This window comes from Labrus bergylta, chromosome 5, assembly GCF_963930695.1.
Source record: "Labrus bergylta chromosome 5, fLabBer1.1, whole genome shotgun sequence".
Taxonomy (NCBI): Eukaryota; Metazoa; Chordata; class Actinopteri; order Labriformes; family Labridae; genus Labrus; species Labrus bergylta.
This window is the reverse complement of record NC_089199.1, coordinates 25,072,201-25,133,148: the sequence shown is the minus strand read 5'-3', so window position 1 is coordinate 25,133,148 and position 60,948 is coordinate 25,072,201. Positions and strand designations below refer to the sequence as shown.

Genomic DNA, 60,948 nt, shown 5'->3' with positions numbered 1-60,948 from the left:
GACAAATAAACAGGAAGAAAGCGAAAGATGGAGATAGAGGAGGATAGAGAGAGAGAGAGGAGGGAACATAAAGAATGGAAGGAGAAGAGATGAGGAAAAAAAGGAGAAGTGACTGAAACAGAATCTCCTCCATGCTCAGTGATCTGAATGACAATGAGGACACACACACAAACACACACGTGTTACTAATGCACAGCAGCTCTCTCTCTCACACTGGGGGAGGATCCTTCATTTAAAGGGACAGTTCACAGATTTTGAAGCGATGTGAGAAAGTGTGCTCAGTTAATGAACTCAGACTTTCTAAAGTACTAGGACTCCAGCATAGGAAGAGGAGGAGGAGAGAGAGGAGGAAGAGGAGAGGAGGAGGAGGAAGAGGAGGAGAGAGTGGAGGAAGAGGAAAGGAGGAGGAAGAGGAGAGGAGGAGGAAGAGAGAAGGAGGAGGAAGAGGAGAGGAGGAGGAAGAGGAGAGAGGAGGAAGAGGAGCTTCTGGGGGTGATGAGCCCAGGAGGAGGGGCCCAGTTTGAATGTTTACAAACATTTCTGCTGACTCCTCCTTTAGAGTAAAAATTGTTCTGCCTCTGTGATCGTCTAATCTGACCTACTGACCATCGTTACCGACTAAAACATCGTAGTCTGACCTCAGCGTTCAGGAGCAATGTGCTGCAAACAGACAATATAAACACAGAGAGACGAACAGAAACTCAACGCTGATTATAAAGTTTGACGTTTTTATTGGAGAATTTCAGCATCAAATATTTTAACAAGCCAGTTTTTTTTTTATTCTGGTCAATCCAAAGAAAAGAAGGATTCCATCTTCAAAGTAAAAATGAGATAAATATGAACATGTGTTCTCCTCATTCATATCTATGCACAAGTTCAATCCAGAGATGTTCATCTGCCTCCTGAGAGAACGCTGCTTCTTCTTCTTGAGTTTTTATCTAAGTAGAATGTTTAGTAAACGAAGCTGTCAGAAGGAGGAGGGAGGGAGAGAGAGACAGAAGTAGAGAAGGGAACTACATGAACATGTCGTCATATCCGGGCGGGGGCATGTGGTCTCTGTCTGGTCTGAAAAACACAATAATCTGTCATCAGCTTCATCTTGCCGTTTGATTGGACAGGAAGCAGAAGTGTAAAACTAAGAGCAGCACTGAACAAGGATTCTCAGAGTGTGTGTGTGTGTCAGTGTGTGTGTGTGTGTGTGTGTGTGTGTGTGTGTGTGTGTCTCACCCCGGTCTGTGTCGTCCCACTGGTCCAAATGGGTCGAAGCGAGCTCCGGAGGGGACGGCTCCAGGGGGCAGGATGTCTGGGATACCGCTGGAAGGGTCAAAACCAGAGCGAGGATACCCCGACCTCAAAGGGTCCATGATCATCCCGCCACCGCCACGAGAGCTTTGTGAGGGGGGGGGGGTTACATGTTACATGAGGAGGATGTGTGAATGTATATATAAATATAATGAAATGTTGTGATGCAGGAAACGTCCTGAAGCTCTGATGTTTGAGTTCAGAGCTTCAGAGTCTGAACAAGGGACGCTAATCCTCAGCCTGCCTGTGAGTGTGAGTGTGAGTGTGTGTGTGTGTGTGTGTGTGTGTGTGTGTGTGTGTGTGTGTGTGTGTTTACACTGACGTTTATCCCCAAAATCCAGGATTAGAACAAAGCTCTCTTTACTCAAATTTATAACTGAAAATGATTTCTATTTGAAAACAGAGAGAGAGAGAGAGAGAGAGAGAGAGAGAGAGAGAGAGAGAGAGAGAGAGAGAGGCGGACTCACCCGAAGGGATCCAGATCTGCTCCTCCTGCTGCAAAAGGGTGCATGGGATCTGGCCTGAAACACACACACACACACACACACATCAGTATCTTATATTGGACCAAAAGCTGCTCCTCTTCCTCCTCTCTCTAACTCACTTTCCCTCGTCCATCACTCATCGCTCTGTGTGAAGTTAACTTCTTCCTCCGTCTTTATGATTTCTTACTTTTCCTTTATCTGTCTTTGTTTATGTCCCCTCCTCCTTATGTCTCCTCCCTATGTGGGGACGAGGAGGCGATAGCAGTGAGGTCGATAAAGTGCTGACATCACCTCGCATCTCATCTGATCGGGTCACAGCGTGCAGGACGAGGGAGGCAGAAGAGGACACGCACACGGCGAGCTCTGCCCTCGTTCACTCTCTTCTACTAAACACTGTCTAGACAGGCTGAGTGTTATAAGAGTGAAATCTTCCATGTGAAATAGAGTGACCATTATTGGATGAGAAATCATTCTTCCATAAAGAAAGAAGATATTTGACGGTCGTTTTTCTCAAAAAGCTCGGGAGCGAAGTCAAGGCGCGCGCATCAATTAAGACAGGTTTAGTTGTTTTATGCCAGAGCGCCTTCAGACGTCCACCAGAGGACGTAACAGAAACACAGAGCAGCAACCTCCAGTGTGGAAAAGTAAAGCCAATGCTGAAGTGCAAAATATTACAGTTCCTGGAGTGTCCACTAGAGGCTGTCTGCAGAAGCACAGGAAGTGACATACACACCCATTCTAAAAGAATGTGTTGGACCCGACCAGAGCAACAGGTGAGGTCCGTCTCCCTTACCTTAGCAGACGCCTCGAAGCCCCCAGACCAGCTATAACCCCAGGGTTGTGTGTTTGAAGTTACACTTACTGTTTTTAAAGTGTAAAGTCATTGAACTTAGTATGAAAGATGCAGATCACTGACCAGTTGGGCTGTGTTCCCTGTCGAGGGTGTCTGTTGGGGATGCGGAGGGGGTCGCTGTCTTCTCCTCTCCGTCTCTGCTCCTCGTCCTCGTCCCTCCGACTCCTCCTCTCCGTCCTCTGCGCCGGCGGTCTGTCCTGAGGGGGCAGCAGCTGAGTCCTGACCTTCTCCGACAGACTGTCTGTGTCCTTAAACACTCTGAAACCAGACAGCCTGCTTTTTAATATCGACTTCATTTTTATACACTTCTTTTATAGGAAAAGAGCAGCCATCATAAGAAGAGGGGGAAATGCACTGGCAGGATGTGACCTCCCCTCTCTCAATCTGATTACACCCCTCTCCCTCAAAATCCCTCTCCTCCCGTTTCACTGTTGCAATAAAAAACAATTCGTTACAAGATTTAATTGGGGTTTCAGTATTATATCAATATTATTTTAAATGGTCAGAAATAACAGGAAATGCGCAGATTTCTGTCAAATAAGGTAATATAGACTCGTAGACTATACTGTTATACGCGGGTTAAACGTTTACTACAGCGTGTATAGTCACCCCTCCAAAGGCCCATTCTGAGCCAGGAAAAACCCTGGTTAAGTCACGTTAAGTCATGTTTTAAGGCACGGTACAGGTGCTCATACACAAGCACAGGAACACAACAGTCAGAAAGTATCTGTCATGTTCTCTGTGTTGTTATTATATGTGTGGACTCGAGCTCGACTGTGCGTCACTTTTTTTTTTTTCCTGAGTCCTCCTGTCTCATAAACTGAGCACGCTTCATGATTACATAAAGCCATGCATGTGTTGTATTACGATGTTATGAACAGAGGTAACCGTGCTCAGGCCCGGTTAGTCCTGGAGCAGTGTGAGTGCAGACCAGCAGGGGAATGTGGAGGGGAACTGATCCTTCAGCACGGTACGCCTAGTGTGAGTGCGCCCGAAAACCAACCTGTCAAATGTTTGTAGCTGTTCAGCATCCACGTGGTCACTGATGTTCACCGTCAAGTCTGACACCTGCTGAGTGCTGGAGCTCTTCACACACACACACACACACACAGGAGGAAAACATCAAGACAAGTGATGGATAATTTACAGATTTCTCCAATGGAGTACGGAATCAAAAAGAACCACTGGAATCTGATGCGTGTAAATCCGGGTATATATTTCAGCTACCATCAGGTTGAAGATCAGAGTGGAGTCCACAACGATGGCTTTGAGCAGCAGCGTGGTGTCGCCGTCTTTGGGTTTATATCTCAGACTGTACAGCTCCTTGGTGGCGCTCCAGTCTGCAGGCAGCAGCTCAGACTTCTTATCATTGTTGCGGGGCTAATGGAGGGAGACAGACAAAGAGCGAGCAAAGAGCTAGAACAGGCAGGATAACAATGTGAGGACAGACTCTCCAGCAGTATAATGAAAAGCAGTGTTTACAGCATGACTGTCCCCTACTGGCACAGCACTACAGTAAGTTAGCTAGCCACAGATGACATGACAGTTTTTGGAGCTCTTTTTATTCCAAACTACAGCTTGAAAGTTCAGCATGAAATCAGACAGCTTGTTACAGAAACGATGAATATGTTCATGATGTTAGAAACAGATTGGTATGAACTCGGTTAAATACAGTTTTATTCTAATTTAGAAAGCTAACACCAAGACACAGGCGCTTGGTTACCTTGTACAGAATTCCATTGAAATAAAACGCAGTTTTATATTTTCAGGTGAAGTAAGGGACAATAATCTGAGTAACAATAATCCAAATATATGCACACGGATCGTTTAGAGCTGTTCTTTAATTCGGCGTATGGCTTATTTACTAGAAAAATCGTGTTGTGCTTAAAAATTCAGTTAAATATCTGTCAATCCAATGACCGGTGTTTCGCTTTAACTAGCAACCGTGTTAATTGGACACTCTCAGTTGAATACGTCCACGGTTGCCGTAGTTACAGCGGCTGTTTAACCCATAGACTGTAAATATTACGGTTTAACCCGAAAAGAGTTACCTGATCACGTGTGTTAAACGCAGGATCTGTCCGTTTATAACATCTGATGTAACATCGTCTAACACATACGAATGAAAGTCACTAAATAACACGGTCACTCGTTTAGCCGTAACACCTGATCGCATTAGTCAGCGAGTTTAACAGTCTGGATGTTTTTGAAAGTCAGAAATAATTCACTAACAATCCGTCAGATTAAAACTGCAGTTTTTTAAACGCAGTTTGGCGGCACGCTGAAACAACAAGTCATCGTATTGTGTGTTGTAGCTAACTGAACTCACCTCGTCTCCGGAGCCGACGCACCTGTACCCGCTCTTTATCATCTCCCAGTGAACGAAACACACCACGGCGTCCTGTGGACAGGTGACACTGCCACCGAAACAGGTGTACAATACTTCCAACCCCGCCATGTTTGCTTATCTAACGATTATGACAACAACATCGAGTCGGTAGAAATGAAAACGAAAGTCTCAACGTACTGACGTCACGTTGCGCAGCAACAGCAACCACGTCCGGTCTGCACCTTCATCGTAAAAGCACCGGAATGTTTTCTTTTATTTTTATTATTCAGCATCAAGAATTAACAAACAAACATTTACACTGTTGGATATTTCACAAATTATAACAAGCAGTATATTTAGATTCAAAAATATAAATAAGACAACCAAACTGACCAGAAAACAACAAAACAAAAACATATAATATCTTAAATTACATCTGATTAAAAAATGTGTTAAATCAAATTAAATTAAATTGGGGGGCTTTAATCAGTGAAGAGCTCAAATGATTCCGAGAGTCTCAAGGCTTTTTCAAAGACTGGAAAATATTTTTAAGTCATTTTTAAATTTGGAGTTGTGAATTTAAAAATGACCTGTAATCAAAATATTATGACACAAAAATGTTAGCATCTCTGATCTGCATAAACACACCAAATGTTACAACGAACCATTCAAGGATTCTGTTCCAAAATATCTTTACAGAGGTACAACGAAGAAAAGATGATCCAATATTTACTCTATTGTCCACCTCATGACGTCTGCCAGTTTAAAATGTATTTTGAGCTTTTTTTGTAGAGATAGGACAGTGGATAAGAAATTAGAGAGAAAGTCAGGAACGACGTGTGGGAAAGGTGCCACAATTTGAGTTTGGACACAGGCCGCCCGCTTGGAGGACTGTAGCCTCCGTACGAGGGGCACACACATTAACCACTGGGCCACCAGAGCTCCTGCATTGCCACTTTAGGTGTCACACTAAGTTTGCCATTTTACCTGTTCTAGCCACTTTAAATTGTTTTTACTGGTTGAACATGTTTTTTCAATACACTTCACTTTGTTTACTAATTGAATCTTTTATAGTCACCTTCTTGTCACTGCATTTAATCTCATATACCACCTCTTCAATATTAATTCTCTGTTGTTTTATGTTGCATCACTCTATGTACTTTGTATGTGTGAAATGACAATAAAGAGAACTACAGGGGAATACAATTCAGAGTTCATATTTATGACAAGAACTGATGTTTGATGAAAATAATTAACTCATAGACTAGGAAATTATATATTTGCATGAAAAGAATATTTTTCCCTGCGCAGTTTGTGCTCTGAGCAATACGAGAGTGTGTAACATTTAAACAGGCCCTGATTAATTAAAGTTTTTTTTTATGTATTGATGTTAAAAAGCTTCATTTCTACAAACCTCTGCTTCATATTCCTAAACTGCATCACTCAAAAGGTAGACTTATCTATTTAATCAAATAACGGTATAAATGGCGGAAACAGTATGATGCACGGTGTCTAACTTTACAGAGCTCTTTTGTTTTCTGTGTTTTGATCCAACACAGAAAGACTTCCAGGCAGAAACCGTGGTCGGGCTGTTCTTGGTACCTTTTAGTAAAAACGTTAAGAACTTCAGTTTGTCACTGGGGTAAATAATAAAAATAGATTAAAATATATTATGATTATATTTACACTCTATGATTAAAATCAAATAAATGTAGGCTCACAGACTATTGTATGGGCGTTTTTTAAAATGCAGTACTAAAAAATCTAAAAGCCTAACGACAAAAAATAGTCAGACGTTGATCATGTTTTAATTTTCAACTCTAATATCATAAATAATAACAATCATAAATAATAATATTTTCCCTTCCGTTTCGTTCCTTTGTTTAAAAGACTCAGTTTCCCATGATGCACCGTGCGGGGCGGTGAGCGCTTCCTTGTCAAGATGGCGGCTCCCTTGACTCTACTTTTGATTGTAGCTGTTACGATCCGCGCGGCTCTGTACAGATCCAGTCTAGCGGACTTAATATCGGAGCGGGTCGAGGTGGTGTCTCCGTTAACGGCCTGGAAGAGAGGTAAGTCCGGATCCGGGTCTTCTTTGTTCCGTGTTTGTGGTTACATCGCCGCTCCGGTCGCTTCCTGTCCTCGGCTCTGTCATCACGTCAAAAACCGGTTTAGCTACAACAACTGTGCTCGTTACAATAAAAATACAATTACAGATTAATGAAGGTGGATCAAAGCCCTCCGGTGTTTACACTCTGAAGATTTAATTCAGCTTTGATTGTTGTTGATAAAAAAAAGAGGTTCATTGTTCTGTTGATGGCTGCAACAGAACAACACACCGGTCTGATCTACTTTACTCTGTTCTACATTCTACTACAATCTGTTCTACATTCTACTACACTCAGATCTACTATATATGTTCTACTACACTCCGATCTACTATATCTGTTCTACTACACTCAGATCTACTACACTCAGATCTACTATATATGTTCTACTACACTCCGATCTACTATATCTGTTCTACTACAATCAGATCTACTATATCTGTTCTACTACACTCAGATCTACTATATATGTTCTACTACACTCAGATCTACTATATATGTTCTACTACACTCAGATCTACTACACTCAGATCTACTATATATGTTCTACTACACTCAGATCTACTACACTCAGATCTACTATATATGTTCTACTACACTCAGATCTACTATATATGTTCTACTACACTCAGATCTACTATATATGTTCTACTACACTCGTATCTACTATATCTGTTCTACTACACTCAGATCTACTATATATGTTCTACTACACTCAGATCTACTACACTCAGATCTACTATATATGTTCTACTACACTCAGATCTACTACGCTCAGATCTACTTTACTCTGTTCTACATTCTATTACAATCTGTTCTACAAAATAGATCAGACCGCTGTGTTGTTCTGTTGTAGTTCACAGTTTGATCCAGCAGAGGGCGCGCTGTGTAACTTGACCTCTTGACCTCAGTAAATGAAGACGGTAATGTTGTAGAAAAAGCAACAGGGGGCGCTATTCAGGAAGTTCAAACTTACACGAGGGAGACTCGTCTCTCTGCAGACAGCAGCCCCCTGATTGGTGGAGAGACACGGGGTCACTACAAACCTGCAACTCTCCAAGCTGGCCCGCTGATGTTTGTGTGTACCTGGAACGTGTGTGCGCTCTGAACGGGCGTTCTTGTCAGTCGTAGATAATACACTCAAAGCAAGCTGCACTTAACGGGTTTCTGCTGAGCGCCACAGATGTTCAGAGGTAATCAATGTATTGATCAGAGAAAAGCCGGCATGCTGTCCGAGCAGCGATGGAGTCAGAACCCGTGGATAGAATTAGTCCAAATAGAAGAGAAAGACGATGTGGAAGGGGTTAGGATGCTGTGACACGCTCAGGCGCTCAGTCTGTGCAGGATGAACCGGCTGTGAGAGGCGGGCCCTTCATGAATGGTTAATGAGGAAGTGACATCATCAGAAAGACTCTCAGCTGATTGTGTGAGGACACATCGAGGGAGCTGCTCGGTGATCGTGATGTAAAGAAATACATCTTCAGAGAGATCACGTTGACGTCTCTAACGTAGACAAACAGATATGTGGTCGATGTGTTTGTGTCGTTCAGACCGCGTGCAGGACTCACTGTGACCTTTATGACCACCCTCATGTCTCATATGTTTACGTACAGCACGTCACATCCACGTCCCGACGCAGAACGTGTTCTGACATTTTTTAGATTTAGAGACACATCGTAAAAGAAACCAAAGGTGGAAAATAAAACCTCAGCAACGTTTGTTTGTTTGCTTACAGTTGTTGAAGGTTTGGCCCTGCTCGACCTCGGAGTGTCACCGTACTCTGGAGATGTTTTCCACGAGGTGAGACGCACACACACACACACACACACACGCACACACGCACACACGCACACACACATATCAATATGAATGTACTAAGACGGGATGGCGGCTGCAGTTACTGCATGTATTTGATAAAATACACTAGTGGAAGCAACTTCCAAACTCCATTCGATCTGCAGAGTCCCTTTGAACCTTTAAGAAAAAGCTAAAGACCCAGCTCTTTATGAACACCTACGACCTTCATGATGAAGATGATGATGAGTGTCTCTGCTCACTTCCTGTCAGCCCCTCTGCTCACTTCCTGTCAGCACCTCTGCTCACTTCCTGTCAGCACCTCTGCTCACTTCCTGTCAGCACCTGTACTCTGTCTCTGGTCACTGCCTGTCAGCAGCTGTGTGTCGATCAGACTTAAATCTGTTTGTTTTCACTTCCTGTCGTTGTCTCCTCCTCTCTCTCTCCTTGCTCGTGATGTTCTTACTCTCTGATTAAAGCGTCTGATTATTGAAATGAAGAATTCATCATCCTGATTGTTTGAACATGTTTGATTTTTTTCTCCGACCTCAAACGTCCCTTTCCGTCTCTCGTCAGACTCCTCTCATCATTTACCTTTTCCACTTTGTGGTCGACTACGCAGAGATCACGTTCATGGTGAGTGTGTTGCTTCTTACTCACTTGTTCCTTTAACTATAAATCTACCAGAGCACGAGCCTCATGACATGTTAGTTCATTCTGTGGAGGATCTTCAGTCTCTGTAACATCTCCATCTCTGTCTGTGTGTCTGCAGTTAGCCGATGTGATCACTGCTGTGGCGCTCTACATGGCAGTGATGGACTACAACAAACAAGTGGTAAGAAAACACTAGTGCGTGCGTGCGTGCAAACGATGCGTTCAGGTGCTGCTCGGGGGTCCGAGATTCAGAGTGGTGAAGTCTTCAGCGTGTTCTTGTGATTTCAGTTCAGAAAGTCTGAATGTTGTAAAAACAGCAAAGAGAAGAAGATCTGTGAAATGTAAACGTTAAAGGTGAATTAATAAAAAGTGTGTTGACATAAAAAAAAAAAAAAATGCCCCCGATGTACTGACGATTCTGACGTCAAGTCGGGCACCTCATTCTTTTCAGAGTTTCTGAGTTGTAGTTCCGACTTGAGCGGGCTTTCATGTTCATTTTACAAGTCGGAAACTCGTTTTCCCGATGTTTCCGACACCACCTGAATGCAGCATAAGAACAACAACAGAGAAAATCAAACGCACAGACCTGTCCCTGGTAGAACAGCTTTAAAGGCGCATGTTGTCCTGTTAGTAAAGGTTTATTCCATCGCGACAGACGGAGTAGGATTACTGATGAACTTCCTGTTTCTGAGTATTAAATCGTTAAATCTTTAGTTTCCCCTGTGACGTACTCGTTTCTGCTGTTTTCAGTTCAGGAAGCAGAAGTTTGCTCTGGAGGCGGACCGTTACCCCCACGACTGTCTGGAGCTCATCAGGACTCCTAAAGAGATGTACTACATCCCTCTGAAGGTCGCCATGTTGTAAGTTACACACACAACAGTTCAAAGGAAGAATGTGCGACATGTTCCACTTAAATATATCATAAATCCAGTCTATCCTGTGTAAATGTGTCTCTGAGTCCTGACTGTCTACAATGAGTGAGAAGCTCGAGTCCCGCTGGCTGTGTTGTTGTCAGAGCCAGGTTTACATAGACGGGACGGCCGGCTCCTCCCCTTGTGTATAAAAGCTGTTTTAGTCAAGAACTAGAGAGAAGAAGAAGAACATACTCACTGATTATTTGGGTGTTAGTAAGAGTTTTTAGATCACGCTCATTCTGTGTCAGTTTACATGCAATGTGAAGCTACGAGCTAACTAAAGAGCGCTAACATTAGCATGCTAACACAACAAGGCAGGACACAGGTGATTGCAGCTCGAGACGAGGATGATTTTGTCCGTAGTTTGCGCTAAACTCCTTCATGTGAACGCGAGTAGAGGGGGGTTGGAGGTGTGTCTCCGGAGGAGGGCGGAGGCTCCAGTATGGAGGAGGCGTGGCCAAACAGCAGTTTGTTTTGGTTTCATGCTGGAGCTCAAGGGCGACATCTGCTTGATCAAAAAGTCGGCCTGTCCGTTGGGGGCTTAGCAGAGAGAACTCCCATGATTCTCCACCAGCCTCGACATCATCTTTAGTTATTGTTTGATTCATTGAGAGTCCCCTGGTGGTGGAATCTAAACACTGCGCCTTTTAAAAGAAGAAGAAGAGGTCAAATGTGGCAAACGTGTGCTACATGTCTGTGTTGTTTTCATCCCCTGTTTCTTCTTCTTCTCTCTCAGCTACCTGTTGAACCCATTCACCATCCTGTCCTGCGTCGCCAAGTCAACCTGCGGCCTGAACAACGCCGTCATCTCCCTCTTCATTCTCTCCACGATAAAAGGTAAACGCCTAGTGGTTAGTGCATGCGCTCCATGTACAGAGGCATGGTCCTGAAAGCGGCTGACCCTGGTTCGAGTCTGACCTGTGGCCCCTGTCCCCGCATGTCGTATAACACGCTGTAGATGAATTTTAGCGTCTTTGAACACATGCTGTATCTACTTTCTGAACGTGTTTCTGTGTCACAGGAAACGTCTTACTGAGCGCCGTGTTTCTGTCTTTGGCGACGTATCAGTCCATCTATCCTCTGACTCTGTGCGCTCCGGCTCTGCTCTACCTCATGCAGGTAAAGAAGGGTTTTGATTACTCACCTCCACCTGTTCCTCTGTTTTATACTCTGCTCACACGCCTCTCCGTCTTCTCCCCCCGCCAGCGTCAGTACATCCCGGTGAACTTCCGGCGAGCGAGTTTCTGGTGGTTCATGGCTCAGTACGGCTTCATGTACCTGGGCAGCCTCTCCGTCATCGTCTGCCTCTCCTTCTTCCTGCTCGGCTCGTGGGACTACCTGCCGTCTGTCTACGGCTTCATGTCAGTGTCCGACGTGCTCACGGATCTGAGAGCGCCAACGTTTGAATATTAACTGAATATATTTCCTTTCTGTGGTCTCGTCTTCAGTCTCTCCGTGCCCGATCTGACCCCAAACATCGGCCTCTTCTGGTATTTCTTCGCCGAGATGTTCGAACACTTCCGCCTGTTCTTCCTCTGCGTATTCCAGATCAACGTCTTCTTCTACACCATCCCGCTGTCTGTCAAACTCAAGTCAGTCCCCCCCCCCCCCCTCCAACACTCGCTACAGTCTTTGTAATGAATGAAACCTTACCTTTAACATCTTCATGTGTGTTTCAGGGAGCACCCAGTGTTTCTGATCTTCATGCAGTTAGCCGTGATCTCCATCTTTAAGTCATACCCCACAGTGGGAGATATCGCACTCTACATGGCCTTCCTTCCTGTCTGGAGTCACCTGCACAGATGTGAGAGACTAAAAAACACCACATGACAACAATGCAGAAGCCAGTATGTCCTCCTTCTAACTTTAGATTCTGGTCCTGAATGATCTGGATTTGTTTGGACCAGAGAAGATAGGTGGTTTTAAGGCAACCCCACACGGCCGTTTTGGACGCCCCTCGGTTTGCCAGATATGAGAGCAGTTATCAGGTCAACAGGTGTTGCAGCGATGGAAGCGGGCAAGAGAACCAGTTCAGATAGAAGTGATTGTACCCGACCTAAAAAGCCTCTGCATGTTTCTAATAAGCTCCACGAGCAGAAACGTGCTCAAACTAGGATCAATATTGGAGATGCTTTTGAAAAATGGAGAGAGGTTAGAACACAGAAAGGTTTACAGACCGATGCAGAGCTGGCTAAACACTGAAGCTTCTGTGTCCACAGCGCTCTACAATGTTTAGAATTTAGACTGCAGTACCCATTTTAAACACTAGGGGTCAGAGTTACCAACTGCTCCTTTAATAATATAAATTCCAGCTTTAAGATGTCGTGCTGATTTCACCTGCAGGATGTTTCATCACTGAGAGTCTGGCTTTGAGTCTAAACCGTCTCTGTGTCCTGGTTTGTGTCCCTGTTCAGTCCTGAGGAACATCTTCTTGGTGTCCTGCGTCCTGTTGGCGTGCTCTGCTCTGTTTCCCGTCCTCTGGCACCTCTGGATCTACGCCGGCAGCGCCAACTCCAACTTCTACTACGCCATCACGTTGCTCTTCAACGTGGCTCAGGTACAACTAGGTGGACTGGATTCTGGACCGGGGAGAACATGATGATAGTTCAGGATTTGACCGTCTGAAGGAAAGAACGAGTCCAGCAGAGGAGGGAACATAAAATGCCACGCCCAGACAGAAACTGGAGTAATTGTAAAGAGAGCATTAAAGGCTCTGAAGTCTGAAATAGTGAAGATCAGCTGTCAGGTTCAGGGAAAGGCTAACAGGAGAGCAGTAATGAAGAATAAAGTCTGTGCTGTGGTTCTTAGTTTGAGGGGTTATGGAGTGGGGGTAGTAACAGAGCCGAGACTTGAATTTGGACTGCAGTACCCACAAGTTGTCATGGTTACGTATTGCTCCTGTGAATCTAGTTTGCATGTCTTAGAAGGAGAGGGAAGAAGTACTGGTGTAGTACTCAAAATTGGTTTTGGTCTGGAGACCACTTTGTAAAGGTCTCGATCTCAGACTGGGCAGTTCTGGATTTTAAATGAAGACCACCACTGATCGGCTATTTCTCCACTTCATCACTGAGATTAGAAGGAAAACTCCTCTTTCTAGAAGAACATGTCACTTCAATTCATTTGTAGTTTGATTTTTATCGCCCGGTTACAGCAGCTACCTTCCCGGTGTTACGGTCTAACTGAGGGACACGGCCCCTGCACACAAGATGATGATTTTTCAGAGATAGTTATGGTCATGGTCTCGTCCTGTCTTGGTCTTTACTCAGTCTTGATACCTAAATGTCTCGGTTATTGTGGTCTTGACTACAACTCTAGGAAGTATAAACATGTTAAACCCCGCCCTTTCTGATGCCCACAAATAAAGTTCCATAATTCCCCTTTAATTAAATAATTTTTATTAATGAAATAACTTAAATTTTGTCTTTTTAATCTCTCAGAGATTCATCCGTGTTTTCATATTTCTTCTCTTCAGATTCTGCTGGTGTCGGATTATTTCTACGCCTTCTTGAGGCGGGAGCATCATCTCACCTACGGACTGTACCTGAAGAGGAAAGACGGCTCAGAGGCCACGCTGGTCCTGAAATAAAACGCCTGCTCTACCACACACACACACACACACACACACACACACACACACACACACACACACACACACACACACACACACACACACACACCTGTCTGACAGTCGGAGCAGAAACAAACAGCTGGAGGTCTGACGTATCCTCAAAGGGATCAAACACAGACTGAGGAGGGTCAAAGACCTTCAGAGACACATCGGGACGTGCGTATCCGATACGACGACTTACGCAAACCGTGAGTCACAACACGACAGACACCTGCAGAGCCGGGACGCAGACATGTGCTCTCGTTTTACGGGGATTCTTTTGAAGCCTTTTTCCTCCTGACAGACTCTCTAGCAGACGTTGGCCTTGCTCACTGGAAAGCTCCGCCCCCTCACACACTTTCATCATGTTGTTTTATGTTTGTGTTGAAGCTGATTTATAAAAGACGGGACTGAGAGGGAAGTCATGTTTTATGGTTCTTATGGAAGCCTAAAGATGCTTGTTTGTCTCACCACTTCCTGCTGAGTTTTCAGTCTGCTCCTGAATGGAGGAATCCCAGATTATCTGTGTTTAATCTCAGATGATGTTTATAAACTCAGACATCGTCCTGACGAGTGGAAGCTTCAGGTGCCTGAAAACACTCAAACACTGACAGAGACAACAGTGAATGTGTTTAAAAAACTAACGTCCAGGATGTGTGGAGAGGAAGATAGTGAAAAATTCTGATACTTTTAGGTACTACGTGTTTTTCTCTATGCTAAACTAAGCTAACTAGCTTCTTCCTGGGCTACATATTTAACATAGAAACATAAAGTGGTTTAATCTTCTCATCTTTGTTTCTGCTATAACAAGCATAACTACCCAAAACTTTGACTTCAACTTGAAAACTAATGATTTATAATGTTTGGACCGAGCCAGGCTAGCTGTTTCTCCTGTTTCCAGTCTATATGCTAAGCTAAGCTAAGCTAACTAGCTTCTTACTGGGCTACATATTTACCGTAGAAACATAAAAATGGTCTCCACCTTCTCGTCTTTCTTTTTGGTTGGACTGGAAAACAAACGATGGAATTTATAATATTTAGACTGAGCCAAGCTAGCAGTTTGATGCTATAATGTATGCTAAGCTAAGAAGCTGCTGCATGTACATTCAAATTTTGACTGATGAGATATCAGTCAACCATTTGGAGACAGATGTTTTTCCCAAAGACGGCCAATGAACAATGTGACACAAAAAGCAGCAATAACACGTCCTGATTCAACACTAACCATGCTACATGCTAACAGGATACAGTTTTAGCTTTAGCCTAACAAGAAACCTCAACACCCTTTTTTTGCTTTACAGTAAATATTAAAATACATAATTGATTAAAAATGTCTTTCTATAAGGGATATGAGAATGTTTTGTTCTCTTGGCCGTTTTGGACGCCCCTCAGTTTGCCAGATATGAGAGCAGTTATCAGGTCAACAGGTGTTGCAGCGATGGAAGCGAGCAAGAGAACTGGTTCAGATAGAAGTGATTGTACCCGACCTAAAAAGCCTCTGCATGTTTCTAATAAGCTCCACGAGCAGAAACGTGCTCAAACTAGGATCAATATTGGAGATGCTTTCGAAAAATGGAGAGAGGTTAGAACACAGAAAGGTTTACAGACCGATGCAGAGCTGGCTAAACACTGAAGCTTCAGTGTTCACCACATGGTTAACCTGCATGAGCATCAACTCTAGAGAGGGGGGGGGGGACAGCTCTCTACTGTTTAGAATGTGGACTACAGTACCCATCTTCAACACTAGGGGGTCACAGTTACAGATTGCTCCTTTAAGTTTTTATTTCGTTCTTAATTTTTGCCTTAAACTGCCTCCCAAATGTTGCGACTCTCATATGAAGATTAATGAATCCTTTTGTTATGATATGAAGTCTACAGATGAATGTTTTTGTTCCTCTGAAGATTTGAGCGAAAAAAACTAATGTCTGAATTAAAGAGCCAAACGTTCATTAAAGTGTAAAACTGGGAATAGAAGAACTATCAGACATCTTTATTCGGTTTAAGTTTATTTTCAAACTTAATCCATGATTTTTTCACACGGTTTCCATTTGAACCATTTGTGATATTTATTTATTTGCAGCACTAAATACTTTTCAGAGAGTTTTTGTTTCTGTTATTTTTTAAATCTTTATTTGTGGGGGAGAAGAAGCTCTTCTGTTCTCTTTTGATATGTCTGTACATATTTCAGGTGTTTGGTTTGAAAGGGCTGACGTGATATTTAATGAATGAGTGAACATGTTCTACATCATGATGATTAAACTTCAGGTGTTCATTATTTCTGTCTGTTTGTAAGATTTCATCGACAAATATCTTCTATTAAAACACAAGACCTGACAGGAAATCCTGCAGAGATTCTGAAGTCCCAAAAGGTTTTTAAAAAAGGATCTTGTGTGCACAAACATCTTTGAAAAATAAATTCACTAACACACACTCATCGCCTTCAGAAAATTGGACCCGTTCATGTTTTATCCTTTGCTTCCTTGACTTCCTCTCTCAGTGTTCAGGACCTGACGTCAACTACACTTAATCAACACACACAGACATGTATACACAAAAAACGAATTTATTCTCATTACGAACATGTAAACAGAAAAACGTACACTGAAGAAAACTGGAGCATACCAACTCCATACACGCTCAAAGCTAAACGTAAACATTGCTGCAGATGTTCAGAACAAACACAAACATCCGTACGCTGCAGGAGGTTACACACATTTGTGTCACTTCTATTTATATTATTCGTGACACCTAGCTCTTATTCTTCACTTAAAAATACATTTTCATGAGAGCAAGGTTTTTATTTTTTTACTTTTTGGGGCTCCGTAGAATCCGTCCAGAAACCAGGATTACAATGAAGTGGTTTTAAAATATTTGTTTTTTAATTCATTCATTTCCTAATAAACAGCTTTAACTTGTCAAATGTTTTTATTTAATTTAAAAGATGAGTTTACTTCAGATGCTGTGACACTTTTTCCAAAGGCAGTTGTTATGAACTCAAGCGGAGTTGAAAGCGTCGCAGATTTTCCCGGGAAAAAAATACTACGTCACATTCCCCGCCCCCCTGCGCCAACGAAGGAACGCGACATGCAGGTGCGTTTGTTTTTCCTACCTGCACCGCTCAGTTCAATCAAAAGAGCTTTATCGGTATGGGAAACATTATTATATTTACATAAAGAAAGTATTAATTATAAAAAACTTTATATTTGGGATTAAGAAACGGAGCTGCAAAACATTCTAATGTACAAATGAATGTGTTTTTAACTTAAAAATACAAAATAAAACAGTGAATTGGTTCTCAATATAAAGTACGGAAGCCCTAAGCGGACACACAGCTATTTTACTCGGTTTTTCCGTGGTGATGGGAACAATTAGGTTGTTTTGTTGAGATCTCATTATCATGAAATGCCATTATTGCTGCAGAATATCACAAGTTTCCTCGTGATATTTAATTCAGCTTCTTTTCACGGGATGAAACTCGTGTTATCTCGGGGAAACCAGCATTGTTATCAACAGATAAAAGAAACGACATCTTTGGAAAACCACAGAAATGAACTTGTTATCATCTGAAAACGGAATTAAATAAATGTTTTGACACATGACTGCTAATAATAAACAGATGACAATGGAAAAGTTGGATTTAAAGTTTTATAACAAGATAATTAAACATTAAAATTATAAATATTCTTTATCACGAAAAGTCAAAAAATATAAAATGTTAAAAGTTGTTTTCCATCTTGTGTCGACTCCAGTTTGTGGTAATTTCACCACTTTCACTCTTTGTTTCAGCCGCCACATTGTTTTACAAGTTGGATTTAAAGTTTTATAACAAAATAATTAAACATTAAAATTATAAATATTCTTTATCACGAAAAGTTTAAAAATATAAAAACATCGATGTCTCCGCTGCAGAAAGTGAACGAGCTCAGCTGTTCATCAAATCAAACACGCTTCCCCTAAAACCCCGCCTCCTTATAAACAACCGACCAATCGAGAGGCATAACGTCACTGACGGGTTTTGAATATTCATCACTTTTCGCGGGCTTTCAGCGTCACGTGGTCCTTTCGCGGGAAAAGAGAGTTGAGGCAGGAAGGAGAAGAACGTTTCTTCACGAGCGGCGGACAGAGACAGAACACAACAATGGCGGTGAGTGAAAACAGCCAAAAAACGCGATAAAATGTCGGATTCTCGGGTTTAATGTTTCTGCTGAAGGAGGGAGAAGTTAAATAAAGTTTATTTTATCATTTAGTTTAAGTTTCTTACTGTTTTTATTAGTTTGACATCAGTCAGAAACACAACAATGACGGACAGGAGCAGAGTCAGAATCAGAATAAAGTGGAATAAAGACTCATTTTAACTCTTTTTTTTTTAATGATTAATCGTGATATATTTCTAAAACAGTCATGTTTGCACTAAATAAGTTTATATGATCATTAATAATCAGATGTATTGGAACTGTTTCTGTCCTGCCATGTGGCTCTGGAGCTGTTTGTCACTAAATGTAAAATATTCAACAGATTAAGATCGTGAAAGTAAAATCTAACAAACTGAAGAAAGAGTTTAAAACACTGAACACCTGTTGTGTCTTTGTTTGAACATCTGGTCCTGCTGTCTGCACAGTTTTATACATCATAATATTCTGCACTAATTCATCATAATATCTCATCTTTAAGCTTCATTTTAATATTTCTGACCATCAGGAAGTTTCTGTCTTGTATAAATGGTTTTAATGGTTTTTCACCACATGGCCTGAAGTCTGTCTCTGGTAGGGCTGTACATCTTCACCGATCTCGCTCACCTGTCAGATGCATCCTCTGTTTTTTTTATATCACAGCACATGGCTACTTCATTGAAGACGAGCAGTCAGATAATCGACAGTATGATTTCAGGAAGTAAAAATCTCGTTCATTTTCTTCATGGTGGATTTGATTATTCGTCATGATGTCATAACCATCACAGGTAGATTGACCACGAGCTACCTGAGTGTGAAACGATGGTTTATGTTCCTGTAGGAGACACAAGTTCGTCTGATATCCACCTTTAAGAACAACACGGTTTATTCACAATATCGGGTAGAAGAACTACACTACTCACGGTCATAGTGTCACAGCGACGTCTCTGATTGGTGGAGCTGGCTGTTACCATGGCAATGTTTCCCGCCCCCTCTGTACCGATAGTTTCGCTAGCTAGTTAGTTAGCCAACACAGAATGTAAATAACCTTGTCATTTTTTGATTCTTGTTTTGTACAGGATTCCTCCGAGTCGTTCCACATGGCCACCAGCCCAAGCCGAGCCTCCAGGAGGGGAGACATGACCTCCAGCCCTGGACGAGACTTGCCCCCATTCGAGGACGAGTCTGAGGGTCTGCTGGGGGATGTGACGCTGCCCGGGGAGGAGGAGGAGGACGGAGACGGAGAGGAGCTGATCGGTGACGGGATGGAGAGGTGAGGACGGTGGCGGGATTTAATCTGAAGGTTTGATTTTGGATGTGTTTGGGATGTGTCACTCTCTCGTCTCTGTGCTCAGGGATTACCGAGCCATCCCGGCCCTGGATCAGTATGAGGCCGAGGGTCTGGACCTGGACGATGAAGATCTGTCGGAGCTGTCGCCTGGCGCTCGAGCCGCCGCTGAGGAGGCGATGAGTAGGAGAGACAGGGAGCAGGGAGTGAGCGGGAGGCTGAGGAGAGGACTGCTCTACGGTGAGGAGGAGGAGGATTCAGACCATCGCTCCACATTTAATTGTAAATATTTATGTAAAGGAGGGTTAATAACGAGTCCTGTCTGAACGTGTTTCAGACAGCGAAGACGAGGATGACGAGCGCCCGGCAGCTCGGCGAAGGCGATTGGCCGAGCGTGCAGCAGAGGGCGTGGCTGACGGAGAGGAAGAGGAGATGATTGAGAGCATCGAGAACCTGGAGGACATGAAGGTTTGAGAAGCTGCTGTTGGATTCATGAACGTCCTGAGAAGCGTTAACGGGGTGGCCGTGGTCGGGTTCTGACTGTGTTTCTCTCTCGCCCTGCAGGGTCACACGGTGAGGGAGTGGGTGTCCATGGCGGCTCCACGACTCGAGATCTACAACCGCTTCAAGAACTTCCTGCGGACGCACGTCGACGAGAACGGACACAACGTGTTCAAGGAGAAGATCAGCGACATGTGCAAAGGTAGAGGACCTGGAGGGTGTCGTGGTTACACTGATTCATAACGATGTGTTCGTGTGGTCGCGATACTGTTTGACGCCACACGTGTAGATCTTTTGGTTAATAATCTCTGCGGCGAGTTCTGGATCTACCTCGTGGTCTCCTCCACGTCTAAAATGCAGCTTCAGATCTCGTCGTTAATCAAATAAGAGAAACGTGTGTGTGTGTTTTCTGGTTGTTGATGCTTCCTGTGTGTCTCCTGCAGAGAATAAGGAGAGTCTGGTCGTGAACTACGAGGACCTCGCAGCCAGAGAACACGTCCTCGCCTACTTCCTGCCCGAGGCTCCGACCGAGATGCTGAAGGTGAGAACAGCGCTGATGCTTCCCGCCAAACCTCCATGAGTCAGCAGTCCAATAAACACCCGAGGCGTTCCCCTTCTTGTTGCTCTTGTGTGGTCGTTTGTGTGACACTTCGATGCTCCTCTCTCGGCCACGACTCCCCCGTCCAAGATATCAGATATCATAATAAACCCTCAACCTTGTGTCTGCCCTTCATCAGGTCTTCGATGAAGCAGCTAAAGAAGTCGTTCTCGCCATGTACCCGAAATACGACCGCATTGCTCATGAGATCCACGTCCGCATCTGCAACCTGCCGCTGGTGGAGGAGATCCGCTCGCTCAGGTGAGACGAACTCAAACTGCAGGAGGTTAAAAAAATAATATCTTTTGTTGCATTGCTCGAAAAGAGAAAAACTGCAGAAACAGCTCTCTCTGGTTTCACAGTTCAAACAAACCGTTAGAGAAGCGTGGACGGCGGTAGGGGGGACGCCACAAGGCGAGTTTCAGGGACTTAAGGAAGCAGCCTGAAGATTCAATTTTTATCTTCAACAACACCTGGTGTTACCTGAAGACTTTATAATGAGAGTAACTGGTGTTTATTGCTGCTGCAACTTGCTGCCAATTTCCAGAGTCTGTGCGTTCTGCGTTCTGTCAGCGACCATGGTCCTGCTCCGTCAGGCGGCGTGCGCCCTCCCCCACCTGGTCCGTTTTTAGAGTGCAGTCATGAGCAGCTGTACTCACAAGATCCAACGAGACCTAAAGAAGAAATGCTTTCATTTGTTTTTAGATCTTTTTGTAGTTTTTTGGGGAATATGAATGAAAGTTAGTTCCCGTGGTTACAGCGGGAGTTCAAACAAACGCTGCGTGATGCGTTCCCCCTGAGAGCAGAGGCGCCGTCTGGATCTGTGCGAGCAGATGAGGTGTTTAATGATGCATGGTGTGTAGATCCTGAAGTCCCGTCAGAGTGTTTCACTACAAACAAACCAACAAACAGAGTAGAAATAGTGACGTTGTTTCTCCTCGTCGTCTGCAGGCAGCTCCACCTCAACCAGCTGATCCGGACCAGCGGCGTGGTGAGCAGCTGCACCGGCGTGATGCCTCAGCTCGGGATGGTCAAGTACAACTGTAACAAGTGTAACTTTGTGCTCGGGCCGTTCTTCCAGTCCCAGAACCAGGAGGTGAAACCGGGCTCCTGTCCAGAGTGTCAGTCCTTCGGACCCTTTGAGATCAACATGGAGGAGGTGAGAGCGTCTCGCCTTTTAACCCGACTTTGTGATGAGAATACCAATCGTTAACCAATCATGTTCCTCCTGCAGACTGTGTACCAAAACTACCAGCGAATCAGCCTCCAGGAGAGCCCCGGTAAGGTCGCCGCGGGCCGCCTGCCTCGCTCCAAGGACGCCATCCTGCTGGCCGACCTGGTGGACAGCTGCAAGCCCGGAGACGAGATCGTGAGTTCAGCACAGATCAACAGTTGTTAACCTTTAATTCTCAGGCATCAGTTTAATAAACTACCCTCTTAAGTCACTCAGGACAAAAATGTCCACTTCCAAAAAACTGCTATAAGAATAGAACAGATTAATATTTATTTTGTATAAATCTCTTAAACAACTCCAGCCCTGCTCAAAACTATCAAATATTGAATAATTATCAGAAATTTAAATCATGTAATCAAACTGGTATTTAAAGGGTTAAATTCCTGATAATTCTTCAATATTTGATAGTTTTGAGCAGGGCTGAAGTTGTCTAAGAGATTTATACAAAATAAATATTAATCTGTTCTATTTTTATAGCAGTTTTTTTAAATTGGACATTTTCGCCCTCCAATGTCCAAACAGGGGACTACATTTTAAATCTGATGCTACACAAAAACTAATAATGCATTAAAGTCAATATTTTGGATAATCTTTGACATATCCAAGACTGATTTAAAAAAATAAATAAAAAAATTCCCCAGCCACCAAATATTTGTTATATGGAAAATAACTAATTATTGTGTTTTCTTTTATAAATAACAACAGTGACATCAAACTGGCATTTAAAGGGTTAAATTTGTGACGCATGAGGGTTAAGGTTTTTAAATTCTTAACCTGTGTTTTGATGTTCCCCCAGGAGCTGACGGGAATCTACCACAACAACTACGACGGCTCCCTGAACATGGCCAACGGCTTCCCCGTGTTCGCCACCGTCATCCTGGCCAATCACATCACCTGCAGGGACGAGGGCGTGGCCGTCGCCGAGTTGACCGACGAAGACATCAAAGCCATCGTCGCCCTGTCCAAAGACGAACGCATCGGAGAGAGGGTGAGCAGACTTTAGCGCCGCCCTCTGTGGTTATTCGCTCTTTAGGCGCGGCGTGAGGAGCAGCAGAGTCCTCCATATGACTCTATAATGAGAATATGTGTCTTTCTATCAACGCTACGTGTAGTTGAACAGAATCTCAATGTGAACTTAAGAGTGGAGAAGAACATACCAGAGAACAGGAAACATAATGCAGCAGGTTCATTAGAGCACGGAGATGGTAGAGATGGCGTGCAGATAGTCTATGGTCGTGCAGCTCATCGCGTCTTTCTTTCGTCTCCTCAGATTTTCGCCAGCATGGCTCCGTCCATCTACGGCCACGAGGACATCAAGCGAGCGCTCGCTCTGTGTCTGTTTGGAGGAATGCCCAAAAATCCAGGTACGGGTTCTTTTTGTTATCGACCTGAAACGTCTGGGTGTCCTCCTGCTCACTCTGCTGCACACTCACTGCTCTCTCTCTGTCTCTATCTTTCTCTCTCTCTCTCACACCCTCTCTTTCTCTCTCTCTTTCTTTCTCTCCCTCTCTTTCTCTCTCTCTCACACTCTCACACTCTCTTTCTCCCTTTCTCTCTCCCTCTCTCTCACACTCTTTCTCTCTCACACTCTCTTTCTCTCCCTCTCTCTCTCCCTCTCTCTCTCTCTCCCCCTCTCTTTCTCTCTCTCTCTCTCTCCCTCTCTCCCTCTCTCTCTTTCTCTCTCTCTCACATTCTCTTGCTCTCTCCCTCTCTCTCTTTCTCTCCCTCTCTCTCTCTTTCTCTCTTTCTCTCTTTCTCTCTCCCTCTCTCTCTCCCTCTCTCCCCCTCTCTTTCTCTCTCTCTCTCACTCTCCCTCTCTCTCTTTCTCTCTCTACCTCTCTGTCTCTTTCTCTCTCTCTCACATTCTCTCGCTCTCTCCCTCTCTCTCTTTCTCTCCCTCTCTCTCTCTTTCTCTCTTTCTCTCTCCCTCTCTCTCTCCCTCTCTCTCTCTCCCCCTCTCTTTCTCTCTCTCACTCTCCCTCTCTCTTTCTCTCTCTACCTCTCTGTCTCTTTCTCTCTCTCTCACATTCTCTCGCTCTCTCCCTCTCTCTCTTTCTCTCCCTCTCTCTCTCTTTCTCTCTTTCTCTCTCACTCTCTCACATTCTCTCTCTCTCTCTTGCAGGCGGGAAACACAAGGTGAGAGGAGACATCAACGTGCTGCTGTGTGGAGACCCGGGAACCGCCAAGTCCCAGTTCCTCAAGTACGTATCGGCGCCCGGTGCAAAAACATCCATCAGAAGAGAAACACTCGACTTTCTTTTTAAAGCGAGCAGCTTGAAGTATTGATTGGTTCTTCTCTGCAGGTACGTGGAGAAGGTGGCGAGCCGGGCCGTGTTCACCACGGGTCAGGGAGCGTCCGCCGTGGGTCTGACCGCCTACGTGCAGAGACACCCGGTCAGCAGAGAGTGGACGCTGGAGGCCGGAGCGCTCGTACTCGCCGACCGTGGAGTGTGTCTGATTGACGAGTTCGATAAGGTCAGCTGACGAGATCTCCTTTTTACTGTTTCTGATCCGTTTGATGATTTTCTCTCGTATTGAACGATTTTTTGTTCCTCGTGCAGATGAACGACGCAGACCGGACGAGCATCCACGAGGCGATGGAGCAGCAGAGCATCTCCATCTCTAAAGCCGGCATCGTCACCTCGCTGCAGGCCCGGTGTACGGTCATCGCCGCCTCCAACCCCATCGGTAAGAAACATGCCATGTGACGCTCGAGCTGTGGACAATTTTGTCTGCCGCGTGGGCTCAACCCATTTGTGTGTTTTTCTTTCCGTCCTGCAGGCGGCAGGTATGACCCCTCCCTCACCTTTGCTGAGAACGTCGACCTGACGGAGCCGATCGTGTCCCGTTTTGACGTCCTGTGTGTCGTCAGGGACACTGTGGACCCCGTGCAGGTACACACACACACACACACACACACACACACACACACACACACACACACACACACACACACACACACACACACACCTGCAGTCCAGTGCTCATGTTTTTTTTAATTGCATAATTGCCGTCTCTTCGTTAACCGCCACATTTTAGTTTTGTAAACGTCTGTCAGACTGTCACTGATTTGACGCTCTCCCTCCCTCCTGGCTCCTGATTGGCTCTTTCCCACCAGGACGAGATGTTGGCTCGCTTCGTGGTCGGCTCCCACATCAAGCATCACCCTAGCAACAAGGAAGGGGGCGTGGCCTTAGAGGATGTGGTCCTGCCCAACACGTCTGACGTGCCACCGATCCCCCAGGAGCTCCTGAGGAAGTACATCATCTACGCCAAAGAGCGGGTACGGACACACCATAACCCTCGGAGCAATCGTAACATGATGACCTGTTTCTGTCAGCGTCCAGTTTTGTAATCTGTGTCGTGATGGACGCCATCTTCTCGCTGGCTGCAAAAACAAATCTGCATACAGGAACCAATGAAATCATGTGATACTGAGCGCCTAAATTAGTGTCTAAGTGTTTTAATTCACATTGCAGCACGGCGTCACAGAAGGCAAGAGGGAAGGCGTGTGAGCACACACACACACTCACACACACACACACACACACACTCACACAGCGCTGTGCAGCCTCACCCGCTCGTTCCCCCCCGTGACGCCCACTGTTAAAACCTCTGATGGCGGATCATAGGTGGAATAACTTCATCCCGAAATTCAACAACTGCACGCCATGCGTCTCATGGCCATCAGTGTTTCAGCTCCTTTAAATGGCGGTCTGTGAGCGGCGATTGTTTTTTGATCCAGCTGGTGTTGACTCTACATTGTTACTCCTCGTCTCTCTGCAGGTTCATCCCAAATTGAACCAGATGGATCAGGACAAAGTGGCTCGGATCTACAGCGAGCTGCGCAAAGAGTCCATGGTGAGAAATCTGAGGAACCTCCTACTGGCGCCCAAACGCTCCTCACGTGTTCAGGAAACGTTTCTGATTAACCCTCATGTATCACTATGGACAGTTTTGTCCATTTGGGCAAAAGTTTCCTGTGGCCATCATTTTGTCTGTGTTAGTGCATATGGCACACATTTCTGTAAGAAAGACTCTCTTGACAAAGTTTGGAATGCACATTTTAATTTCTTTAATAGATCAATAGAACACTGAAACATTTTCACTACCCTCTTAAGTCATTAAGGACAAAAATGTCCACTTACAAAAAACTGCTATACAAATAGAACAATAGATATTTTTTTCTACTTTTTTTTGCATAAATCTCTTAAACAACTTCAGCCGTGCTCAAAACTACAAAATATTGAATAATTATCAGGAATTTAACACTTTAAATGCCAGTTTGATTACTTGATGTCACTGTTGTTATTTATGAAAAAAAACACAAAAATTAGTTATTTTCCATATAACAAATATGTATACGTTGGTGGCTGGGGGATTTTTTTAAAATCGGTCTTGGATATGTCAAAGATTATCAAAAATATTGACTTTAATGCATTGTTAGTTTTTGTATAGCATCAGATTTAAAATGTAGTTCCCTGTTTGGACATTAGAGGGCGAAAATGTCCATTTCCTAAAAACTGCTTTAAAAATAGAACAGATTCATATTTCTACTTTTTCTTTGCGTAAATCTCTTAAACAACTCCAGCTCTGCTCGAAAATATCAAATATTGAGTAATTATCAGGAATTTAACCCTTTAAATGCCAGTTTGATTACTTGATTCTGGCATTTAAAGGGTTAAATCCTGGATAATTATTCAATATTTGGCAGTTTTGGGCTGAAGTTGTTCAAGAGATTTACGCAAAAAAAAGTATAAAAAACTATCTATTCTATTTGTATAGCAGTTTTTTGGAAGTGGACATTTTTGTCCTTAATGACTTACGAGGTTAGTAAATTAAACTGATGCCTGAGGGTTAAAGAGAAACATCACGCGTCTGTTTGGACTAAAGTGATGCTTCTGTCTCCTGCAGGCGACCGGCAGCATCCCCATCACGGTGCGTCACATCGAGTCCATGATCCGGATGGCGGAGGCTCACGCTAAGATCCACCTGAGGGACTACGTGGTGGAGGACGACGTGAACATGGCGATCCGGGTGATGCTGGAGAGCTTCATCGACACGCAGAAGTTCAGCGTGATGAGGAGCATGAGGAAGGTGAGACGGCTTCTCTTTTTAAACATTCAGTCGGGTTCTTCAATCATCTCGTGGCTCTAACGTCGGTGTTTGTCGCGTGCAGACGTTCGCCCGTTACCTGGCCTTCCGCAGAGACAACAACGAGCTGCTGCTGTTCATCCTGAAGCAGCTGGTCAACGAGCAGGTCGCCTACCAGAGGAACAGATATGGCGTCCAGAACGACAGCATCGAGATCCCAGAGAAGGACCTGCAGGACAAGGTGAGCGCTAACGAGCTGATGTTTATCATCGGCTTTATTATTGTTGATCGTTGAGAAGTTTCTAATCCTCCTCCTCCTCCTCTTCCTCTTCCTCCAGGCGAGACAGATCAACATCCACAACCTGACGGCGTTCTACGACAGCGACCTCTTCAGTTCCAACAAGTTCAGCCACGATGGGAAGAAGAAACTGATCCTGCAGCAGTTCTGAGAGCTCCGCCTCCTCCTCCTCTCTTCTTCCTCCTCCTCTCTTCTTCCTCCTCCTCTTCTTCCTCGCTCTGTAAAGTAGCGCTTCCTGAAGTCTGTCGGCGCCCGGCGTGGTTTGTTCAAAGCAGCAGCGGTTTAGAGGAAGATCGTCCTCTGATGACCATCGTCTGTGGAGACGTTCAAGGGATTAAAACATGCTCGTTAACGTTAGCGTTGATGAAATGAAGAGGGAACTTTTGATAGAAACGGAGCTGATGAAGACTGAGACTCTGATGTGACAGAAGGAGAAACTCGATTGTAAATAGATGTACATGTTTGTGTCGATGCTGTTGAAGAAACACATCGTCTTGTTTCTGTTTCCTACTGTTCAGATAAATTCAGATTCTAGTTTCCTGCTTCGAACTCGAACTGAAGCTTTGTGTACAATAAAAATAAATGTTGTCTCTAATGTGGGAGATAAACCTGATGGTTGTTTTGATATTAAAAACGTGGATTTGTTACGACGTGTTGTGTCCTTTTGTCTCCTGTCAGTTTGGTTTACAGCAGTCGTTCCTGACCTTTGACCCCACTTTGACTTCACATGGCCCCACACGACCTAAACACAGACCGCATCATGTCAGACTTTTCTCTTGTGCTGCATTTAAAACTTTCTTCTTAGAGCATGTTGAGACTTTTCTGTTTATTATTGAGGACAGGAAGAGAGACGGGGAGGATGTTTTGCACGATGGACAGAGACGGCAGGGTTTCCCTTTTTGGCGTTTGTAAATGTTGATGGACTGAAGGGTAGTGGTCAGTGCGCCCACTCCATGTATAGATGCTGTAGTCCTCCAAACAAGCGGCCTGGGCTCGAATCAGACCTGTGGCTCCTTTCCTGCATGTTCTCTCTATCCATGATATCTGACTATCCACAGTCCCACCTCTAAAACAAAAGCATAAAAGCCCCAAGTAATGAAAAATGTGTTAAAAGAAGTTGCTGTGTAAAAACACTAATTAACATTATTTATTATTTACATAAACTGTGTGCCATTTATTGCACCAGAAACGTCCGAATGCTTATATTTAATCTGTATTTCATCAGCTATTGCTACTATGGATTCACACAGGTTAACAATGATAACTGTAGCATGTAGCTGACAGCACTTTTGTGTCCAAACAACAATTAAACGGAATGATTGAATTTTTCATTTCACCTCGCCACAAAAACTGTAAAAGTGTGCACTTATAAGTGGAAAATGAATGAGAGCTAGTTTGCTCAAAAAAAGTTTTAAAAACAAGTTCGGGATATGTTTCCGAAATAAAAATTTAACCAAATAATTTAAAAAATATTATTTTGCCAGAGTTTTAAAAAATTGCAGTTTTTTTTTTAACGTTTCGACACAAAGCGACTTTTTCCGAGGAGCCCCTGAACGCAGCAGCAGAGTCACGCCGCTGCAGTTACATCTAGCGGCCAGCAGAGGGAACTACAGGCAGCTGTCAGGCGGTTCTTTCCAGCAGCGTCGGTGTTGCACAGTCTATGGTGTTGCAGCAGAGCTTCAGGATCCGCTGTGACCGCAGTCTGAGAGGCTGAACCCCGCACAGCGTCAGACCCTACACCCCGCAAACCACCGCACAGCCCGCCATGAGCCCCGCGTGCTCCTGAAACACGCGCAGATATCTAAGAGATCCTCTGTCCATTCAGAGGAGAGCTGGAGGAGGATGAGGAGGATGCTGAGCACTGCAGCAGACATGCCGGGCCCGCTCCTCATCACACTGATCGGTGAGTCTCTTCTTTTCACATTTATTTAATTTATAAAGACGTGAACACAAACAGAATTTAAAGACACACACACACACACACACACACACACACACACACACATTTAGGACAGACACAGAGCTGCAGAGGAGACAGTGTTGACATGTTTAAATTCTGTACATGTGTGTGTATGTTTGTGTGTGTTAATGAGATTTATAATAATGTTTTAAAATGAATCAAGGTGTCACCAGCTCTCTGTTTTTAAACGAAGGGTTCAGGTTCAATTCTGCAAACTGTGTGTGTGTGTGTGGCTGTGTGTGGGAGGCGCACAGTGCACTTAAATCAGCAGACACACACACTGCAGTGTCTGACACACACACACACGCACACACACACACACACACACACACACACACACACATACACACTGAGACATCACATGGACAATTAAGGCCATCAACACATCAGTTAATATGATGGATGGATCCTGTGAAAGGCAGATTTTGCTTAGTCATCAGAAAATAATGATGCATTTTTTTTTTTAAGTATTGATGAGGCTTTGTGATGAGCAGGACGATGATTTATGTATCTATGAACTTGCACTGTTATCGACAGGACTGTAAAATATAAGATAAATGAACCTGTCTTTAGATACATAATGAACAGTTTCACAAAATAATCTAGAAAATATACAAAGATATGAAACAACAAATCAGAACATCACATTTTTTTGGAAGCTGCAAGACGGGATTTTCATGGAAAAACTCCAAAAAGTTAGTGAGGTGTCGGTCGAGAAACCTTGTGCGCTGCCGTCTGACATTAAAGGTGCAGCTTGTAAACACAACCTTCAAACTGGGCCCCTCCTCCTGGGCTCAGAAGTGCACACTCACTGCAGGACGTAGTGTGTACGTTTACTAGCTACTCTAACGAAAAAGCAGATCAATTAGCACACTAGCACAAGCTAACCATCGGGGTTCGGCAGCTGCCTGTACAACAGAAAACAGACGCATTTCTCTTCATCCCACGCCGCTCCTTTAGTTGGCTTTTACCCAAAAGTCAACACAAGGTTCATCCTCGTTTTGGAGCAAGCTTTTTTCTGCTCTGTGTTTCACCGAGAAGCTTCAGTGTTTAGCCAGCTCTGCATCGGTCTGTAAACCTTTCTCCATTTTTCAAAAACATCTCCAATATTGAACCTAGTTTGAGCACGTTTCTGCTCGTGGAGCTTATTAGAAACATGCAGAGGCTTTTTAGGTCGGGTACAATCACTTCTATCTGAACCAGTTCTCTTGCCCGCTTCCATCTCTGCAACACCTGTTGACCTGATAACTGCTCTCATATCTGGCAAACCGAGGGGCATCCAAAACGGCCGTGTGATATCATGACGCCTGTTTGAGATGGAGGCTGGTTTAGGACCGAGATCAGGATGCTCAGCTGTCAGTCTGGGTGAGGGGGGATTTGGGGGGAGGGTCCCAGCCTCCGATAAGCTGATCTGAGGGGTGTGAAGGCACGAACAGAGGGGGGTTTAGGGGGAGGAACAGGTTAAATAAAAATGCATTTTGGGTTTGAGGACATTTTTTAAAGGGCTCGGCCGATATGTGGATACCGATATCGTCGTAGGAAGAGAAAAAATCAGATATCGATAAATTTGCCGATATCTTCCTTAGATCTGTCTCCGATCTGTAGAGATAGATACATAGATATTCACATATTTATTATGTTGATCCCTCAGTTATCAAACACTCGTGGAAAAGTTAATGAAGACAAGATGGTCACTCAGCTGGAAAGTAACTGAGCATGTACATGAATCACCACTCGACACTCTGCAGAGTGATGATGTTTGTTGTAGTCTATATAGCGCCCTCTACTGGTGAAAGAGAACTGCTAGTGTAATACAATGAAACTCAAATTAAATGGTATTTGACTGGTGAATAAATCGAGTAATATAGGTGCATATCTGAGATAAAGTTAACCGATACCGATAGTCACTAGATATGCTTATATCGGCTGATATTATCGACTGGCTGATTAATTGGTCAGGGTTTTGGTTTTATTCTTTTATTCTTCTTTAATATCAAAGTTGACCCCATTTTAAAATCACATATAGTGTTAAAATGCAGGATATCCAAACTAAACGTGGGTAAAGTGTCAGATCATGAGGTAAACGTATGTTGGGAGTAATCCCAGGATGAGTCTGCAGAGGGCGCTAAACGCCTTGTTCTGTAAATCACGCCATAGTTCCCCCGATGTGAAACCAAGAATTTCACCAGATGGCTTCAAGCCTCTACGTAAGCTGCTGAAACCTCTTACATAGACTCTCTTCTCCCATCTATGGAGAGCAGCCCTCCCCTGGCAGCCCTACAGCGTTCTGCCCGTGGGGAGGGGGGCCTTAAAGAGACAGCAGCTGAAACTAGCTGTTTCAGGCAGAGACTGAAATTAGGGTTTTTATCATAAACTGTAAATATGAATGTTTGAAGCCTAACTGACGGCCCCCAGTCTGTTCCTGCAGGGGGCACTGGAGTCCCATCAATGGCGGTCTCCGTGCTGGAAATTCTGATTAGCAACTGATTGTTTGTTTTTAAGGATTTTTAAATTCTGGGTTGTAGTTTAATTATCATTTTGTTGAAATCACATTTTGCGTTGACTAATGTTTGGTGCCGGATGTGCCATCAAAAAACATTACATTTCTTTCAGGAATAAAGAGAGATTTTGATTAAAGAAATATAATGTTTGCGCTCGAGTTTTATTAACCCCTACAGTCCCGGTGAGGCTGCAGGGAGTTCACGTTAGCTTGAAAGGTTTCGTGTTTCCTGGGTAAATCTCTGTCTGTGTTTGCTGCAGGATGAGAAAGATAATTAATGTTCTTAACGACAGATTTTAGTAAATAAAAAAAGTCTTTAAACACAAAGTATTCATGTAATTTAACTTTTTAGTGAGACTGACGAGGGCGTTAGAAGTTCACATTAGCTCTTTCTTTATTAGCATCCTCATTAGCGCCAGCGTACGCATTAGCTTCCTGGGGTACTTCTTGTTGGAACCCCTCCACATAGTCCGTGGTCGCTGCTGGCACGCTCCAGAGACAGACCGCGGCGCTCTCTGTGGAAACACGAGCAGTGACTAGAGTGACAGTGAACGACGCCGTAGTGTGGGGCGCACTACGCCACTACTATGAGGAAATTAGCCGTTATAGATTTAGACATTCTGCAAAAGAACACAAACTCATCCTCACAAGTCAAAATTCACGTCAGACTTGATTTTCCTTCATACAAACAAATAATTTGAATATTCTGGATTTCTCAAAAATCAAATGCAGAGATTTATTGACATTAAAGATATTTAATCGTCACCCTGCACAGAGTTAAGTGAGCGTTTTGTCGATTGGAGCTAACTCCATAACGTTTCTACTGTGTCGTCTCAGAGGAATCTTTTAGTGTGAAGCCGTTTAGAAAAAACGAGATTAACGTGATCCAGTTTATCCAAAGCCACACTCTCTCTCTCTGCTGTGTAGCTACAATCTCTGTTTTTCAGCCAGGTAAGGTTTCTGTAACCTGAGGCAGTCTGAAGAACTTTAAGGCCTCGCCTTTTCCCTCGCGGCATCCGTCCGTCCTCGTCCAGCTCAGCAGGGAGTCTGTCTGTGTGAAGCTGATAACACAAACTCAGCCATTCAGTCCCTCCGGATGCTCCGGCTCGGGGCGAGTTTATGAAGTAATTACGCTGCAAAGCTGCTTTTGCAGACACAAATGTTCAAGGTCGATGTGCAGAGCTGGAACGAGGGTGCACGCCATAACGGAGAAGGATTCATCGTGAAGTTTAGAAGCTCAGAATATCAGAGTTGAGGTTGATCATTTAAAACAATGCAAACTCTGTGTTTTGATGGTATAAAAAAGGACATAAACCTTTCAAATAACCGCATGACATGCGGACATGTTTTAGACATGTTACAGACATGTTTTAGACATGTTACAGACATGTTACAGACGTGTTTTAGACATGTTACAGACGTGTTTTAGACATGTTACAGACATGTTACAGACGTGTTTTAGACATGTTACAGACGTGTTTTATACATGTTACAGACATGTTACAAACATGTTTTAGGCATGTTACAGATGTGTTTTAGGCATGTTACAGACATGTTTTAGACATGTTACAGACATGTTTTAGGCATGTTACAGACATGTTACAAACATGTTTAAGAAGTGTTTGACTCATATCGTGGTCATGCTGCAGACATGTTTAAGACGTTCTGCAGACAGACTGCAGTCCTGTTTTAGTCATGTTTGAGATTTTTTGTAGACATGATACAGACAAGCTGCAAACTTGTTTTAGACGTTCTGCAGACATGTAGATGCGTTGCAGACATGTTACAGAAATGTTACAGACATGTTGCAGACATGTTAAACATGTTGCAGACATGTTGCAGACATGTTACAGACATGTTGCAGACATGTTAAACATGTTGCAGACATGTTACAGCAGTGTTACAGACATGTTGCAGACATGTTAAACATGTTGCAGACATGTTACAGAAATGTTGCAGACATGTTACAGACATGTTACAGACATGTTAAACATGTTACAGACATGTTACAGACATGTTTTAGGCATGTTACAGATGTGTTTTAGGCATGTTACAGACATGTTTTAGACATGTTACAGACATGTTTTAGGCATGTTACAGACATGTTACAAACATGTTTAAGAAGTGTTTGACTCATATCGTGGTCATGCTGCAGACATGTTTAAGACGTTCTGCAGACAGACTGCAGTCCTGTTTTAGTCATGTTTGAGATTTTTTGTAGACATGATACAGACAAGCTGCAAACTTGTTTTAGACGTTCTGCAGACATGTAGATGCGTTGCAGACATGTTACAGAAATGTTACAGACATGTTGCAGACATGTTAAACATGTTGCAGACATGTTACAGACATGTTGCAGACATGTTAAACATGTTGCAGACATGTTACAGCAGTGTTACAGACATGTTGCAGACATGTTAAACATGTTGCAGACATGTTACAGAAATGTTGCAGACATGTTACAGACATGTTACAGACATGTTAAACATGTTACAGACATGTTACAGACATGTTAAATATGTTGCAGAGATGTTAAACATGTTACAGACATGTTGCAGACGTGTTAAACATGTTACAGACATGTTGCAGACATGTTACATACATGTTAGACATGTTACAGACATGTTACATACATGTTAGACATGTAACAGACATGTTACAAACATGTTAAACATGTTGCAGACATGTTACATACATGTTAGACATGTTACAGACATGTTAGACATGTTACAGACATATTTTAGACGTTCTGCAGACATGTAGATATGTTGCAGACATGTTGCAGACATGTTAGACATGTTGTAGACATGTTACAGAGATATTGCAGACATGTTACAGACATGTTAGACATGTTGCAGACATGTTACATACATGTTGAAGACATGTTGCAGACATGTTAGACATGTTGCAGACATGTTACATACATGTTGAAGACATGTTGCAGACATGTTGCAGACATGTTGTAAATGTGTTGCAGACATGTTGAAGACATGTTTGTAGACGTTCTGCAGACGTGTTTGGCTGCGATGTGATAATCTGCTCAGTCAGGCTCAGAGGTCAGACGACCATCTGTGAACCCAGACAGTGAACACGGCAGGAGGCATGACCGTGGGACGGAGAGGGGGCTGTGACTCCACGACGAGGCGCAGAGATTAGAGACGTATGGACGGACAGAAACAGAGAGAGGAGGGCGGAGTTTATACATGTCAGGACTCAGGATGTCAGTGAAATGTTTAAATTATAACTGAAGGAATAAATCTTACTGAGTGAGATAAAGAGAGAGAGGGAGAGCTTTTAGCTCTGACTGTCAAACAGCAGCTGATGAAAGCTTTTAATTAAAAACACTTAATGCAGCAAACAGACAGCAGAGAGCTATGTCAGGGCGGACTTTAAAGTATGATGAGCAAAGAAAAAAACACATCAGGTCTGTGAATGAAGAAAAGGAAGTGCTGACAACAATGCAGCAGCCAGTATGTTCTCCTTCTATCTTTAGGTTCTGGTCCTGAATGCTCTGGATTTGTTTGGACCAGAGAAGGTAGGCACTTTTAAGGCACCCCCCCACACGGCCGTTTTGGACTCCCCTCAGTTTGTCAGATATGTGACCAGTTATCAGGTCAAACCAACAGGTGTTGCATTGATGGAAGCGGGCAAGAGAAGTGGTTCAGATAGAAGTGATTGTACCCGACCTAAAAAGCCTCTGCATGTTTCTAATAAGCTCCACGAGCAGACACGTGCTCAAACTAGGATCAATATTGGAGATGCTTTTGAAAAATGGAGAGAGGTAAGAACGCAGAAAGGTTTACAGACCGATGCAGAGCTGGATAAACACTGAAGCTTCAGTGTCCACCACATGGCAACCTGCGTGAGCATCGACTCTAGAGAGTCCTTTAAGATTTATTTCCCAAAGTTCGAGTCTTGGTCGTTCTTCTTTGAGATGTTTTTATTTGTAAGCTAACCATTTAGCAGAAGTCCCTTTTGTGTTCTGTCAAAATAAAAGCACATTCTAAACAAAAGCTGGAAATAAAGAGAGTGAAGCTTAAGGAAATAAGAAAGGCAAAATAAAAGCACCACAAAGAACCTGGTTGAGATTTTTCTTGGGCTTGATTTTCTTTACTTGGATGAATCCTACGACGTCCCCTGACCATCTCATCTCCTCAGAGAATCCCGTAAGACTTGATGATGTGTGTCTCTCTCCTTTCAGCCCTCCTGTTCACCTGTGACGCCTTCAGACTGGGTTCCACTCAGCGGGTCATCCCCCTCGGTCCTCCGCTGGCTCGTCTGTTCCAGGACGAAGGTCAGTCCCAGCTGGACTTCATCCAGGAATTAGTCCGCACCAAACGCCACTCCGTCCCTGAGCTAGTGAGGGTCCAGCCTCACCTGGTCCATGACATGGGCTGGCCGGAGATCCACGAGACCTCCCGCTCCCAGGGCAAGGTGGACACAGCTAACTCCTCCCAGTTAAACCCTCCATCTTCAACCAACCAGGGTCAGAGCAGGAGTGGCGGGGACGAAAACATGGACGTGGAGGACGAGATGGAGGTGAGGGCGAGTCTTTATGAATCTGTGCAGGGTTAAACGTGCGTCATACTGAGATATAAACACCAACTGCACTCTGGGTAAAAGTCATGAAGGCTGGATGATTATAAATTGTAATTTCTGAAAATGATGATGTCATCAGACTTATTCTTCTTCTTGCAGCGTATGGTTCACCTGGTGGCTCCTCAGGACGCTGAAAGCTTCAGGGGACCCTCGGACTCCTCCGACCCAGAGAGGGAGCCGGTCGGTGGGCCGGGAGCTGGAGACGCCTCCCTGGAAGCTTCTGGCTTTTACGGGACAGACGCAGAGGACAGAGAGAGAGGGGAGGAGGGGGGAGAGGACAGAGAGAGGAGAGGGGGAGACGTCAGAGAAGAGGATGAAGAGGAAGAAGAGAGGGGAGGAGAAAGAGACGATCATGACGACCGTGAAGTGGACGCTTTAGAGGGAAACCACACAACGCCAGATCTGGACTCCCTGATTGGTCAGTAGAAATTATCTTAACTAGAGGTAGAGGTTCTTCACATCACACAGTGCACACACATTATCTGAAGAATCTGTCAGAAACTTTGGTCAGTCAGTCCGGAGTCTTCTGCAGCAGATACACTAGGCTTCTGTTTCTGCAGGATGTCGGTGCACGGAGCATCAATTCACCACAGAGCAGATCGAGCAGGACAGGAAGTCAGACACCGAAACAACATTAAAACATTCTGTTCTTTTTCAGAATAAAACAAACGGTTCAGAAAAACAACCATTTGTGTTTGATAACACATACATTGTATTATCTCGAATGTGATTCTGTAATTACCGCAGGATCTCCTTTGTCACTGCACTCCAGCTGTTTTGAATTTGGCCTGCAGTACCGACTTTAAACACTAGGTGTCAGAGTTACATATCTCTCCTTTAATAAATGAAGCTGATGATAAAGTGCAGAAAGCAGCTTTAATGTATTTTCTGAATGCAAAATGATCTTTTCTTCACTTCTATAGTCATGCTGTATTTGGAGCTTTTTCTGTCCTAATGAAACCTGAAACATTTTAAAAGACAAACATGTTTTTATTATTCCGATGGCAACCAGGAACCGTGTGAGTCTTTCTACACGCTCATGTCTAAACCTTATGGAAACTGTGGAAACATTGCGGTGTAAGAGGTTTTACGTAACACTCAGGTGTTTCTGACAAGTGTCTTTGTGCCTCACAGGTTACAGCCCACCTTTTCACCTCTTCACTTCCAAACAGCCCGATTTCTCCGTCCACACTGAGGAGCAGGATCCTGGTCTTCAGGAGCACCTGGCTCCTTCAGTCCTGGAGGTGAGGACCGAAAAAGATGCTTTTGTATTGACTGTAAATGTAATGTTATCTATTTTATCGGGTTATTATTATAGTCCAAAAAGGAATGTTCATGATCCCGTGTACTGTCCCTGCTGAGGTGTTGTAACTTCAACTAGACAGCCAGCCAAACTCCATATAAAACGACACGGGATTCAGGATGTAGAGTTCTAGCTCCTTAATTTATTCCAGACTCAATGTGCATGAGGTTAAGAATCAGGAGTGAAACTGAAAATATAGATTGGTACAACACAATTAACAAGATGTCCTTTATACAATCATCAAAATAATAAACAAGCTAACTACTTTTATGCTTGTAGGTGGGTCTTAATTGTTTAAATGACATGCATTAATGTATGCAAATTTAATAATATAGCAAAGATACTTTCCAATATCTAAAGGTGAAATCCTAATTAACATGTGAACAACTTACAAGCAATGCCTCTGCTGGAGAAACAACTGGATCGCACTGGATTTACTTTTGAGCTCCTGCCACAAATTCTAGCCCTCTACTAGATCATGTGCACAAATAAAACTTCCTACTTCCTGTTCCTAAAGGAAGTGATACAAAACCACCACTATACAGTAGGGGGAGCTAAATCACAGAAAAAACTGAATATTTATAAAACATAGAAATAGCCTGGAAGGCAATACATCCTGTGTTATGAAAGAAACGTCTCTCTGAAAGTCCTGATGATACTTAGCCCCTTTTCCACTGCAGGAACTTACCCCAAAACTAGGGGGAACTTTTGAGGAACTACGTTCAACTAAAGGTACAAGGGTCTAAGTTTAGTCCTGGGGTAAAAGATCAAGCCCTAAAAATGACCCTGCTCAGGAGGTACTCTCCAATGGTCCAGGGAGTTTGGGGGCAGGGCCTGCAGAGCTGAAGGTCTCTGATTGGTCAGGCACTCGTATTGTTAGGTAACGTCTCCTGCGTCAGGAGACCCCCCTCCCCCTCCTGTCTGACAGGGATAGTCTCCCACTGTGAGGTGCATGTGTGAACAACAAGATCAGGAGGATTTCAGGAGCAGTCCTCCTGAGATTATCTAGATATTTTCAGGAGTGCAGATGTGAAAACGTCTCTAAAGACTTACTCTAACCTGGTGTCGACTTACAGGTGGGTCCTCTAGAGAGAGAGTTGTGGGAGGCAGAGAAGGAGGACGATGGTCATGCCAGTGGTTATGGCGTCCTTCACTCTTCCATCACTACGCCCGGTGCCACACCTTCTCCTACATCTGCTGCTGATGGAGACTCTGCAGGAACCGTGACCCCAGAGACGGACACAGGAACAGACTTCGGCCTGCTGGGAAGTTACACCAAAGGTAAAATTAAAAAAAGATGTCGCCAGCAGAATTATTGTTTTCCATGCGGGGCGCTCTTTTCTGCTGCTCTGCGATGTCTTTTTCTAGCGTGTTTTTAGCGTGCATAAATGTTGAAAAAATTACAACTCAAGATCAATCAATCAATCAATCAATCAATCAATTTTTATTTGTATAGCGTCAACTCATAACAAGTGTTATCTCGAGACACTTTACAAAAAGCAGGTAAAATACCTTACTCTTTGTCTGTTAACATTACAAAAGAGCAGGTAAAAATACCTTACTCATTGTTATGTTACAAAAAGCAGATAAAAGACCTTACTTATTGCTATATTACAAAGATCCGGCCTATCCATCATGAGCACTTTAGCAAAGCAGCAAAAGTTACAGTGGTAAGAAAAAACTGCCTTATTAAAAGGCAGAAATCTTCGGCCGGATCCCCAGCTCATGACGAAACAGCCTTCACAGGCCTAGACTGCGCTGGGCTTAGAAAGGGATAGGGGGAGAGATGGGATAAGATGCAGGAAGAGGGATAGGGAGCAAGGGGGTGGGGGGAGGCAAGCCGTCCATCAACAATCCGGTGGGGTGGGGGGGTTGTTCTGGCAGGCCGTCAACCAACGATCTTGAGGAGCCTAAGAGAGCTCAAGAGCTCCTAGGAAAGTAGGTGGTTAGTGACTGAGATTTACAGATAGATACATGCAGTAATATGATGTACTGTATATGCAGAGAGAGAGAGAGAGAGAGGAGCTCAAGGTGCCAGTTCCCCCGGTAGTCTAAGCCAATAGCAGCATAACTAAGAGCTGGTCTACAGCAGCACCAGCCCTAACTATAAGATTTATCAAAAAGGAAAGTTTTAAGTCTATTCTTAAAAATACTAGTGCAAGGGTTTACCTCCTCATCACTATCAGGAACAGCTGTGATGTAGAATCAATCCGTGGATCTTTATGGATTATAGGCACTATCTGTCCAATCAGATTCGACTATGAAAATCGTCGACGATGACACCCCTAGAATGAACACTACAGCCTGCACAACGCACATGCCTAAAGACGAAGTCAGGAAATCAAATCCAAAGCAAAGAGTTTGGTTATTTGTTTTTCACGTCAAAGACAGAGAGCGTTGGCTGCTGTTATTTATTTCTGTTTTTTATTCCCTGCAGATGAGGAGACAGAGAAGGAGGAGGAGGAGGAGGAGGAGGAGGAGGGGGAGGAGGAAACAGGACTGGCAAACAAAGGCGTATTTACCCTGAATCCCACAGTGCCAGAGGTTGGCCTGGCGCCCAGCAGAGAGCCTCTGCAGCCCAGCGTGGAGGAGGAGGAGGAGCACAAGATAAGGAGTGAGATGACTCTTTGAAGCTGATTTGTTGTTATATAGAAAAAAACAGATGTGAGACACAAATGTAGTTTTAAAAAAAAAAAAAAATTGTGGAAAACTGAAATCGTCCAATCGCAGCTTAGCAATGATTACTAAGACGACCCGTGGGGGGATTTTCATGCCTTTATTTAAAGAAGGGACAGTGGATAGCATCGGAAACAGGGGAGAAAGAGACAGGCAGGAAAGGATCCACAGGTCAGATTTGAACCCTGGCTGCCCACTTGGAGGACCTCAGCCTCCGTACATTGTACGCACTCACCAACTACTAGGCCACCGGCTCTCAGACAAATAGGTTTTGATTACTTTTGATAACTGATCTGATGATGGCTGAAAAGGAGCGTTTCTTACGTGATAAGGTATTAACAGTGAGTTCTGGACTCTCTCTTGTGAGGGCGAGGACAGAGGGGTGTGTCGAAGCCGGAGGTCATTAGCCGCAGAGCTAGCATTAACTCCAGGCACTCCGGGGCTGCAGACACGACCCGCTCGGCTACTTCATCCCTGGGGTCAAAATCCAGACTGGTTTCAGCCGCTGCTTTTGCTTTTCAACGTGCAGAGTTTCTGAATAAGCGTTGCGTTTTTCAAGAGTGCATTGTTTCAGCTTGGCTCAGCCTTTGCCCCGACAGGCCACCGTAGTTTCTCTCCATTAAAGAGCTCAGAAAGGTATAAATGTTAGCTTGTACAAAGGGGGAGGGGCTTAGTGAGATCATTTTATAATGAGTTGATTCTTTTCGATACTCTTCAGCGATTGGACCCAAAGACAAAGGGGATGAGTTGGAGGAGGATAGGTGGAGGACATTTGAAGAAACAGGAATTCGACCGATCCTCCCGCTCACCACCGAGCCCTCCAACACCGCAGACTCCACTCGGCCGTCCTGGGATTGGTCAGAAAAGACCACGCCGCTCCCCGTCACAGAGGTCTTCTTACCCATAAGAGAAACACATTGAGTATTTGATGACTCCCTGTGTATTAAATATTCAGATTCTGTGGATGTTTCAGGTGGTGTGTTTGGACTGGAGCGAGCTGACTGAACGAGGATACGTCTTCCTCAACATGACTCAAAACCTCAACTGTGTGAGTACAAGACGCCAACGATTATTCCTCGAGATAATATCAGGAGGACTGCTCCTTAACCAGGAGTGTTGTAGTACCCTACAAATCGGTTTTGGTTTCCAAGAATGGTCTGCAGACCATGTCTTGAAGGTCTCGGTCTCGTCTGTGAATCGAAAGTATTTTTACTCTGTCTTGTCTCGGTCTCTGACTGGACGGACTCAGAATTTTAATTCAAGACCACCACTGATTTGCTATTTTTACACTTCATTAGAGATATTTATGGTCTTGGTCTTGACTCGTCCTCAACCTCTAAATGCCTTGGTCATGGTCTCGGTTAGTTTGGTCTTGACTACAATAACTACTAACAAGGTAAACAAGGTCGGCTCGCCTCTGGCTCCTGTGTGTGTGTGTGTGTGTTGGTTTGTGTGACAGGAGGAGTTTCGTGTGGATCACGGCGTCCGCTTGTTGAGGATCTTAGAGCGAGTGTTTGCACGAAGAATGAACAGCCCCGAGGGATCATGGGTACTCTACCTGAGCAAGCCGACACACCAACAACACCAGCTGCTGATGAACGTGGCGTCCGAGCAAGGTATCCACACGTACAGTTTCTCCATTCATGTAGCTGCAGTTGAATCATCTATTATCTAGAAGAAATAAAAGGATTTGCAGTAAACAAGTATTCATGAAGTGAAAGCCTGGGAGACCCCCGTCCCCTCCCTGCAGTGATTCGAAGTCCCCTCTTGGCAACTTCTTTAAAGAAAAGTTCTATTCTGGTTAAAGACATCATAAGTAAATGTGGGATTACTTTTTTGTATTTTTAAAATTACCAGAAAGACAAGTCCCCACTTGGATAGTGTCGACTGATGGCCCCCTTTAGTAAGGTACACGTGTATGTGTGTGTGTGTGTGTGTGTGTGTCCAACAGTATGTTGGTGCGTCTCAGCGTGCCCGTTATGGTCCGTCATGTTGAGAGAGAGGAGCTGCAGCTACATCAAATACACTGAATACTCAGCTTAGTTTTTAAGACAAAGAAGAAGAAGACTGACTTTATTGATCCCAGCAAGGGGAAATTCTACACTCTGTAAGTCATGCAACACACACATAGGCTGAAATATAACGTGGTGGAGGGTCCAAGTCCCTGTGAGCTGCTGTCCCTCCTCTAATGAATCTGTTCAAACGGTTAAAGTGTTCAGTAACGGACATGTGATGTTCATCAGGTTGTTAACCTACAATCATTAACCCTGTGTTCTCCAGAGCTCGTTGGATCTCTGATTCTAACTCCTCTCCGACCTGACGGACGAGTCAGAGACGACACTGATCCACTGGATCTGAAACGTTCAGGTCGCAGGTTTAGACTGGACTTAAAGAAACACCTGAAATAATCAGAATAACTGACAAAGACAAACTCCTCCCCTCAGGAGAGAGACTCCTCCATGATGACTTTTACAAGATCAATAAAACACAACACGAGTCATAAAGAAGGATTCAGATCAAGAAACTTTATTGATGATTACAGGAACAGGATTCATACTAACCAGATATTTTAACTCTTTGTTGTTGTAAAGAACGTAAAGCTTTCAGACTTCAGAGGACGTTTCATCCTCTGAACATGAAGATGGTAAAGAAATATGAACAGTCTTCAGGCCTTTACAGAATGAAGCTCCAGAAAGACTCAAACTCAGAACAGGTGATCGAGCTACCTGTGGACTGGGAGCTACAAGATTAAAGGCAGGGTTGGTCATTGTAGCATGATTTTGAAAGTTAAGAGGGGCAGCAGCACAACAATAAATAACAGTATCATCCGCATATAAAGTAAAATTTGCATCTGTAACATTTTGACCGATACTGTTAATGTAAAGTGTGAATAACAGCGACCCCAGGACTGAGCCTTGTGGCACACCATTTTAAACTTCAAAAAAAGTTGTCAGGACATATCAGCCCTAGTGAGATGACAATTGTAGAGTAATTCCATCTCACTGTGTGCAGCAAGAAATAATTTTTATCATTACTTTTATTTTTTGTATTATTCCCGTGCAGGATAATCACTTTAGTCACACAGGAAAATTTAACAACATTATCATCACCATGGAAACTCAGTCATACAATCCTAAGAATCAGAGACGAAGATTCAGAAGAATATTCTCATCATCAAGATGCTTTTTTAAAATCTTCAGCCACAGCGATTCACTGGTTAAGTCCTCAGGCTTAAGATTAAGACAAGGCCTCCACTGGTGTTAAGATTGTATGTGTGTGTGTCTTTCAGGAGTCATCGCCACCAAAGATGTGCTGGACATGCTGGGACAGATAAGGAAGAGTCTGAACAAGGTGAGCTGTTCTTTTAGTCTGTGTGTTGTCGAATCATTCGCCTCCTCAGTGTCTCCCTGTAGTCAACGTTTCCAGTTCTCAATGTTTTCACTAACAGCATGCAGGAGTTTGTTTGCAATATAAACTCCTCCTCTTCTGTCCTTTTTAAAGGTTGTTTAGTTCATCTAGGGTACTTACTGATATTATTGATCATTCAAAGATTGGACATTTTAAATCTTGTGTGTTTCTGGTTCAGGTGGGGATCCAGAACTACAGCGCTGCAGGTAGCTGTCAGTCTACGCCCAGACAGACACGCAGCGACTATGGGAAGCTGTTTGTGGTTCTGGTGATCATCGGCTCCGTGTGCATGGTCATCATCACGTCAGGATTCATTTACATATGCTGGCAGAGACGACTACCGGCGACTAAGACGAATGTGGGTACACACATAGACATATTTACTTTGACACGTGATGGAGACGCACCTGAAACACTTTTTTTTATTTCACAGTTCCGTGCTGAGGAACTTCACTTCGTGGAGAACGGCTGCCACGACAACCCCACGCTGGACGTGGCCAATGACAGCCAGCCAGAGATGCAGGAGAAAAAGCTGAGCGCCAACGGGCTCGCAGGGGGGGGAGAAGGAGGCGGGGAGGACAGCAAACGCTGGCAGGTGATTGTACAACTGAGGAGAATAAAAAATATATTCACGTGAATGATGACTTGCACAGAAAGTTTTCAACACTTGCACACAGCTCAAAGACACTGCTTCAATAACAAACATATAGCGGCTCTGAGTGGGAGAGCGGCTATTTACTCTGCTCAGCTGATCGGCATACAGTGACGCAAGAACATTTTCACAGATGATAAACTGTTCATGAGCACAAACACAATATTTTAAGTATAAGCCCAAACATAAAACATCAGTGGATAGCAGGTTAAATATCGATTAGGAAAGGAGGCTCATAGGGGTTAAAAATTAATGTTTTCTGTGAATTATTCTGTATGATGTGATTTGACGATTCTTTTTATGTCTGTGTAATTTAATGATTTGAAACGTTGACTTGGCCTCACACGGGGCACCAATATGTGGTGTAATTAATTTATTAAGACGTTAATAATCTTCATCTCAGGCAGGCCGTCCACCAACAATCCCGTAATGGATGGATGGACTCTGAACCGAACTTGCTTCGTAGTATATTAACCTTAAAGTTTGATTAGGTTTGGGAATGAGTCGGCAGAAATGGCTGCTGTCTTGTGTTGACATTTCTTCTGCTGCCACTAGGGGGTCAGGTCTTTGCCACACAGAGGGAAGTTTAAGGTGCAGCAAACCTCTCCATGTAAGGACCCAGGTTCACAGGAGAACAACCCAGTAACAGCGTGATGTCTTTCATTATTTCTCTTGTTTTTAGGTGTTTGTAAATCAAGCAGCGACCGACGATGATGAGGAGGAGCAGGACACACATCTCTGATTGTCCAAGAGGAAGAAGAGGAGATGGGCTGTGAAGGACGATACAGAAGAGGAGGAGGAGGAGGAGGAAATGAAATGTCTGTAAGAGAGAAGACAGAAAAGGAAAAGGAGGAAAGGACAAAAGGGGAAGGGTCACTGAGGTGTTGTCCAATCAGAGCGAAGCTAGGAGGAGTTCATAACGTCAGTGTGGATGTTCGACATCGGGGTTAAAAAACAGATTCAAATTGATACGAAACTCAGAGAAGCAGAAGAACAAAACGACAGCCAACCTCTCTCTCTCTCTCTCTCGCCCTAACTGATCACCTGCAGACTCCCAACACGTACGCGACAGGTAGAGAACGAGCAGAGACAGAAATACAGTGTATATCTGAAATCTACCCCGATGTCTGACTCCAGAGACGACACCGACTCCTCTCAGCTTCTCCTCTAAACCACAAAGCAGGACATTTGGCGTGTAGCTCTCTGAGGGTGACGTTCTGGCGTGTAGCTCTCTGAGGGTGACGCTCTGGCGTGTAGCTCTCCGAGGGTGACGCTCTGGCGTGTAGCTCTCTGAGGATGACATTTTGGCACTTTATCGACTCCTCTTGCACTTACAATGACTCTAATGTTTGAAATGCTGCATCATGTTATAAAATATAAAACATACCGTGACTGAAATAATCTCCTTTTTGCTCTTAGGAATGATTCGTTCTGCTAAGGATGTTCCGTGTACACTCACTAACCTTCTGTCCTGTTAGCCTGACCTGCTTTAAATAGTGTTCGAATGGCTGCTGTACGCTAACGCCGGCTAACTCTTGAGGCTATGACACACGGACAACTTTTAGCTAACAAAAAGCATGAATAAAATAACTTATTACAGTGTTCAAGTTGAGTCGACGGAACCCTGAGTCACAGTGGAGCCTTGAGTCCTGAATGTTGAATGTTTCATTTTGAGTCACATGGTTTATCTCAATGACGACAGTCAGCTGTGTCCAAGTGTCTTCTATTGCGTCGTTAGTCATGTCCTGGTCATTTAGATCATTTCAACGTCTCTTCAGTCATCTCAAAGTAATTTCAGGTCCGTCCGAGTATCTTCAGGCGTGTCCTGGTGCTACCTTACCGAACTGACCCGCTGAACTGGACCCCCTGGTGGAAACGGGGTCAAGTCTCTTTAGTCATGTCCTGGTTGTTGCATCAAAACATTTCAGTTTCAGATGGTCGACGGTGGGACGAGATAAATTCATCTTAGTTTGCTGGATAAGAGAAGTTTAGGAATCTAATATAAAATAGCGACACTTGGAGGATCGTAACACATCTGACTGACAGAAATAAGTGGATATATTTTTATGTCTGATGGTCAATAAGAACGTGTTCGTCAGCGTTTGGTGACCTGGGATGGAGAGAATCTGTAGCTAGCAGCAGACACTCTGTCTTTGTGTTACCTAACTCGTACTCTGATTATTCCTGTTGATCATTTCGTTACTGCAGTTGTCCGTCTCTGCTCCTGTTACCGGTGGAATTGCCAGTCTTTGTTTCGTCTGTTTCAGCTCTTCTTCTCTGACTTCTCTCGCTGTAACTTGCACTGCAAATGGCTTCTCAATAAATGACGCAGATCGAAATGCACTTTGTCATCTGAGCGGGATTCACGGAACATTCATGACGTCTGACAAACGTCCATTTTAAACCCTCATATTTGCCTGCGATGTAGACCATCTGTTTCTGAGAGCACAAACAAGAACAGGCAGAAATGTTAGCATGTAGCTTTTAGCCTCGCCGCCGCCACTAATATATCAAAACAAACCGCTTCTGTTGCTTTGAGTTGCTGAAACTTGAATAAGAGAATAAAAGAGACACTTTTTGTTTCCATGAATCAACTGAATGCTGAACAGATTCTAATGATTTAAAGTTATTCTCCACATGTTTCTGTTATAGCAGCCTCACGTATGTTAGCATATGTTAGCAATGCTAGTGCAAGTCAATGGGAATTCAGCTGTAGCAAAACACAAGTGACTATTTGTTAAAAAAAAAAAGGATATCAAGCTTTGTTACCATCTTTCTTTTGTTGTGTTTACATTAATACTTACAACGTATTTCTTTAGATTTTTTTACGGGTCTTTTTAAAAAATGTTTATGTTTACATGTCTTTTTTTTTATCTCATACTGTTTGCTCTTTGGTTGTCTGTGTCATCAGTGAGAAATAAACTTTGGACAAAAATGTGATTCTTGTTTTAATGATGTGTGCCACAATTTCATGTCTTGGCCTGCTCTTCTTGGAGTAGAGTGAAATGTTTAGAGGTTTAATGGTATTTTTATACACGCATTCTTACCAGACGCGACAAGTTTTGGTTAATAAAGCAGTTTTAATAGTTTGACTTTTTTTTCTTCTAATAATTCAGTAAATGTTTTTTAACCAAGCAGCAGCCTCTTGTTGAAATGAAGCCGATGCTGAAGTGTAAAATCCTGCAGTTCCTAGAGTGTCCACTAGAGGCCGGCTGCAGAAGCACAGGAAGTCACATACACACCCATTCAAAAAAGCCTGTTTTTACAGCAGAGATTAACATGTTTACAGGCTGGTTAAAAAAAACAAATAGGTCTGATTAGCTCATGTCACGATCGACACACACTGTACGGGGGGGTGAATGTTTTGATGACTCATCAATTTTGATTTGATTAAGGATGTAGCTGTGAAGAAACTAATTTTTTTGTGGTTTTGGGTTGTATTCATTACAAACTTTCGTACTTTTATACACAATCAATCATTTAGAAATATAGATATTGTATCTTTTCAAAATAATTTCTCATGAAAAGTATTGAAGTCGTGTCATAAAAAGTACAATCTCACTCATTAGTTTTACTGTTAAACCTGCTCTTCTCTGACTTCAGTAGAGCCTCCTCTCTCTCTCTCTCTCTCTCTCTTCTTTCAGCTGTTTTTACCACATTTCATAAAACTCATACCTGACGGTGATCTTCATTAATGTTTTCTACAAATGGTTTCTACCCTAAATCTTAGCAAGTGTATTTGTTAAACTTTCCAGACCACTAGCTACAACCTCAGACCAAATACTACAACCTCAGACCACATACTACAACCTCAGACCACATACTGCAACCTCAGACCAAATACTACAACCTCAGACCACATACTGCAACCTCAGACCACATACTATAACCTCAGACCACATACTGCAACCTCAGACCAAATACTACAACCTCAGATCAAATACTACAACCTCAGACCAAATACTACAACCTCAGACCACATACTGCAACCTCAGACCAAATACTACAACCTCAGATCAAATACTACAACCTCAGACCAAATACTACAACCTCAGACCACATACTGCAACCTCAGACCAAATACTACAACCTCAGATCAAATACTACAACCTCAGATCAAATACTACAACCTCAGACCAAATACTACAACCTCAAACCAAATACTACAGTCCAGACCACATACTACAACCTCAAACCACATACTACAGCCTCAGACCACATACTGCAGCCTCAGACCACATACTACAACCTCAAACCACATACTGCAGCCTCAGACCACATACTACAACCTCAAACCACATACTGCAGCCTCAGACCACATACTACAACCTCAAACCACATACTGCAGCCTCAGACCACATACTACAACCTCAAACCACATACTACAGCCTCAGACCACATACTACAACCTCAAACCACATACTACAGCACCATAGGCTTCATCCGGAGACCCGTCCGGCCAGAGAGCATCTCCATCCACAGCAGCAGCTTCTTTCCAGCTGCTGTAACACAGGACGTTAAGGTGGGAAGGAAATACCACAACACACACCTCACCTCACGTGCAATAATGTTAGTGCTCTCCTTTCCTTTGTATTACTTTTCCACCTTTACTGTTTTTGTAGAGCTGACTCTAGGAGAAATGCAAAATAGTCCCAGTGTACCTGAACTATCCTGTACCTCTGAAAAAGGATATAAACATTTAATTTAATAAATATTAATTATTGAGCTGTGGAAAAGGGGTAGGATTAAATAAGTTGTATACTTCTTCCTACTCCTTTTCAGGCATATCAATTGAATATATGTAATTTTTCTTTTTTTGTGAAATAATTTGAACATTATTTTTTGTTTATTGTATTTTCGTGCTTTTCGTTTTGTTTTGTATTTTTGATATGTTTGACTTTATTTGATATGTCTGAAATAAATTTAATCAATCAATCAATCAACTTTATTTGTCACCGGGGGGGCAATTCAAAGGCACACAGAGCAATAAATTAACAACAGTGTAAGTACGAAACAGTTTAACCTAAATATAAAGTGTCAATTTAATGATAGATGTGAGATGTTTATCTGGACTCTGATGAATATGGATACATTAAGTGAAATGTGATCATCATTTGAAAATAAATTAGACAAATACACTCGATAAGAAAATAGTTTTTGCAGAGTTTTCAACATATTTCACGTATGTTCAGGCACAAAAAGAGACCACTAAACCCCCTTTGCTCCAGCTTTGCAGCAGGGGTCCTTCACGCTAACGCTAATGTTTGTTAGCTTAGTCGCAGCTAGCAGCTACGTGCGCAGTCAGTCGTCGGAACAAACATGGTGTTGTTGGTTTCTCTCTGTTGAGAATGAGCCCGAAAGAAGTCAGGTTTGTTCAAATGATTATGTTTTAACCAAAAACAAAGACGTGAGATCTTAAAAAACACGTCGTCCTGAGTCAGTCTGATGGCTAGCAGCGTGTTTACGCAGGTGTGCAGTTCACCTTTTGTTTCTCGAGCTAACGTGGCTAACTAGCCTCCGATACGGACTCTAGTGTCGTATCAAAATGTTAAACCCGAAATCAGCCAACAGCTTGTAGTCTCTCAAGCATTGTTATAAAACTGTCCAGCCGCGATAAGATGGTAAAAAAAAAAAAAAACGTCCCACCAACGAGCGGGACGATTCCTCTTTAAAAAAAGATCTACTTTTAGAATCGGCTCCTGATGTTCGCTAACGTTACCGCCCACTGCTGAAGGATTATAAGGATGAGACAGCGATTGTAAAACATTATGAATAATGATTTTTATGCATGCCGAATTAATAACCAGCCTCCACTGTGTCTGTTACCAACATGTCAGACTCTTTGTTATGAATTCACTAACATTTCTAAGCCAGTTTACACTAAAATGACAGATTTTTAAATGGGGTTTGGTTGATCGCATCTGTCATTAAAGAAGTGAGTTACTCTGCTCGTTCCTGATCAACCAGCATTAAAAAAATGCTCTGTCACCATAACGTCAGGTTCCCTCACTGCGGGTTAGGACTACTCTGTGTGATTTTATATATTATCTAGTATGTTCTAACTCTGTGTACAACTTTGAACCAAACCCAGTCTGCGTATTTCCGCAGCATGTTTGTGTTGTGTTGGCTAACATACAGCTAATGCTCGCAGCTGTGTTACTCAGCTTTTGTGCTTCTGCCAGCTCCCTACAGCTGCTGTCACTTCACATTTAGCCTCCTGGTTAATTTGAGTTGTTATATAAGTAAGTTCTAATGAGTCTCTTGGTGTATATTCAGTATAGAAAGGTGCTTCTTAGTGTGCAGCTACTGAGTTTGAGGCCCTCACAAGGAAGTCACCTGTGTAAATAGTTTGCCAATTATTGACTTTAGAAGTCATTAACATGGGCTGATACACCGATTAGTCACCATCGCTTCATTGTTTGGATGATTTGCAGGCTGCTCCTATTTATATTTCAAATATCTTTACTGAGGTTTCATCATATAAATACAAAGAAAAGAAGAATAATAAAACATAGAAAACACCAGGGTTGGGCAGTAATATTCCACATTGCCACAAATGGTATAGAAATGTGCAGAACAAGTGAGACAAATGAGTCTCTGTGGCAGTGACAGTAATACCTGATAAAGTGCAATAGCTCTTCCCACCCTCCCATCCCCAGCTGTCCTGAAAAAATTAAGGCCTAACATCTAAGAGTTAATTTGCGGCGCACCACACAGAGTCAGATCTTACTTTTTATGTCAAGGGCCGGATCAAAGCTAGCTGCTCCTGTTTATAGTTATGTATAGTTGTTTATATTCATTTGTCTGCATTAACTAGTTATCTTGTTTAATCTGTTTTTAATTAATTGAATGCTGTTTTATCCCTTTTAAGGGTCAAATCTACTTGCTTCTGAACCAGGCGTACGCGTAGACAACCTGCTGTGTCGTGAATCTAAATGTTCACACGAGCCGTTTTCACATCTGCTCTCCTGAAAACTGCTCCAGATACTCTCCTAATCTGGTTGTTCACACTTGTTCCTCACAGCAGGAGACTATCTCTGCCGGACAGAAAGGGGGTGGGGGTCTAGGACGAAGCAACAGAGTCCTCTATACGGCACTATAATGAGAATATGTGTCTTTCTATCAATGCTACGTGTAGTTGAAGAGAATCTCAATCTGAACTAAAGAGTGGAGAAGAACATCCTGGAGAACAGGAAACATAATGCAGCAGGTTCATTAGAACACGGAGATGGTAGAGGTGGCGTGCAGACAGTCTATGGTTGTGCAATGATCACAGGGGATAAACGTCACCCCCCCCCCCACCACTCACTCCAGGTGAATTCTCCTGATTATATCCTGCTGCGTTCTCACATCAGCTCACTCTGACTTTCTGCAGAATAAATACGAGGAGGCTGGAGGAGAAACTCCGGGTGAAGAGAGAAACATTCAGCTGTTTGTGTTCACACATGATGCTCAGCATCAACACTTTCACTCTGAGTGAAAGTCTGCAACAAAAAAAAACGTGCGTCAAAATATATTTTTTAAAAACTGAATTTACTTCCTGTCTGTGCCGTGAATGATCCACAGATCTCATTTAGCCCGAGTCCTGGAGGTCTGGTCCAAACAGAGCATCCGGAGCCGTTGTTGGATGTCACATAGAGATGCGGGAGGATTTGAACTACTTAGCTTCTTCTACAGCGGTAGTTAAAGCGGTCGCCTTAACTGTAACTTTAACTGTAAACTGTAAGGTTATTGATAAATAAGTAGAATTTTTGTGCCTTGTTTGACCAGATGTTCTTCTCTCTGCTGTTTCCAGGGATGACCTGACGACATCTTGCTACTTTGACCTCCTCCATCACCCCAGCTCTGTCGGGTAAAAACTCACCTCCACCTCACATCTGCAAACGCCTGGATCGACTCGCTCTCTGCTGGATCCCCTTCCTCCACACCCCTCCTACAGCCCTGTTTTGATCTGTCCTGTCCCCCCATTCACAAATCAGAGACCATGTATTGCCTCCAGTGGCTCCTCCCCGTGCTGCTCATCCCCAAACCGCTGAACCCGGCACTGTGGTTCAACCACTCCATGTTCATGGGCTTCTACCTGCTCAGCTTCCTGCTGGAGAGAAAGCCCTGCACCATCTGTGCCTTGGTCTTCCTCGCCGCCCTCTTCCTCATCTGCTACAGCTGCTGGGGCAACTGCTTCCTGTACCACTGCCAGGACGCTGCGCTGCCGGACGCTGCACAGGACCCGTCCATCGTCGGGACCTAGTACAGAGGAGGGGTGGGGGGGAGACATCTCAGAAAAGGAGTGAGTGAGGGAGAGTGGAGGGTGATACTGCCATGCTGGATGAGCGGAAAATACTGAAACTGTTCGGCCAAGAGTGGAACGGAAGAGGAGGAGAACGCCACTGTGGAGGACTCGCTGTAAAGGAAGAGACTCAAGTTTAAGATGAGAGGAGGCGGAGGGAACGTTTGAGGAGACATTTAGAGGAGAGGAAGGAGGAGCATCCAAATGTCGTAGGAAGGACGTTTGAGAACATTTTGTTTCTAGCATACGCATAAACCTGGTCGATTAACACACACAAACACACACACCACAGGTGACGCACACACAGAGTGACGGCTGTGTTTCAGTATTCTCGTTCCTCTAACCCTCGGACTCGTTTACCTCCAACTGCTCCGTAAAACACGACAGGTCATATTTTCAACCTCAAACTTCCATATTCTCACACACAAACAAGGACGCTCCTCACAACCACACACACTCACTGCTGCAGTTTGTTCACACGCTTTACACGCCATGAAGTGTTACAGGATAGTTTGCATCTTGTCGTTTTTTCCCCAAAGTTCGAGGGAGTCACCTGACCAATCTCTGCCGCCATTTTGGCTCTGCACACGCCGTATCGCCCTGACCCAGGGTAGCGCACACACACACACACCCACACACACACCGGACAATCGATAACTATGCTGTGACTAACTCCTCGTGTGAAGGTGAAGAAATGCTGAGACTGTCCCGTCTTCTTCACCCTCACCGCGCTCGCCTCCTCCTCCTCCTCCTCTGAGTGAACGCCCCGACCGCCACATTCAACGTTTACTTTCTTCTTTGCTGTTTTCTCTTTTCGTTCGTTTGTGTTTCTCGTGCATGGGTTGCTTTTTATTTTTTCGAGGTTCACAGAAATTTTTAACGATTAAAAATTGCTGAAAGTGTGTGTGTGTGTCCGTTGTGATAACGACACGCTGATAGAAAACGTGGAGACGCACGAGGCGATCGCACCGTCGGTGTTCTCAGCGACATAAAGCAATACGGAGCTCTGCTGGTCGAGAAATCAAACAGTCAAAATCAGACGAGAGACGCCGCCGCTCCGTTTCCTCGTGCGTCTCTGCTCCACGTGTTCAGCTGTCAGACAGACGGAGGTGTTTATACCGTTAGTGTGTGCGGGCGTGTGGACTCCTGTCGCAGTGCTGAACACGGTAACTGCTGCATTATTGCTTTGGTTTTAATTTAAATAAAGTTTTTTCCTCTCAAAGTGTTCGACTGTGTTTAAAACTGATTCTTGGTTTAAAGAAAGAAGTTCACCTTTCACTTCCTGTTTATGTTAAGTTTAGAAACCTGAAACATGTAGATCTTTCATACCTGAAGAAAACTCCTCATGTTAACAAGGGGGGAGTCCGCTAGGAGGACTACAGGCTCCGTATGTGGGGCATGCACACCAACCACTAGTCTCCCGGAGATTTAATGAATCACATTTTAAAACACATTTAAATCCCATTATTTCAAACTTTAAAAATAAATCTTGTGCTTTTACTTTGAAGGTCTGTAATTTCTTAAGCTGAGAGTACTTTACTTCCTGTGTGCTTTTATTTTGAAACAAGGTAAGGTCCTTCCTGTAGAGTGAAGGGTAGGATCTTAGGACAGGAAGTTGAGCACAGTAACCGGAAGTGGTTAGTGATCCCAAAGTGAGGTCAAACAGCTCAAAGGAACGGTAACATAGGTCAATGTGTGATGTCATAAGGTCAATGTGTGATGTCGTAAGGTGGATATTACTTTGGACTTGTCAGCCAAGCTGTCTGAGAGTTTGTTAAAGTGAAATGAGACATTCAGAGATGCAGCCGTGTCCTTGGCTGCATCCAAATTGCCAAGTGCCTACTCAATCTTTCAGTAGTAGTAGTACCTACTATTCAGTATGCACACACAGTAGGCAGATATTTGTTCCTACTTCATCTGATTCATTCAGTATGGAAGTGGCCTCATCCACCTGTTTTTTTTTTTGTTTAGCTTTATTCAAGTGGAGTAATGCGCATACAGTAAGGTAAAAAACAAAAACAATAGATTAAATAACTATATAACATACAGTACATAAAGGAAAGTAAGTATAATGCTATTGGCGCCGGGGACCCGAGCGGCGTCAGAGCAGAGACGAGTCAGCTGTAGGAGCAAAGTGTTCGTGCAGCTGGACTCTCCGTGTCTGCTTACGACCTGCTGCTGCTCAGTTAAAGTGACGGGGTTAGCCCGGCCCTGGAACAGACCAGTAAGTCTCCCTCCCCCGACGCCCTGACCACGGTCGGAACGCCAAAGCAGGAAAGGTTAACAGCAGCGTAATGACGTAGAGGGTAGAGAACAGAAAAATGAGCCATAGTGAATCAAGTCTTTTTAATTCTCACTTTTTCTTTCAGAACTAAATGCAATAAACGTCTTATTTTATACATTTCTATGAGTAATATACATCCAGTTATGTCGATTTCAAACATTAGACGAGCAGAGGAAACTCCATCATGCACTCAGCTTTAAAGTGTTTCTGATATGTTAACGTCCTTCATCCTCCTCTTGACTTTCTCCAACATGTCCCTCATCTTTACTTTCCTCCTTTCTCGTGTCTTCTTCTGCAATATTTAAATGTCACATATTCTCCTGTTCTTCAACCAGTTTAAATAAGTCTCAGAGCTCCTCAAAACATGTGTGTGAAGTTTCTTGTTCTCGATCCACTCTGATCCTGTATTTCATCATGTCTATAAACCCCTCTATTTCAGCCCTGCTCAGAACAGGCTGTTTCTGTGTCTGTACCTTTAAATATGTAAATGAGCTGTGTCTGACCACGCCCCCTCTCTGGAAGGGCTCGGGTGTACTCGGGCTTTTTCGCCCGTTTATGGTGAGAAGGCAGACTCAGAGGGCAGAACAAACACCTAGCTGTGGGAGTGTCACCCACCTGGGGGAGGGGCTACTGCCCTTTGTGATGTCATGAAGGGAAAATCTCCAAACGACCTGTTTGAGCACACATTTTCTGAAAAGTAGAGCAGGTAAAAGACGGAGAGGATGGACTTTTCTCGTCATTGGGGGGTTTGTAGACAGACTAGAGACACATATTAGAGTCAGAGGAACATGGGGAAGAGGATTTTAAATATGTGACCTTTAAATTATGAAGAGTGTCTCTCATCTCTTCGTTTTTACGCAGACTTCTGTGAAGACCCTCTGGATTAATTTTAATAATGTTTTAGTCGAGATCCTCTCAGTGACGTCCTGCCTCGACCATTCTCCTGCTTTCTGATCAATTTGCACGCTGATTGATTGAAGACTGAAGGCTGAGTATCTGACCACACACGTCAGTCTATATAGTGAGAGAGTAATGATATGATTGGATAACTTCCTGGTTCATCTCTCAAAAATCAAAAACCTTCCTTAACGTGCTGCTCACTTTCCTTATGTTGAACTTTCCCGTGCTCGCTCGCTGAGGATTAAAGAAAAAAGCTCAAATTTAACGTCCTCTGCTCGATCTTCCCACGCCGTTTAAAAAAAACCTCAAAAACATTCCTTAAATACTCAGTCACAGAGGTCAGAGGTCAGTTTGACCACAGCGGAGTCAGGGAAAGCATCCTCAGGTCAGGAACCTTCACAAGCTGCAGTTCACTCAGACAGCCAGCAGGGGGCAGCACATGCACAAGTCTCAGTGATGAAACTAAGGTGGGTTTCAGGGGACCTTAAATCTTTGCAGGTAAAATAACTCAAATGTTTTCTCGTCTGATGTTCCTTTAATATCATCAGTTATCTTTGTTATTGTCATTTGCATCCTATAATTAAATACTTTGGTCTGATGATCTAAACGCTGAGATCAAATCGTGCAGGAAGAGAGAGATCCAGAGAGAGTAAGAGTCTCCATCTTTATCTCTATATCTTCTCTCATGTCTTTGGCTTCTGTTCTTGAAATACAAAGTTCTTCCTCTTCTTCTTCTTCTTCTTCTTCTTCTTCTTCTTCTTCTTCTTCATCCGTCTGAGACACAAACTGTGTTCATGGTGAGTCTCTGGTCCGGACTCTGAGGATCCTGTCGCTCTGGTTCTGCCAGTTCAAAAGTCCACACTGCGTCTCGTCCTAGAGGAACGTGATCTCAGTCTCCTGGTTCTGATACGCCTCCTCCTCCAGCTCACAGGACAGCTGGTCCATCCTGTGGAAGGCCAGGTAACCCTTCTTACCTGCGCACACACACACACACACACACACACACACACACACACACACACACACACACACACACACAGGTAGATAAAGGGTTAATAAAAGTATGAAAACATGTGAATACATAAAAACTATAATGATGTTTGTACCGAAGGAGAGGACGGTCTCTTTGGCAGCGCTGCGAAGATCTTCATCCTCTGATCGCCACAGATCTGCGATGTGGTCCACGCTCTCTGAGGCCTGACACACACACACACACACACACAATCACACACACACACACACACACACACACACAACCACACACACACACACACACACACACACAACCCACACACACAACCACACACACACACACACACAACCACACACACACACACACACACACACACACACACACACAACCACACACACACACACACACACACACACACACACACACACACACACACACACACACACACAAACAACCACACACAACCACACACACAAACACACAACCAAACACATGTTCAGAGGTTGATAACGTCAACGATTAAAAGAATGGAAGAATTGAAGACTCTGACAAACTAAGAGTGTGTGTGTGTGTGTGTGTGTGTGTGTGTGTGTGTGTGTGTGTGTGTGTGTGTGTGTGTGTGTGTGTTCTCACCCTGAGGCATTTCAGAGCCAGACAGGATCCGTGTTGGATCTGAACGTCGGAGCTCTTCAGACTCTCTGTGTAAAAAATGACAGCCTGCAGGAGAAACATGACGACAGACGTGACTCATGCTGCGACTTTTTCTGTATGTTTACAAATAAACAGAGACAAGCTGCTAAGGTTAAAGGTCAGGGACTAAATAAGCTGAGGGGACACCTAGCAGATAACTTGCAGCTCCCACCTGCCACTCAAAGAGGCCACACCCCCTAATTCTAAATCACTTTTAGACTCTAGTGGACACTGGAGGAACTGCAGTTGTAAAGTTGGACATTTCAACATGGGGCTCTATGGGGACTGACTCACAGCAGGAGACAGACTCTAGTGGTCACTGAGAGTAATAACAGTTTGTCACAGACTTGTTACCTTGCTCCTGAAGGTCTTGCAGCCTGCAGCTCTGCACAGACACCCAGCAGCAGCTTTACACACTTTGTGGTTGGAGCCGATCTGCAGGGCGGCTATAGTCTGCAGCGTGCATCCAAGAGGGAGGAGCTCTGAGATACCCCGCCCCTTTATTTTATTTAAAGCCCGTCTCCGTTTGGGGCCCCTCAGGGCAGACAGGAAGTACTCTGAAACACAAAAGGGATCATATAATTCAGAGTACATTTAATTTAACCACAAAGACAGTTTGATATCTGTTCTGGATTAACTAACTTTTCTTTTCAATTTGCAGATGGAGGAGATATTTTATCTCTTCAGCCAATATTCATGTTTGAGACGGATTTAAGCAAAGACTTGAAGCATAAATGAACTCGTATCGTTTTGAACCTTTCTGGTTCTTATTGTCTTCATTAATCATTAACCTCCATCCGCCCGCTGATTAGTCAGTTGGACTTTGTTTCACACAGATGGATATGTAAATATTGTTTTGTTTATTGTGTCATGCAAACCAACAGCAGACATCAACAGAAAGCCACATGAAAAGGAGAGGAGACAAGAGAAGGAAGGAAAGAAAGAAGGAGGGAAGGATATGTTTATGTTGTTTGTTTACATCCGATTAAAGATGAATCATGCGCTCGTTAAAACTTTATTGATCCTTTAAGGAGCTCACACACGCGCGCACACACACACACACACACACACACACACACACACACACACACACACACACACACACACACACACACACACACACACACACACACACAAGACACTCTGTTTGGCAGTAAAGGTGACAGATGGTAGAGATGCCTTCAAGCTGGAATTTCTGGAACGTTCCCAGACTGTTCCTCGAATACACACACACACTCACGTTTACTCAGGTCAGTTTTTGGGCACAAAGTTAATTTAATTAAAACCTTCATATACGACTTGTTTAAACTATAAACAAGAATACATCCACCGTTAGTCCGTGCTTCTCTCCCTCTAAAAAAAAGGCTAAAAGGCACAAAAAAACAACATCCTCATGTTTAACACGTTTCCTCAAAAAAGTCATCTTTTTGCAAAAGGACCGTATAAATCTGAAAACGTGGTCAAAGAAAACCGAAGCGCTCTGGATACCAAGATGGACGCCACTAAAGGAAACAGATTTTGCTGACTGATTAGTGGAGGTGTGCGCAGACCCTGTGTAGGTATTGTCTGTACCTTCTCTGGAGAGACGAGAGATGTGATCTCCGAGCACCGTGATGTTCCAGCGTTTCAGATAAACGGACAGCTGGAAGAGAGAGACTCTGTCGGGGCTGCAGAGAGGACGAGGAGCGGGAACCGTCCGACAGACCGTCTGCAGCTGCTGCCGGAGCTGAGAGAACACTGAGGGGAGAGGAGGGGGTTTCTAGGTCATCTGCTGCAACATATAATGCTGCATTAAATACTTCTGCCTTTGTAAGCCTCTTCCACTGCGCTGTACCTTTCTCTGACTGCCCGGGCTGCTTGGCCTTCACCTTGTGCGTGTAACGTTTCCTCAGCGTCCTGCAGAACGTGTCCGAGCTGCAGCAGAAAGGAGAGCTGCTGTCGTTCACACACTCGTCCCAGAACAGCAGCACGTCCCTCGTTCTCAGTGGCTTCGGCAGGACTGAAAGAGAAGAAAATAACTTGTTCATATGCACGCTGCAAATGATTAACTAATAAAACTTCTATCATGACTTGGACTGGCATTAGATTCAGGTCTTTACTGACTGTCTTTTGCAGAGATGTTGTCGTTCCTCTCCAGCAGCAGACCGCTCACTCGGTCCAGGACTTCAGCCTGCAGGCTCGTCTCCTCCAGCAACTCCTGTCTGGACGGAGGGAAGTCCGTCGCTCTCAACATCTGAGGAAACATCATGAAAATCTGTCAGACATACTCCACCTTTTCAAACAGTCCCCTGTGGTCTAAATGAAACATCTGTGCTGTTCTTCAAAATATGAACATGAATCAAGCACCAGAGGAGGTTTGTGACCCTGTATAAACCAGCTCTCTCAGAACACTCTGTTTTGGTGTGTGTGTCTCTTTAAATGCAATGAGCCCCCCCTCTGAGTTTTCCCAGTAGACATCACTCCTCTGTTGCGAGAATAAAAATGGCGAATAAAAGTTTTGTTCTAGACTGGGGGAGGAGTTCATGGGTGGAGATACCAGGGGAGGGGAGGGATTTCTTTTTACCAGAATCCCACTGTGACATCACAAGGAGAGCACATTTGAAATGGAGCATTTTTCTCTGTGTTGTAAGACCACAAACAAAGGACTGGATGGATTTATTTCACATTTTGTGGGTCAGTAGACACTCAGGTTACCCAAATATATGTTCAAAAACACTGTACAAGTGGATTTTTCATAATATGTCCCCTTTAATCAAGCAGGTCTGAGGATGGAGATGGACAAAAGACATGAACTACAATCATTCATGTGAGGCTACTGCTAAAACCCTGAAAAACAAACAAACTCTATATCAACTCCAATACGTTAAAAACAAAATAAGTCATTATATAAGATCACAGAAAACATATCAAAGCTTTTAGAAACGTTCTGCACCTGGAGCAGGATGCAGCAGATATCCAGGTGAGTCTCCAGAGCCTGGTCAAAACCCCAGTTCCCAGAAGTCAGTGGGGCGAAGGCCAGCTCCTCCTCCGAAGCTGATTGGCTCCTGGTGGAGAGGGGGCCCAGACTCCTCAGAGTGCTCTGCTGGAAGGAGCTGATGCTGCCGAGACGGAGAGGAGAGGTTCGTTATAAAACTTTAAAACCAGAGCTTAATTCCCTTCTGTCCATCCGTGAACTCACCCGCTGTCTTTAAGCCTCAGGCTGCCCAAACAGGAAGTGTCATCATCAGCGTTGAAGTCATGGGACAGGAAGTCAAAGCTACCCAGGACTTCCTCCACGGCGAGCGTTTCCTCTGACGAAGAACTCTTCAGCAGGGACAGGTCATTCTGACAGAGAACACAGGTGCAAACTATTACGACAAGTCACAGTTTTTAAACTTTCAGGTGAGTAGAAGTACACACGGTACCTTCAGTCTGGTAGCTAGGTGTCTTTAAGTACCTTCAGTATAGTAATCCAGGTGTGTTTAAGTACCTTCAGTCTGGTAGCCAGG

The 60,948-nt window shown here is 43.9% G+C and overlaps 6 protein-coding genes across 10 annotated transcripts in view; 4 read left to right on the top strand and 2 right to left on the bottom strand.

The window, feature by feature from the left end:
• Positions 1–711: 711 nt before the first annotated feature.
• On the bottom strand, positions 712–5,179 carry psmf1 (proteasome inhibitor subunit 1). Its single transcript, XM_020656436.3, has 7 exons — positions 4,970–5,179; positions 3,868–4,020; positions 3,644–3,726; positions 2,704–2,898; positions 1,770–1,823; positions 1,228–1,389; positions 712–1,065 (listed from the first exon to the last, which is right to left on the bottom strand). Exons 1-7 carry the CDS (start codon positions 5,096–5,098, stop codon positions 1,014–1,016), a joined length of 828 nt encoding a protein of 275 aa, XP_020512092.2. The 5' UTR covers positions 5,099–5,179; the 3' UTR covers positions 712–1,013.
• A 1,701-nt stretch (positions 5,180–6,880) lies between these two features.
• On the top strand, positions 6,881–16,480 carry pigu (phosphatidylinositol glycan anchor biosynthesis, class U). Its single transcript, XM_020656439.3, has 12 exons — positions 6,881–7,041; positions 8,813–8,877; positions 9,448–9,507; positions 9,644–9,706; positions 10,276–10,385; positions 11,176–11,276; positions 11,461–11,558; positions 11,646–11,800; positions 11,888–12,031; positions 12,119–12,243; positions 12,854–12,996; positions 13,912–16,480. The coding sequence occupies exons 1-12, from the start codon at positions 6,912–6,914 to the stop codon at positions 14,023–14,025; spliced, it is 1,308 nt and encodes a 435-aa protein (XP_020512095.1). The 5' UTR covers positions 6,881–6,911; the 3' UTR covers positions 14,026–16,480.
• Positions 16,481–18,094: 1,614 nt separating this feature from the next.
• On the top strand, positions 18,095–27,875 carry mcm2 (minichromosome maintenance complex component 2). The gene is made up of 20 exons (XM_020656437.3): positions 18,095–18,190; positions 19,295–19,488; positions 19,571–19,743; positions 19,841–19,971; positions 20,068–20,206; positions 20,448–20,545; positions 20,742–20,863; positions 21,554–21,761; positions 21,837–21,971; positions 22,633–22,824; positions 23,107–23,200; positions 23,959–24,037; positions 24,140–24,311; positions 24,398–24,524; positions 24,618–24,730; positions 24,955–25,119; positions 25,623–25,697; positions 26,751–26,933; positions 27,016–27,171; positions 27,269–27,875. The coding sequence occupies exons 1-20, from the start codon at positions 18,185–18,187 to the stop codon at positions 27,377–27,379; spliced, it is 2,673 nt and encodes an 890-aa protein (XP_020512093.2). The 5' UTR covers positions 18,095–18,184; the 3' UTR covers positions 27,380–27,875.
• A 972-nt stretch (positions 27,876–28,847) lies between these two features.
• On the top strand, positions 28,848–47,266 carry podxl2 (podocalyxin-like 2). Its single transcript, XM_020656438.2, has 13 exons — positions 28,848–29,131; positions 35,890–36,227; positions 36,387–36,705; positions 37,422–37,531; positions 38,667–38,871; positions 40,028–40,204; positions 40,985–41,157; positions 41,240–41,314; positions 41,726–41,882; positions 43,556–43,617; positions 43,853–44,032; positions 44,108–44,269; positions 45,009–47,266. Exons 1-13 carry the CDS (start codon positions 29,071–29,073, stop codon positions 45,066–45,068), a joined length of 2,079 nt encoding a protein of 692 aa, XP_020512094.2. The 5' UTR covers positions 28,848–29,070; the 3' UTR covers positions 45,069–47,266.
• Positions 47,267–49,542: 2,276 nt separating this feature from the next.
• On the top strand, positions 49,543–53,840 carry blcap (bladder cancer associated protein). 2 transcript variants are annotated; one of them, XM_020656441.3, is made up of 3 exons: positions 49,561–49,694; positions 51,893–52,005; positions 52,122–53,840. In XM_020656441.3, the coding sequence occupies exon 3, from the start codon at positions 52,311–52,313 to the stop codon at positions 52,572–52,574; it is 264 nt and encodes an 87-aa protein (XP_020512097.1). In that variant the 5' UTR covers positions 49,561–49,694; positions 51,893–52,005; positions 52,122–52,310; the 3' UTR covers positions 52,575–53,840. The 2 variants fall into 2 exon arrangements, with proteins under 2 accessions (XP_020512096.1, XP_020512097.1); XM_020656440.3 differs by lacking the exon at positions 51,893–52,005 and having other exon boundaries at positions 49,543–49,694.
• A 1,104-nt stretch (positions 53,841–54,944) lies between these two features.
• Positions 54,945–60,948, bottom strand: part of ripor3 (RIPOR family member 3) — a 40,518-nt gene continuing 34,514 nt past the window's right edge. For all 4 annotated transcript variants that reach the window (XM_065955267.1, XM_065955270.1, XM_065955266.1 and 1 more), the window contains 9 exons: positions 60,639–60,784; positions 60,393–60,558; positions 59,564–59,693; positions 59,295–59,459; positions 59,033–59,197; positions 57,815–58,017; positions 57,404–57,487; positions 56,904–56,994; positions 54,945–56,771 (listed from right to left, as the gene is read on the bottom strand). In XM_065955267.1, the coding sequence (XP_065811339.1) occupies positions 56,671–56,771; positions 56,904–56,994; positions 57,404–57,487; positions 57,815–58,017; positions 59,033–59,197; positions 59,295–59,459; positions 59,564–59,693; positions 60,393–60,558; positions 60,639–60,784 (1,251 nt within the window). In that variant the 3' untranslated portion in view covers positions 54,945–56,670. The remainder of the gene's footprint in view (positions 56,772–56,903; positions 56,995–57,403; positions 57,488–57,814; positions 58,018–59,032; positions 59,198–59,294; positions 59,460–59,563; positions 59,694–60,392; positions 60,559–60,638; positions 60,785–60,948) is intronic.

Excerpts from the sequence above, each read along its gene's own strand:
- psmf1 (XM_020656436.3), bottom strand. The coding sequence starts at position 5,098 with ATGGCGGGGTTGGAAGTATTGTACACCTGTTTCGGTGGCAGTGTCACC. Across the intron at positions 3,727-3,867 it reads CTCTGATCTTCAACCTGATG|AGCTCCAGCACTCAGCAGGT; the intron begins GTAGCTGAAATA and ends GTGTGTGTGAAG. Across the intron at positions 1,390-1,769 it reads GCAGATCTGGATCCCTTCGG|CTCTCGTGGCGGTGGCGGGA; the intron begins GTGAGTCCGCCT and ends CCCCTCACAAAG.
- pigu (XM_020656439.3), top strand. The coding sequence starts at position 6,912 with ATGGCGGCTCCCTTGACTCTACTTTTGATTGTAGCTGTTACGATCCGC. Across the intron at positions 11,559-11,645 it reads CTCTGCTCTACCTCATGCAG|CGTCAGTACATCCCGGTGAA; the intron begins GTAAAGAAGGGT and ends TCCCCCCGCCAG. Across the intron at positions 12,997-13,911 it reads TGCTCTTCAACGTGGCTCAG|ATTCTGCTGGTGTCGGATTA; the intron begins GTACAACTAGGT and ends TCTTCTCTTCAG.
- mcm2 (XM_020656437.3), top strand. Across the intron at positions 24,525-24,617 it reads CGCCGCCTCCAACCCCATCG|GCGGCAGGTATGACCCCTCC; the intron begins GTAAGAAACATG and ends TCCGTCCTGCAG. Across the intron at positions 25,698-26,750 it reads AGCTGCGCAAAGAGTCCATG|GCGACCGGCAGCATCCCCAT; the intron begins GTGAGAAATCTG and ends TGTCTCCTGCAG.
- podxl2 (XM_020656438.2), top strand. The coding sequence starts at position 29,071 with ATGAGGAGGATGCTGAGCACTGCAGCAGACATGCCGGGCCCGCTCCTC. Across the intron at positions 36,706-37,421 it reads AGATCTGGACTCCCTGATTG|GTTACAGCCCACCTTTTCAC; the intron begins GTCAGTAGAAAT and ends TGTGCCTCACAG. Across the intron at positions 43,618-43,852 it reads TAAGGAAGAGTCTGAACAAG|GTGGGGATCCAGAACTACAG; the intron begins GTGAGCTGTTCT and ends TTTCTGGTTCAG.
- blcap (XM_020656440.3), top strand. The coding sequence starts at position 52,311 with ATGTATTGCCTCCAGTGGCTCCTCCCCGTGCTGCTCATCCCCAAACCG.